Source organism: Eschrichtius robustus, chromosome 2 (genome assembly GCF_028021215.1).
Source record: "Eschrichtius robustus isolate mEscRob2 chromosome 2, mEscRob2.pri, whole genome shotgun sequence".
NCBI lineage: Eukaryota > Metazoa > Chordata > Mammalia > Artiodactyla > Eschrichtiidae > Eschrichtius > Eschrichtius robustus.
In genome coordinates, this window is record NC_090825.1 from 170,914,513 (window position 1) to 170,975,088 (window position 60,576).

The 60,576-nt window shown below is 40.4% G+C and overlaps 1 protein-coding gene and 1 pseudogene across 1 annotated transcript; one reads left to right on the top strand and one right to left on the bottom strand.

The window, feature by feature from the left end:
- Positions 1 to 464: 464 nt before the first annotated feature.
- ADGRE3 (adhesion G protein-coupled receptor E3) lies at positions 465 to 33,234 on the bottom strand. The gene is made up of 15 exons (XM_068534978.1): positions 33,156 to 33,234; positions 31,777 to 31,899; positions 25,820 to 25,975; positions 22,399 to 22,436; positions 17,951 to 18,134; positions 15,092 to 15,208; positions 13,431 to 13,615; positions 11,363 to 11,530; positions 10,065 to 10,262; positions 9,540 to 9,775; positions 8,977 to 9,043; positions 8,665 to 8,756; positions 6,690 to 6,858; positions 2,783 to 2,878; positions 465 to 615 (listed from the first exon to the last, which is right to left on the bottom strand). The coding sequence occupies exons 1-15, from the start codon at positions 33,232 to 33,234 to the stop codon at positions 607 to 609; spliced, it is 1,917 nt and encodes a 638-aa protein (XP_068391079.1). The 3' UTR covers positions 465 to 606.
- Positions 33,235 to 52,154: 18,920 nt separating this feature from the next.
- Positions 52,155 to 52,829, top strand: LOC137759061 (group XIIA secretory phospholipase A2 pseudogene; annotated as a pseudogene).
- The last annotated feature ends 7,747 nt before the right edge of the window (positions 52,830 to 60,576 follow it).

The window sequence follows — 60,576 nt, forward strand, 5'->3', positions numbered from 1 at the left end:
TGGTGGTGATGGCTGTTGAGTAGACAATCCACAGTGCCTGCCATGATTGGATCAGTCCTGGATTTGGGTTTTCCCAGCTAGGTATAGAATCAGAATGAGGAAGCAATGGTGTTGAAAGCATGGGAGAGAATCGTTTGACATGCTTGATCATGAGATTTAGCCTGGATAAGAGAGGAGGTAAAGATGATGGTTTGGAAGAAGCTGATGGCTTGAGGGACTAAATGAGTTTAAACTCATTTAGTTGAAACTCATAGTTTAGAGCAAGTTTAGGAGGACAGAGAGTAAGAACCTGAAAAAAAGGCCTTGAAAAGGGCTTCTTCATTTACAAAAAGTCCGGGGAATATTTGCAATGGTCATGATTTGCGTATCCAGGAACAAGCATTGATTGAACACATCAGTGAAGAGAAATCCAATTGAATACACATTTATTGAGAGCCCATTATGCAGAACAAACACTTCAGGAAGTAAAGGTTAAGCATTTCCTCTCCAGGAATGACATGTATAATGATTCTCCTTGTCTCCACCTTCATTCTTTATGATGCCAACCAGATCCACATGTATGACTTTCCATGAGGAGCTGAATGTTCTAGTTTTAGTATTTTCTCTTCACTTGTCCTGGAAAACATGCCCCCCCCCCATCCAAGACGTTTAGATTAAAGGTAGATGTAAAGATAAAACAAACAAACAAACGAATGAACGAATGAATGACAACAAAGCAGAAAGAAACAGCAGGAGTGGGTTAAAGCCAGAAAGATCCATCCAGCAGGCAATGATGGCATGATATCCTAGCATTTTGGAATCCTAGGAAAGGTGTGGCCTTCTTTAGCTTACAGTGGGAAGACTTCTCAAAAATCCAGGTTGAAGAATTCTTTTTTTGAAAAAAAGTTTGGATATAGTATCCTACTCTAGAATTTCAGCCCCCTGGATGTTGGGTTTTGTCCATAAAGAAAGGCTAGACTCTAAGCTCCTTGAAGGCAGGTGCTGTGTTGGTCTTATTGCTTTTTGTACATCCACTGCCTACCATAGTGTCTTACACATTGTAGAACTCAACAAATACTCTCTTTGCCCCCTACAAGCTCCAGCTTGGTTTAGATGCCTCAGGCCCCACAGAGGAACAAATATCTCATACAGCAGCCCATGAGGATAGGAAATTCTGACTCAGTTATAAGAGTCACTGTATGCAGGAAGTCCAAAGCTATGCCTTCTTTCCTGGTATTTATGGTTCATTCACAGAAGTTCCCGCCCAGTCAAGCATATGACTTTTCCCATAAACAGTATTCCCTGCTTATACAGCTGACCTTCCAATGTTATCAAATGTCTGGGGAACAGAGCTAGAAAGTTAACCCAAGATCAAAGTTGTCCATAAAGGACAGAGGGTTTTGTTAGCTTTTTACTCATACTCTGTGCATAAAAAAATAAAAGCTTCAGAAATTCTTTTAATTAAAGCAAATGTATTTCTTAAATGCAGCTACATATAAAATATATTATAAATATATAATATATCATATGTAAATATATGATATATAATTCCCTTTTAAAAGATATACTCATTCAATTTCCACAATGTTAAGCAATAATAATAATAATAATAATAATAATAATAATAATAATAAAGCTTTCTTATTCATTGTGGGAAACCAGTAGCTGGAGTGCTGGCAGCTTTATTATTTTGGATTATCTGGGAAACGTTTCAAAGGTCACAGCCAACGGTTAGCACCTACCACGATTTTACTCTTATTGAGAATGATTAAGCTTAATATATATAAAAAAAATTTCCAATCAGCTGACCTGACTGTCCTAAAACTTTTTAGCTGGTTCCATTTTCCTCTTGGTTCTTTTGGAAAGATTTAGAATGAATTCCCTTTCCCTCCCTCCAATAAGGAATAGATGTTTCTTCAGTGACCTCAATATTTCCACGGCTGAAGAAAATCCCATATTTTCTCAAGAAATGTAGAAGACAATGTATCAGAAATTTCTCAGTTTTGTTTAGCTTAAAAACAACATATTCTAAGGCTCTTTGGCTAGCAGATGTGGTAGGCACGTACATGGAAGGCTTAAAACCAAATGAGATTGGGAGAATTTTTATGGATTTTGAGCTTTGGAGCCCATCTGGCTCATCTAGTGACACGGTTTCTTACAAGTATATTCTCTCATTTTTCTAAAAGAGCAATTAGGGGACAACTGTGGAGAGAAGTCTCAGATAGTACTGGGAGCTTATTCCTTGGTGCATTGGTCCTGAGTTAGCTCAATGGAAGAACAGACGAAAACCAGCAACCAAGTTCCAGAGAGGTTCCCTTTCTAACAGGACCATTTCCTCTCCCAGGAAGGTCCCACTATCACATGCACTCCTCCTCTATAGGTATGTGGAGCATCTGGGGTGGGGTTCCTCTCCTGGATCCTTTCTGTGGTATCCACTAACTCCATGGGGCTCAAGTCCACCTCTCTTTAGACAGTGAGATTTCAGGGGATGATGGCCGCTCTGCTATGTCTATGATTGTAAGTCTCTCGCTAAAGGATTCTACATTAGATGGTAGTGGTGCTGGTGATGTTTTACCCATACTTTAAATGACAGGAATATATAGAACAGCCAGATTAGGCACTGTTAGTGGGCAAGGAAGAGTCACTGAGAAACAATACGATGGGAATGAGGAATGCAAACCAGGCCATCAGGAAAAGAACTCTTCTCCATACCCTGCAAGAAAGGGAGCTTGTACTAAGACATGGAGAGGAAGTTCAGGGTGTCAAGGGGTAAAACATTAGAATAAGTCACAAGTCTTCTTACCTCACTGGGTTTTGAGTCAGGACCAAACCTGCTGGAAAGTGTATGAGTCTCAGGCTCAGATTTAGATTTGATGATCTCGCCAAACCACTTTCGGACCTGGAACATCAAAGGAAATGCTAGGATTGTTTTTGTTAACAATGGAGAAGAGAAAAGTCAGTGAGTTAGAAAGACGATAGAGACATTATGAAAAACTTTTCCTACAAAATGTGGTATATGCATACAGTGGAATGTTATTTATTCCTTAAAAAGGAATAAAATTCTGACACATGTTATAACATGGGTGAACCTTGAAGACATTACACTGAGTGAAATATATGAACCAGACACAAAAGGACAAATATTGTATGATTCCACATGAATGAGATCCTTATAATAGTCAAATTAATTGAGACAAAGTAGAATAGTGGTTACCAGGGGCTTGGCAGGGGAGAATGGGGCATTATTGTTTAAGGGGTACAGTTTGGGATGATCAAAAAGTTCTAGAATGGATGGTGGTGATCGTTGCATGACAATGTGAATGTATTTAATGCCACTGATCTGTACACTTAAGCATGGTTAAAATGATAAATTTTATTATATATACTTTATCACAATAATTTTTTCATTTGTTGTAGAAAATTAACAAAATATGCATATGCAAAGGAAGAAAATAGAAGTCACACATAGTTCCTCAATCTAGCAAAAAATCACTGATCATGTTTTGGTGGTATCCTTCCATGTGTCTTGGTTTGGGGTCCCCCAGAGGCAGACCCTGAGACAAGGGTTCAAGTGCAAAGAGTTCATTTGAGGGGTGATCCCAGCAAACACCAGTAGATCACTGGGGAAGTGAGATTGGGAAGGGAAGGCAGCTAGTAAAGGATGCATAATCCTTCCCACTGTGGACATCTGGGGTTCAGTGCCACTCGGGGGCTCTGAAGACAACAGAGGACACACCTCAGAGTCATCCCACCCCAGGGACAAGGGAGCTGGGGCATCTATCTACCAGCTCCCGTCAGCCATTGGTTGACGGCTGCTCTAAAGGGCCATTACTCTCTGGCACCACCAGCTTGCCCTGTGTGTAAAGCAGGCATGTCCTGTGGGCAGTAAGAAGCCCACAGGCACAGAGTCACAGGTGTTTACAATAAGCAACCCTGGGCATGTAGAATATAATGCCAAAGTGATATGAGAGAGCCATCAACAACATCTGCTACACCAAGGTTTCCAACTTTGGCACTACTGACATTTTGAGTTGGATCATCCTTTGTAGTGGGGACTGTCCTATGCACCATAGGATGTTTAGCAATATCTCTGGCCTCTACCAACTAGTTGTCAGTAGTACCCTTTCCCTTAGTTGTGACAATCAAAAGTGTCCCCAGACATTGATAAATGTCCCCCCTGGGGGTGGCAAAATTGCTTGAGAATAAGTGGTGTTTTTCCATATACACCATTACCCACACATAAATAAATATATAACATAGCATAAGCAATGAATATTTATATACGTTATATAAACAAAATAGAACCCTTCTGGAGCAATGTTTTGAAACCTGTTCTTTCACTAATATATTAAAAATTTTTTTTAAAATTATTTATTTTATTGATGTATATTTGATTTACAATGTTGTGTTAGTTTCTGGTGTATAGCAAATTGATTCATTTATACATACATATGTATATATTCTTTTACATATTTTTTCCATTATGGTTTATTACAAGATATTGAATATAGTTCCCTGTGCTATACAGTAGGTCCTCATTGTTTATATATTTTATATATGATAGTTTGTGTCTGCTAATCCCAAACTCCTAACTTATCCCTCCCTCCCCCTCCTTTCCCTTTTGGTAAAAATGTTTGTTTTCTATGTCTGTGAGTCTGTTTCAGTTTTGTAAATAAGTTCGTTTGTATCATATTTTAGATTCCACATATATTCACTAATATATTTTGAATATCCTTCCAGTCATAAAATATTCTTGTGCCCAGACAAAAATTAACATTTGAATGGTCTATGCCTAGCTCATCCTTTGTTCTCTAGGGAGTGTCTGCTCTGTCAGCTCAGTTTCTTCCTCTCTCCTATCCTCAGAGGAGCTGTTCTTCCTTTCCTAGTTTGGTTCTTTGGGCGTGTAGATGCAGAGTGATGAAAAGAGGGAGAGAGGAAGGAGCGAGAGAGAGAGAGAGAGAGAGAGAAGAGGAAGAGGAGGAGAAGGAGGGAGGAAGAGGAGGAGGAGGAGGAGGAGGAAGAGGAAGAAGAGTATCAGGAAAGAAAGAGTATCAGTCAGGACATGTTTTGCTGCAGTAACAAACGACCTCAAAATCTTAGTGGCCGAGCTCAACAAAGCTCAGCTGGACTATGTGTCTTCTTCATGGTATTTGAGAAGTACAAATAAAGAACTTGGGTGATTTTGTATTTCTTCTGGCTGCTGGAATATCTTTATTTGGCCATTGCACCTCCTGGCCTGGACCATGTGGATCCAAGTTTCATTGGGGTTTCAGTCTTTTACATTATATTTAATAGTTGCATAGTGTCCTGTTCTATAGATGAGTATAACTTAACTAAATCTAAGTAGAAGTATGTCAACATGGTTCGGTAGTATACAGCACGGTAGCATCTTGCCTGGGGTTCAATTCTAGAGCCAGCATGCAGTTCACATTACCCCTGAGCACCCCTTAGTAAGGAACCATCTTAGAGATTTATCTCAACAAGCCCAAAGCAGCCAGTATTTCCCAAGTGTCAGACGCACACTGTTTCTTTTGTTCAGCTGCAGACACATGAATTGGCTTGTGTTTAGTAGTCATATTGAATACAAAATATATATCTTGAAAAACTGGAAGCTCACACTGTGAGCTGCCTCAGGCACTGAGATGAACTGGTGGAAGAGTACAAATAAGTCTTTTGCACTGTGCTCACTCAGGTGCATACATCCACCGAGAAGAGTTGCTTACAGTTTTCTTTGGCTGTACATGTAGATGGATGGGTAGATGAATAGAAGCGTAGGTATATGGACAGATATGTGATTAAGCAAACATAGCACAACGTTACTTACAGAATCTAGGTGATTGGTATGTGCGTGTTCACTACATAATTCTTTCAACTTTTTCGTATATTTGAAAATGTTTATGATCAAATGTTAGAAAAACTATATTATTATGTAATTTCATTATAGAGCTATTAAAACATTAGTAGAGAGGCTATACATCACATGGAAATGTGTTTAAGAGTTCATGTTAAGGGGTGTGGTAGATTGCTTTATTGATCTCAGTTATTCACTCCTCTGTAGTAGTATTACACCCTGTCTTAGCTTCGTGGTGAATGGAGTGTTTTTCTCCCATTGACTTTGGGCTTGGACATGGGATCTTATTTGGCCAATGAAATATTGGTGGAGGTGATGCAAGCAGAATCACCTTGAAACGGCCTTGCTCAGTAGAGCTTGCCTTCTTGTGATTTTGCCATTGTTATAAGAAGAAATTATGTTAGGTAGATGCTCCCCTTTCTCCCAAGCCTCAGGGTCACAAAGAGCAGACCTGAACATGATCTGCATCCTGGAGCCAGGCCAAGCTGAGCCCAGCCAAGATCAGCTGAACCCCAATCAACCTGCAGACTCCAGAATGAGAAAAGTAAATATTTGTGTTTAAGCCACTGAGATTTTTGAGGTTGTTTGTTACACGGCAATAGATGACTATTACGCATGGGGAAGTTGAAGAAAAACATGGTATTTCCTTGATGTAGCAATTATTTACTTTCTGAAAGCCATTAATCAATTGATGTTACAATCAATAGCATCTCACAGTAGAGAAAATATAGGGAGTGTTTACACACTACTCACAAGTGCCTATGAAAATTTAGAGAACGTGGATTTGAATGTTCATTAAACTACATATCTCCAAATTTTTCTTAACTTTAAAACAATAAAGAAAGAGATCACAGTTTACCTGCTGGCTGAGGAGGCAGTAGACCAGGAAAATGAAGAAGCCCTGAAGGCTGTTGATGATGGTGAAGAGGTAGGCCATGACATGGGCAGCTGGGCCCATCTGCAAGAAGCCCAGACACCATGAGCATCCCAGGATGAAGAGCTGAGCTGTTGCTTTGAGTGTCAGCATCCTGAGGGGAGTAGTAATCAATAATGTAAGAAAGCTAATGATGGACATGAATACTCCTACGGCATTGTTGTTAATGGTGAAGACTCTGGAGCTAGAATGCCTGGGTTTAAATCCAAGGCAGCACTAATTAACTGTGTGACCTTGGGCAAGTTACTGTCTGGCGTTTTTTTTTTTTTTTTTTTTTAATCACTCCACGTGGCTTGGGAGATCTTATTTCCCTGACTAGGGATCGAACCTGGGCCATGGGAGTGAAAGCGTTGAGTCCTAACCACAGCACCACCAGGGAATCCCTACTTTTCTGTAACTCAGTTCCCTAATCTTTGTAATAGTCCTATTTCATAGGGTTGCTGCAAAGATTAAATGAGACCTTAACATATGTAAAGTATTTAGGACAGTATATAGAACAAAATTAGTACCATACATATGTAAAGCATTCTAAAACTGCAAAGATAAAGCTCTTTATCTCTCTCTCTATATATCATTTATAGATGGAGGGGGTCATAATTTGTTATTCAAACAGGGAGGCTTTTGAGATCAAAAGTGGTGCTATTCAGGGGAACTATATTCAATATGTTGTAATAACCTATAATGGAAAAGAATCTGAAAAAGAATATACATATATATGTGTGTAACTGAATCACTTTTTTGTACACCTGAAACTAACAGAATGTTGTAAATCAACTATGCTTCAATGAAAAAGGAGTGTTGTTAATAATTACAATGCATCAACAAACATAAACTGGGACCATCCCAGGCAAACTGAGATGTAAGGTCACCCTACTTTTGTATCTATATATTCCTAATTTTAAAATATCGTATTACATAAGTGATAAAAGCTAGTTGAGGAACAATTTGTGTAGTGGCACTATTGTATGTGAGCCTGTCTGTTCTACAGAAAATGCACAGAAAAAGGTCTGGGAAAATATCAGACATATCATATCATGCAGTTTGTTACCCCTGGATTCCCTGGGAGGTAAAAGTAGCAGGAAAAGAGGGAGTAAGCAACTTTCACTTTTAACTTTATCTATTTTGAAAACTTTTGACAAATAATAAACAAATAACAAATGTGTTATTTTTGTGATTACAATGAAAACCTCAACAAATTACATGTTCAAATTAAGACGGATGCTGAAAAATAAAAGAAATACTCATAGTTTCCAATTTTTTGAAATAGTATTATACAAAATATATTTTAACCTAAATCCTTCCTGAACCTATTGCCTCTTGTGCTGTGTGGCCAAAGCTGTATTCTTCCATTCTCCTTTTCTTCCATTTAGTGTTAGATCTGTTCGCTTTTTGAGATTTATCAAGGACACATGGCTACCCAGTTAGAGACTTCATTTCCCAGCCTCCCTTGCAGCTAGGTGTCACCATGTGACCAAGGTCTAGCCAATGGGATATGAGCAAATGTGGAACTTGCAACTTCCATGTCAACTCCTTCCCACATATGGGATACTGATAAAGACAACATCCTAGGGGATGGTGGGGCAACACAATAGAAAGAAAGTGAGTCCTTGGATCACTCTGTGGAGCAGAGCTTCCCATTAGCCCTGGACTATTTACCTCTGGTCTGTGGCGTGAGAATAAAATAAACTTCTATTTCACTCCCTTTTTTGGGTCACAGAAATTTAGCCTGTACTCTAGTGAATACAGCTTCTCATTAATTGTGATAGTGGAAGATGGTAGTGGTCTTGCTAGTCCTTAGAGCCTGGTTGTGGGGTGTATGTCTGTGTCAATATGTAGGAGGGACCAGTAGGAAGTGAGTAGAGGAAAAGGGGGTTAGAAAATACCACTTGCTTCATCTTACTTTATATTCTTGATGGTTGACACTTCACTGTTGAGGGAGGAAAGTTTTCTTTTCAAAATCCAAAGAACCAAGAGAAAAAATACAAAATTCACCTGCAAGAATGACACAGACCATGTAGAATACAAGTTAAAATGTACTATGTCCACTGTAAATTGTACACAGCTCCTACCTCCCTGCACATGGGTTTGAATTGGTAGCAGGTTGAAAAATCAAATCATACAACCGGGAAAATATATGTCCCTTGTGCTATCTTGCACCCATGTCTGGTGCTTCTTCTTAGGTCAGGAACATCAGAGCCACATATTCACTCACACAGATAATGGCACAGACGGGGCCGAGGAAAGCCCAGATGAATTTCTGGTCCAGGTGGAGCCAGCAGCTGGGAAAAATGGGAAAAGGGACACAAAGAGAGATCAGAGAAAGCACATGAAATGGATATGAAATGACACCTTTTCCTAACAGAGAATTTTCCAATGTCTCCTGAAAATGTCAGCTGACAATGAAGGCTTTAATTGTTCACTACCATGTGTTACTGCTACATTAAACATTTTACAGGCACAGTCCTGTTGAATTTTCACACTAGTATTCTGAAGGTGGGACCATGGAGATGACCATTATCCCCATTTCACTAATGAGGGGACTGAGAATTAAGGACTTGAGGTCACAAATTATGGGAGAGATAAAGCTGGGAACCTAACTGCAAAATTCTCCCCTTCCAGAGCATTTTACATCATTCTTCCCTGCCTCACTGGGAAAGAGATTAGAGCCCTTATACTCAAGGGGAAAGTAGAGTGCATTTGATGTGAATATCCCAATCATCACTATTAACACTGCCCTCAAATATGTCCATGGCACAAGGTTAGAGTCAAGCTCACTAATCAGGTGTTCCATAAAGATGAGGCCTGGATGCTGCAGAAATGGCCACGATCACAGCCGGGACTCCATAGCCCACTGGGAACATGAGCTTCTTCATGAACCTGTTGATACTGGAGTGGTTGACCACCGTCAGGTTGCGTGCAGTGAGGAAGAGATGCAGCCCCTCCAGCAGCATCCAGACGAAGGAGGCCAGGTAGAGATAGTGTAAGGCACCTGCAATGATGGCACACAGCACCTGGGGAAGGAGGAAGGTGTCACCAGGAGGGATTGTCAGGGTGGAGCATGGCCCCAGGACCTCTCTTTTATACTGACACTGAGTTCAGAACACCTGGTATTAGACCAAGGTCATTGAAGGTAAAGGTGGTTGATAATCAACGGCAGCACACCTCACCTTGGCACCTCTCCCCCAACCTCCCTCTGGGGCCCAAGCCTATTTTATTAAGGTGTCCAATGCAGCATGGCTCCATGAACTCATCAGCATACACTGGGGGCAGGGCAGGGGTATTTTGGGACAGCATAAGTACCTTGATCTCAGTTCTATCAACGGCTGTTAGGAAGAGCAGGTGGGCCAGGAAGAGGCAGAGTGAGAGCTGCAGATGGAGCGAGGTGCTGGTGTTCTGGATGGCTTTGCACAGCAGGAAGGTGAGGGCTGCCAGGAGGAGGCACAGCAGAGAGAAGCTCAGCCCCACGTAGGTGAGCACAGTTAGTGCGGGATCCTCCTCCTGGGAGTGAGCAGAGAGGAGCTCACAGTCAGGCTTTCCTGCTCTGGGATTATACTCCCCCACCCCTTGGAATGTGGCATCCCAACATAGACAGATCACCTTCATCTCTGCAAGGAGGGGAGGGATGCAGGACTTCCTGTGTGCTGTCACCCAGCCTCTGTCATCAGTACTCTGACCCCTCGTCTAGGATATTTGTCCCCTCTGACCTTCTCCCACCACCTTTGCTGCTGCCACCCAAATCCTGACCACCATCACATCTCTACGAGTCCACTCCTGCTGCACCACCATCCATTCTTGACCCAGGAGCCAGAGATTTCTTCTAATAACATAAGTATGCAGTATCCCTGATGCAAATTCTCTATTGCCTTTCCATTGTAATTGGAGTGAAATCTAAACTCCTGACCGCATTTGAAGTCTGATGCATTTTCCCTGTGCCCTTTTCTCCAACCTGAACTTTTCCACTTCCCTCTCATTCACTCTGCTCCAACCACATTTATTTCTGGAACACACCAAGTTTGTTCTCTCTCAGGACCTTTACACATACATGTATCTCTTTTTGGGATGCTCTTCCCTGAAACCTTTTTTCATTGAGGTAAAATCCAAATAATATAAAACTAACCATTTTACACTGTACAATTTAGTGACTTTTAGTACATTCACAGTGTTGTGCAACCACCACCTCTCTCTAGTTCCAAAACATTTTAATCACCCCAAAATAAAACCCCATGCCCATTAAGAAGTTACCCCCTATTCTCCCCTTCTCCCAGCCCCTAGAAACCATCAATTTGTTCTGTCTCTATGGATTTGCCTTTTCTAGACATTTCATATAACTGGAATCCTACAATATGTGGTCCTTTGTGTCTAACTTCTTTCACTCAGCATGGTATTTTTGAGATTCATCCACATTGTAACCCCACTGACTTAATATTCAGATTTCAGCTTGAATAGTTAATTCTCCTCTAACCATGTTATCTAAAGTAACACACTTCTGCAATCACTCCAGACACGCGCTCTTTAAAAATTTTCCTTATAGCATTTATGGCCACCTAAGCAGGGCCTCAAAAAGGATTAGCTTGAGGAATTCAATGTTTACATCATACCTCTCTGTGGAAGGCCATGAGGACGGCGAAACTGGACAGGTGAGTACAACTGCATATACTGTGAGTCTTGTTTGCTTGTATCAGGAAACAGCCCTCCATGGACCAGTGGCCGCCCTCCTTTGTACCTTTCCAGTAGACGCAGAAGACCTTTTTGATACTGGGCTTTACCTGAAAATAGAACAGGTTCATCATGTCCTTCCTTGGGAGGGACGGCTCTCAGAGTGTCAGTCTATGCTGGTGGGGTGCAAAGAGGTGACACCATGGGTTAGGAGAGATCAGGTGATTTCTATTTTAAGTGAAGACGATGACCACCAGGAACCTGTCCGCGTAGTCCCAGCTCTATTGGGATTCCGCATAACAGAAAATGAGCCCACCTCTCTCTGGGAGCCAGAATTTTACAAGATGTCATTGGTTTCAGGACTTTATCCTCCAACATGGGAGTCAAATAAAAATAGAGTATAAGGCTCACTTAAATTTTTCTCCCAAATACTCTCTAAGCCAAATTTCCCTCATCTCTTCACATCAATTCTGCCCTGACCGCTTACCACACAATAATTGCTCGTACAATGACAGGGGTAGTGTAGGGAAGAAACATCACCAGGAGAGAGTAAAGTTAGTTTTCAATCTCTTTTTTTTTTGTCCCAAAGATGTCCGTAGCATCACTTGATCTGGCCAAGGATGTGAGTTGGATGCTCTCCTATTTGGGGGCTGTATCTCCTTTGATAATCCACCAGACCATCCCCAGATACCTTGCTTCACTTCCGTTGCTCCATGCCATACATGAAAAATTCCATTCCTAGATTTTATGCATCAGATGGAGAAAACCTACCTTTCCTCACCTTCCCCCACTTAATTCTTATTTTCTTAAAAATTAAAAAAAATTTGATTTATTTTTTTCCAGGCTTATTTAGATTTAATTGACATATAACATTGTGTAAGTTTAAGGTGTATGATGTAATGATTCGATATATGTATATATTGCCAAGTGATTATTACAACAAGGTTAGTTAACATCCATCACTTCACGTATTTACAATTTTTATTTTGTGGTGAAAACTTTTAGAAGCTACTCTCTTAGCAACTTTCAAATATACCATACAGTATTGTTAACTAGAGTTAACTAGAGTCACTATTCTCTCCATTAGATCCCCAGAACTTATTCGTCTTATAACTGGAAGTTTGTAACATTTGATCACGATTACCTCTTTCCCCCACCTTCTGTCGCTGGCAACCACCAATCTGTCCTTTGTTTCTATGAGTTTGTTTTTTCAGATTCCACATATATATGAGATCAGTCAGTATTTGTCTTTCTCTGTCTGACTTATTTCACTTAGTCATAATGCCTTCAAGGTTCATCCATGTTGTCAAAAAAACGGCAAGATTTCTTTCAACTCTTACTTTCTAAACAGTTGACTATGTCTGGCTATTAGCCCTCCTGCCTTTAAGAGTTTGGGCAGAGAATGGGAAAAGGCAATGAATTATATAAAAGTTTTTCTTCTGATTGAATTATGTAGTCTTAATAATTAATTCCAGGCTTTTGTGCAAGAACAGATAGTATGTCTCAGTTCAAATTTCACAGATGTAGGAGGTACCTGCAATTAAAAAAATTCCACGAACTAGAATGATGCTTGCTGCCCAAGAGAAATATCATGTGAGTCACTTATGTAATTTGAAAATTTCTACTACCACATTAAAAAAGGAAAAGAAACAGGTCAAATTAATTTTAATAAAATATGTTATTTAAAGCACTATATTCAAAATAATATCTTTTAATATGTCAATATAAATCAATACATGTAATCAGTGTAAAATTATTGAGATGCTTAACACATTGTTTTTCTTACCAAGTCTTCAAAGTCTGGAAATACTGAATCTAAACCTGGAAATACTAAGTCTTCAAAATCTCAGTTCAGACTCACCATATTTCAAATGCTCAATAACTATAGTTGTCTCCTGGCTATGATATTGCACAGTGCAGGTCCAGAATCATTGACTTGGGAGTATTTGAAAATTGTTTGGTCTAACATCCATGAAACCTAAGCAAGCACAAATTGCGGCTTTGACCCACCTTCACGTGCTGAAAACTTAGACTCACAGCCTGGGAGAGAGGTGTGTTCCTTTTGGGTCCAATAGCAGCACTCACTACCTGGGAGTTCAGGTTAACTTGATCTGTCTCATTCGCCTCTTCAAAAAATTTTGCATTTATGATGTTTCCAAGAGAAGAGTATGAAACAAAGGCAACTACACTGGGACCTGAGGAAACAGAATAATGGAGTCTTAAAAAGTGCCACCATTCCTTCTGTTGCCCTTTCCCACTCCATACCTGCCAGACTCCCATGATTGCCACACCTGTGCTCAGCTGTGCCTAGGAAGTTTACTTTTCCTCTCCTGCTCTTCCTACCCAAATATTCACAACTCCTCCTCAAAGACCCAGCTCCAACCCAGCCTCTGGCTCGGGAAGTCTTCCCTAGCTCCTCAGGCAGCTTGATGTGTCTTTCTCCAAATTCGTATTTCAAGTGCAGTCCCTGCCGTGCCAAAGAGAATTCATCTGTTCATTAATTATTTCCTGTGGATTAATCCCATTTTTCCAACAGGCACTAAACTTACTGAGTAACTAATACCGGATACTTCATTTGGAAACCACAGGGCTCCTAGCACAGTGCCAAGAATGTGGTAAATGATGAATTCTTTTAAAACATCTTTATTTTCTAAAAAAGTGCAGCTTATATTTCAAACACTTAGAAAACTATAAAAAAGACATAACAGACATTTACACTCAGATTTAAAATATATTATAGTTTTGTCGTATTGGCTTCAGAATTATGTATTTTTTAAGAAATAAAATGTTTTAGGTATGGCTAAAGATCCCACTATTATTTCATTCTCTTTCTTCCTTCTCGAGAAATAACCACGGACTTGAAGTGGAAGTGTGGCCCTTCCGTGAATACATTTGTAATTTTACGACATAAGCATGTTTCCATTATAATATACAGTATTGTTTTCTGTGTTTAAAAATTCACATTAATGGTATCCCACATTGGGTATTCTTTTTTTAAAAAATTATTTTATTTATTTTATTTTTGTCTGCATTGGGTCTTCGTTGCTGCGTGCGGGCTTTCTGTAGTTTTGGTGAGTGGGGGCTACTCTTCGTTGCGGTGCGCGGTGCGCGGGCTTCTCATTGCGGTGGCTTCTCTTGTTGTGGAGCAACTCAAGCTGCAACAACTCTTCCCTGGGTCTTCAGCCTGCTGGCTAGGTTTTAGACTTGCTACCCTCCACAATCACAGGAGCTAATTCCTTAAAATCTCTCTTTGTCCCTGTTTCTCTCTGTCTCTCTCTTCACACACACCCCCCCCCCCCCCCACAACTGGTTCTGTTTCTCTGGAGAACCCTGACTGATACACCTACTAATGCTTCCTGGGATCATCTCCCAAATAAAATCATTACAATTGAACTCCTTATACTTGTCCATGGACTGCTTCTGAGTGAACCTAAACTGAGACCCAGGTAGAGCAGCCCCTCAACTGCAAAGAAGTCCCTTTCATGCTGAAGAATAGAAAGCCTCTACTTTAAGAAGTTTTTTTTTTTTTTTTTAAGGAAAAGACTCAAATGACACAGCTTTAGGGTAACAGACCCATTAGGGAGGAGCCTATTGTTGACCTTTCCTTACTACTCACACAGTGACACGGCTCTGCGTGTCTTAGGGATTCTGCATGCAGCTACCACCTGTACCTTGTGTGTTTCCCTGGATGACGTCACTGCAATGGATATCCATGGAGTTCATTTGGGCGTTCAAGTTGAAGATGACTGCCTTGGAGCAATTGTCTGTAACAACTCGAGTTTCAACAGCTGGTAAGAAAAACAACGGGCAAGCTTACCATTATTATAAGTTTTAAAAATGTGCATAGCTACACAAACAGCTCAAATTTACTGAATGTCTAGGATGTGCCAGGCACTGGACTAAGATCCTTATACATCATCATCTTATAACAGCATCATATAACGCCATGAGGAACCATTGTTCAGATGAGGAAACTGAAGTTCAGAATTTAAGTAGGACTCTTAACTCCTGAAACCAAGTTCTTAAATAATATTCTCGAGCATATTGTCTTTGAAGCAACAATTCTGTTTCTAGGAATTTATTCTAGGAAATCAGTCATGGATAAGAGGGCAAAATTAGCTACAAGAAAGATGTAGCTAATTTCACAGCAGCAAAGATGATAATGGTGAAAAATGGGAAGTGACCTAAACGTTTAAGAAGGAATTGATTAAATAATTTATGGCTTATCTCTTTAATGGGGAACCATGCTTCAAATAAAAATGAAGTCACAGAAAAGCAGGAAATAAGGGAATTCCCTGGTGGCCCAGTGGTTAGGACTCCACGCTTCCACTGCAGGGGGCACGGGTTTGATCCCTGGTGGGGGGGGAACTAAGATCCTGCAAGTCACATGGCATGGCCAAAAGGAAAAAAAAAAAAAAAGAGCAGGAAATAAGTTCATGAAAATATTTATCTTAAAAATCAGACAGTCTGAGACTGGTCATGAGTTGGAAATTATTCAATCTGGATGTTGAGTGCAGTAGGCTAATTATGTCTCCTTTTGTTTATGTTTAAAAAAGTTAAAAAAAAGCAAGTAACAAAATAGCACTTAAAGAATGATACTATTATAAAGTAGATTGGAATATAAAAAATGATACTATTTAAATGGAACTTTATAATACTAAAGAGTGGAAAGTAGAATAATGAAAATTATAGCAATTACCAGCCCTAGTTGTAAGTGTATTATATGCAGCATTATTATCTTGTTTTATAGATGAGGAGACTAAAAAGCCCCTGAGGTAAGGGTACTGGTCATCGATTAAACAATTAGGAACTGGCCAAATCAGGAAAGATGAGAGTTACTCGTAATCTGGTTTAATTTTGAATGAAATTGTCCAGATTCTGGTTTTCCAGGAAGGTTAGGCACTGAATTTTATTTTATTAAAACAATTTAAAAGATTACTATTTTTATAGAGTATAAAGTACTTTATCATGCAAGTTGGTAAAACAAAATTGTTAGTTAGGCATACACAAATACACTGACATCTCTGAGCTGAATAAAAAGCACCGCAAACAGCATTTCTGGAGGCCAATATAGTGATATATATCAAAAGTCTATAAAATGTTTTTTTCCTTTTGACCTAACAATTCCTCTTCTATGAATTGATCCTAAGAAAACATCAAACAAATACACACAGATAAATTTTCAATGGTCTTTGTCACAGGGTTGTTTGGTAACAACCTGCACTTACCAGAATAGGGAAATAAATAAATTATAGTATAAATAAATATATAGTATAAATAAATTATACATACAATGTAACTCTATAAACCATTGAAGACAGTAACATAGGTAATGATGATGTATATGATTTACACGGAAAGATGTTAGTAATGTAGTGAGTGAGAAAGCAGGTTGTGCAACCGTATGTAAATTGTAACATACACAACAAACATGTGTCTCTTCATCAGACATGTACCTACATGGGTATCAGATTGGAGGATTGGGTTGTGGGTTCAATTTAGTTTTGTGTACATGTTTTTTCCTAATTTTTAAAAAATTTAATACTTGGCTTTGTTATGGTATCTTATTTATTTTTATTTTCAAAAACAAAAATTGTATATATTTACGGTGTACAGTATGAAGACTTGACACACACATATACATAGTGAAACGATTACCAAGGTCAAGCTAATTGACATATCATCTCATCACATAGATATGTAATGAACATGTATGACTAGTATAATAAAAGTATTTTTTTTTTTTTTGGCTGCGCCGCGTGGCTTGCGGGATCTTAGTTCCCCGAACTCGGGTCCCGGCAGTGAAAGTGCCGAGTCCTAACCACTGGACCACCAGAGAATTCCCTAATAAAAGTATTTTTATTTAAAAAATATGTAGTAAGATGTTCCTTCTGGGATGGTTTAAGTAGCATCACTGTGATGTGTGCTGTAACCAGTAAGCACTGGTTGAAAAAAAACCAAAAACCTAACTTCAAGCCAGAATCCCAGACTCAGGATTAGAAACCACTGACAATTTTTATTTATTTAAAAATTTTTTTTAATTTTTAAAAATTATTTTTATTAAAAAAAATTTTTGGCCACGCCGGGCGGCTTGTGGGATATTAGTTTCCAGATCCACCCGGGTCCTGGCAGTGAAAGCACCGAGTACTAACCACTGGACCACCAGGGAATTCCCCCACTGGCAATTTTTAAAAACAGCTCTATGGAGGTGTAATTGATGTACAAAAAATTGCATGTATTAAAGTGTACAACTGGATGAGTTTCACTGAGTGTATACATCTGTAAAACCACCACCACAATCAAAGTAGAGAGCATTTCTATCACTCCCAACAATTTCTCCAAATTTTTCTCATGTCCTTTTTTTCCTCCCTTCACCTGCCCTCTCCTCCCTGTCACTATGGATTAGTTTGCATTTTCTAGAATTTTATATTAATGGACTCATACAGTACTTATTTACTTTTCTAATTGCTCAATCCAGACCCCAGTTAGTAACCATACCCTGTGTATATCATGCCTTATTGTCTTCTTACCCACAGCACGGTTTTGGACTTTCTGGAGTTTTTGGTCTGGGGTTTTCAAGGCAGTTTCTAGAACAACCGATTCAATTTTCTGGAGAATAGATGTGAACGTGGCTGTGATGTTTCTCCCCTCTTCCATTCCCCATACAGTCTTATTGGTGAGAAGTGACTCGATATTCTCAACAACCTGTTGCAGCTTTGAAGAGATAAAGAATTAAAAAAAAAATCCAATCTGATAGGTCCCACGTCCAGAGGGTCAGAAGAAAACACAAAAAAGCAGGTGCTGGAGCCAGACAACTAGTTTAAATCCTGACCCCACCATTCACCTGCTGAGCAACCTTGGGAAAGTCACTCAATCGCTCTGTGCCTCAGGTACCCTGTTTAGAATGAGGACAGAACTAAGACCCCATAGAGTTTTGGGGAAGATTAAATAAGTGAAGAGATGCTACGTTTTTAGAACAGTGTCTGTGCCTAGTAAACACCATATAAGTGTTAGTTATTATGAACATCTTTTACCAACAAGGAAGTGGTAAGGTTTCTAGAAATAGACCAGTGGTTCTTAACTGGGGGCGACTTTGATCCCCAGGGGATCAAGTTAGTGACAATTTAGTACATTCATGATGTTGTGGAATCATCACCTCTATGTAGTTCTAAAACATTTCCATCATCTCCAAATAAAACCCATTAAAGAGTTATTCCCCATTCTCCCTTCCCCAAGCCTCTGGAAAGCACAAATCTGCTTTCTGTTTCCATGGATTTGCCTATTCTGGACATTTCATACAAATGGAATCATACACTATGTGATCTTTTGTGTCTGACTTCTTTCACTAAACATAATGTTTTTAAGGTCATCCATGTCGTAGTGGGAATCAGAACTTCATTTTTTTATGGCTGAATAATATTCCACTGTATGGATATACCACATTTTATTCATCCATTCATCTGTTGATGGACATTTGGGCCATTTCTGCCTTTTGGCTATTGTGAATAGTGCTGCTAAGAACATAGGTGTGCAAGTATCTATTTGGGTCCCTGCTTTCTTCGTTTTAAAATTTATTTTATTGAAGTATAGTTGATTTACAATGTGTTAATTTCTGCTGTACAGCAAAGTGATTTAGTTTTATATACATTCTTTTTCATATTCCTTTCCATTATGGTTTATCACAGGATACTGACTATAGTTCCCTGTGCTATAAAGTAGGACCTTGTTGTTTATCCATTCTACAATATATATAATAGTCTGCATCTGCTAATCCCAAACTCTCCTTCCATACCTCCCTTACTGCCCTCCCCCCTCTTTGGCAATCAAAAGTCTGTTCTCTATGTCTGTGAGTCTGTTTCTGTTTTGTAAGTAAGTTCATTTGTGTCATACTTTAGATTCTACAAGCAAGTGATATCATATGGTATGTGTCTTTCTCTTTCTGACTGACTTCACTTAGTATGATAATCTCTAGGTCCACGCATGTTGCTGCAAATGGCATTATTTCATTCTTTTTATGACTGAGTAGTATTCCATTGTATATATATATACCACATCTTCTTTATCCATTCATCTGTCAATGGACATTTAGGTTGTTTCCATATCTTGGCTATTGTGAATAGTGCTGCTATGAAATAGGGGTGTATGTATCTTTTTGAAGTATACTTTTGTCCGGGTATATGTTTGGGTCCCTGCTTTCAGTTCTCTTGGGTATATTCCTAGGAGTGGAGTTGCCGTGTCACCTGGTAATTCTATGTTTAATTTTTTGAGGAACCTGGCAATGACATTTTATAATGAAATGCTCCTGTTGATAACATGATTATTTGTTCATTACTTCAATGAACAGTTGCTGAACTCCCAATGTGGGCTTGGTCTGATTCCTGCCCTCAAGAAGCTCACTGTCTAGAGGGTGACAGCACACCATGTGAATGTTATCAGTCTGATGGAGATAACGATGGATAACATAGATGGAACATGTATTCTGGATCAGGCACTGTGCTAAATACTACACATATATTATCTCATCTAACCTGCTCATCTATCCAAGGGTGCCATTACCACCCCCGTCTTACAGATGAGTAAATTGATCTTGAAGAGCGTGATGGTTAATTTTATGTTTCAACTTAACTGGGTAATGGGTTACACAGATATTGGTCAAGCGTCATTCTGGGTGTGTCTGTGAGGGTGTTTCTGGATGAAATTAACATCTGAATGGAGAGATGAAGTAAAGCAGATTGTCCTTCCTGATGTGGCTGGGGATCATCCAGTCAGTTGGAGGCCTGACTAGAATAAGAACTCTGAGGAAGGGACTTTCCTCCTGCCTCCCTGACAGTTCCAGCCTTGAGCTGGGACATCGTTTTTTTCCTTCAGACTCAAACTGAAACATCGGCTCTTCCTGGGTCTCAGACCTCTGGATTCAAACTGGAACTACACAATCAACTCTTCTGGGTCTTCAGCTTGTTGACTGCAGATTTCGGGGCCTGTCAGCCAATTCCTTATAACAAATCTCTTTATATCTTTTCTCCTATTGGTTCTGTTTCTCTGGAGAACCCTAATACAGAGAGGTCATCATTTTGCCCATGTCACTTGCCATTGTGGTGCTGGGATTCAAACCTCTGTCTACACTTCTAAACCCCACATCCCCTACTGTGAGAACATAGTGGGGGGATATTAACTAAGATGGAGGAGTTTAGGGAGGTCATCCAGGAGGACACGACACCTGAATTGAGTCTTTTTAAAAAAAAAAAATTAATTAATTAATTTTGGGCTGCGTTGGGTCTTCATTGCTGCGTGCGGGGTTTCCCTAGTTGTGGCGAACGGGGGTTACTCTTCGTTGCAGTGCGCGTGCTTCTCATTGTGGTGGCTTCTCTTGTTGCAGAGCACGGGCTCTAGGTGCGCGGGCTTCAGTAGTTGTGGTGCACGGGCTCTAGAGCACAGGCTCAGTAGATGTGGTGCACGGGCTTAGTTGCCTCGAGGCGTGTGGGATCTTAGTTCCCAGACCAGGGCTCGAACCTGTGTCCCCTGCATTGGCAGGTGGATTCTTAACCACCGCACCACCAGCGAAGTCCCCTGAATTGAGTCTTGAGTAAGGAAGAGTGGGAGGAGCCAGCCAGGTGAGGAACTAGGAAAAGGAGTTTCAGGTTGAGAGAACAGCATGTACTTGGAGGCCTGGAGCTTGGGAGGGCAAGGCATGAACAGTTTCTCTGGAGTAGAGCAGGGTGAGGGTGGGGAGTAGGGCAAATAAGGGACAAGTCCATTCTGCTAGACTATAGATTCTCAGACACATGGGTCGTTCTCTTTGTTAAAATTCAGAGTCAGATATGCGACTTCTGGGTTGTCACCTTAAGACATGTCTCTAGGGACTTCCTTGGTGGCGCAGTGGTTAAGACTCTGCCTGCCAATGCAGGGGACATGGGTCGGAGCCCTGGTCTGGGAAGATCCCACATGCTGCGGAGCAACTAAGCCCACGTGCCACAACTACTGAGCCTGCACTCTAGAGCCTATGAGCCACAACTACTGAACCCACGTGCCTAGAGCCTGTGCTCTGCAGCAAGAGAAGCCCCTGCAATAAGAAGCCTGCGCACCACAACCAAGAGCAGCCCCTGCTCGCCACAACTAGAGAAAGCCTGCGCGCAGCAAGGAAGACCCAACGCATCCAAAGAAAGAAAGAAAGAAAGAAAGAAAAAAGACATGTCTCAGGGAAGTTACCCGGACATTATTAGCATATCATATAGTGAGCAGATGAGGAGCGAGGCCCTCTCTCTACTCTCCTCTCTTCACCTTGTACTCCAGAGAACTTGCCCTGGACCCCCTCTTCCCTCTATCCACCAGTACGAATGCAGCATTGCAGCAACCCAGCTTTGGCTATGCAGTTGAGGACAAGGTGCCAGGGGATGATGGAGTAACAGTATGGAAAGATCATGGGTACACTTAATGGCCTCAAGGAGCAGAATCCCTTCACCAGTCTGGATTCCTTGCCTCTGGACTGATAAGTCAGAAAGTAATAAAGATCCATCGTTTTAAAGCCACTGGATATTTGGGTCTCTTTGTTACAACAGCTCAGCATATCCTAATACCGTCTCGCTTAGTCTGTCTTTCTTGGTTTGAGATAGATCTTCTCTTTAGGGGGCAGACACACACATACCTATATATACATACACACACACCCTTATATACATACACACTGTATCTATCTATCTCTATAGTGAGATATGTAGCAATAAACGTAGTGATATACATGTATATATCATAGTTATATATAATACATATTAGATAACATAATAATATAATTAACACATATTATAATTAACCTATATCAAAATATGTTGTCTTAATATATATCATATATTCTGTATTATCATATGTATGGTATATGACATACAGCACACATATAATATATAGTATTCACCTCCATTTGCTAGCTTTGAGATTTGTAAATATTTGTTACCCGGCTAGGTTCCAGGATTCAGCTTCCACTCACCTCTTTTGTGCTATTGGTTGTCTCTGAGGGGGTGGTTTCTGAAAAAGACAACAGAGGATGTTATTGTAGGAATTGAAAGTAAAAGTGTGGAGAGGTTGGCAGGTAAGGTGGGTAACTTTGCATCTAGAAGGTCTGAACTCATACACTTTATGTTTCCTGACAAGGAAACAAGGTCCAAGACATTGCAGCTCCAAGACCTTGCTCTTTTGGGGGATCAGAGTCCAAATCCCTGTTGTGGCATAGAACAGTGTTTTTCAACTTAGAGTGATTTTGCCTCCAGGGGACACTGGCAATGGCTGGAGATATTCTTGGTGGTCACTCATGACTTGGGGTGGGGAATGCTACTGGCATCTAGTGGGTCGAGGCTTGGGCTGCTGCTCAACGCCCTACAATGCACAGAATGGTTTCTGACCGCAAAGAATTAGGGGGCCCCAAATGTCAATACTGCTGTGGTAGAGATACCTTGGCATAGAGGAAGTGGAAAATTGTAAGCTCCAAATTCTTTCATTCAGACCTGGCTGAACATTATAACTGAAATGGCTGAGGAAACAGAAAATTAGGTGCTTCAGGTTTTAAAATTCATCCTGGCTGGGAATTATAACTGAGACTAGAATGTCAGTTTATGATCTTACATATCTGTTACCATCATACTGAGGTTAAATCTATACTTATTCTGTGTCTTGGTTTTCAGCTGAGTCTATTTGCTAAAAAGAGCAAAGAGTTTTCCTGTACATTGAAGGCTTTGTCTTAAGAGTTCAAGAACTTTTACTTACAGCCTGAGTCTGAAAATGTTTGTTATTGGAAACCACATTCATTGTAGAAAAACATGCTTTTGGCAGAAAGCGGCATACTTTTTTTGTGAGGGCTTTCTTGGACCTACCAACCTTGGCGATAACGAACCCTGGGTGGACTCAATCCATATAAAAGAGCTCTTAAAATTAGAAAATGTCTTAAAATTAGGAAAATAACTAAGGCATTTCTCTTTCTTGTAAGATAAGGTGAGTTTAACAGATTAACATCATAACCCAGGCAAAATCTCAGCCTGTTTATACGTTGTCAACAGAGGTGCCTGCTGCCTAGTAAAACACTAATTCACTTTGGGTTCAATCATATTCTTTCATTCATTTACTCATTAATTCATTTAACAACTATTTATTGATTGTCTAAGTTAGTGGTGGACTTACGGCACAGCAACCCCTTCCTACACACCCCGTGCTCATTTCTGTCACCTTCCCCACCTGGACCTCAGTCTCACATTTGGAGCACATGCAGCTCCAAGACCCTGGTGTGGGCTCCAGCTTGAGACTTGGGGAAATAGGGTAACCTGGGCTTGAATCTTGCAGGAGCACCTCCCATTGGTGGACAACATACTCCTTTTTTTTTTTTTTTTAGAGAGAAAGTCTTTTTATTTATTTATTTATTTATTTATTTATTTATTTATTTATTTATTTATTTATTTATTTATGGCTGTGTTGGGTCTTCGTTTCTGTGCGAGGGCTTTCTCTAGTTGTGGCAAGTGGGGGCCACTCTTCATCGCGGTGCGCGGGCCTCTCACTATCGCGGCCTCTGTTGCTGAGGAGCACAGGCTCCAGACGTGCAGGCTCAGTAATTGTGGCTCACGGGCCTAGTTGCTCCGTGGCATGTGGGATCTTCCCAGACCAGGGCTCAAACCCGTGTCCCCTGCATTGGTAGGCAGATTCTCAACCACTGCGCCACCAGGGAAGCCCCATAGTCTTGATATTAAAGAGCAACCTGAACTTTCCCAGACCTTTCTATCTGGAGCAGGGGTGTTAACCTAGTTTGGTTTTCCTGAGAATCAGATGAAAAGCTAGCAATATTAGCAAATACTTATAGGTACTGCACTAAATGCTTTAAATGGTACTATCTCATTTAATCCTTGCAATAGCCCTCTGAGGGCTGTATATCTTCTAAATTTCCAGCTCTCATCAGATGGACCCAGCTTTTGGGTCCTGGTAATACCACTTCCTCTTCTGTCCCCCTAGGTGTAGGATGGCTACAGATTTCTGCTATTGCTAATCCCTGGGTTGCTTCACTGTCCTTTTGACTTCTCAGCTCTTCCTTCACCAGCACCAATTCTCTATATGAAATTACTTATGTTTAAAAGACCTAGTGTGTTTCTGTTTTCCAGGCTCGATCTTGACTGATAAAGAGGAATAACTGATTATTACTACTATTATTATTATTATTGCACCAAAAAAGCATGCTTTGTCCCTTTTATGGCTTCCCTGAGACCCATGTTGCAGTGTAGCAAGTGGCTGAGTGTGGACTCTCAGTATAGGCTGACCTAAGTTAAAAATCATCCTATTAGTTGGCAGACCTTGAACAAGTTACTTAACTTTTGGGTGCTTCAGTTTCTTTATCTGTAATAACAGTGCTTACCTCATGTAATAAATGAAATAATGAATGTAAAGCACTTAATGTTGTACTTGGCACATAGTACAAATAAAATAAATATTATCTATCAGTATTATTGTTTCTCCACAAATCAGTTTCCTAGAATTTAGCTTTAAAGACTCTCTCTCTTATGATTTCAACTGTAGTCAATACCTCATGGACAGTCTGCCAAGTCCCATGTTTCTTATGTATAGATCTTCTCCATCTATATGATTTCTATGACAGTGATCATGTTTATCCAAGGTCACAGATCTGAGGGTGGGCATATGACTCAAATTGGGCCACTTTGTACATTTCCAAGTAATATGCAATTATGTCCAAGAGAGAATCAATTGATCCTTCTTTGGGTGGTTGGATCAATAACAATGGTAAGATTTGGAGCTGTTGGTGGCCATATTTCCTGTCCTGTGGACTAGGAGTCGGAAAAGGCAGTTTGCAATGAAAGAGAAGAAAGGAGCAGACCCAGAGTATGAGAGACTGGGGTGCCCTGACAGTGTTTGGTCCCCAGCTTCAGTTCATTCCAGAATCCCAGCTGTATTCTTGCCCTTGAGTTCCAAGACGTTTCCACGCATCTTTATCATAAACTCATCTTTTCTGCTTAAATTAGACTGAGTGGGTTTCTTTACTTTGCAATTCAAAGAATCTTGTCTCAGTCACAACCCTGTCACCTCCATTTCCAACTTGCCTTCTTCTTCTCCTTTTTTTGTTTTTGCTGCACTGCACTGCACTGCTTGTGGGATTTAGTTCCCCGACCAGGGATTGAACCCGGGGACATGGTAGTGAAAGTGCCCAGTCCTAACCATTGGACCGCCAGGGAACACCCTCACTTGGCTTCTTAATCCCATTATTTCTCTAAACTTCCTTCTTTCCTTTCCCCTTCCTCTTTCCATTACCTGTTTCCCTCCAGAAAATAGACGTGTCCTGGCCCCACCACAAGTATATATTTTCTGGTGTTAGACTCAATTAAAAATTAGAAAAGGAGACAAGAAGACAAGAATTTTCTTACTCTGACAAGTGTTCTCGCTGGAATTACTGAATTGTGCTTTCCCAGAGAGGAGTTTATATCCAGCGTTACAGCGACAGTAGAAACTTCCTTTCGTATTCTGACATTTAGCATTCACACCACAATATATACTAATGCGTGGTTTACATTCATCAATATTTGGAACACAAAGGAGAAATTTGGTCATTCATTTGACAAAGATTTATTGAACATCTAAATATGTGCCAGAAGCTATATCCTTTCCACCAGGGTCTATCCTGGCTTTCCAAAACAACTCAGTTAAGGTAATAGTTGTCTTTGTTCTTTCCTTTCTTCGTTGATTTTGGTTGGGTTCTCCAAGAAGCAGACATTGAGACAAGGATTCAAGTTCAAGTACCTTATTTGGGAGATGGTCCCAGAAAACACTGCAACGGAAATGGTGAAATGAAACAGGGAAAGGAAGGCAGAAAATGAAGGGGGTATTATCCAGGAAATTTCTACTGTGGGCAACTGAGGCTCAATTCCTCTGGGAACCTCTGAGAGGCAGTGTAGAGCATGCACTTCAGGTAAGCCTACCTGAGGGGTGAGGGAGCTGGGGTATTTAGCCACAAAATCTTATCATTTATTGGTGGAGGAATGTTCCCAGGGGATGTAAACTCTCCAGTACTTCCATTTGTCCTGAGCGTGGACTGAGTGGTCTTCAGTGGCCAGAGAAAGCCTCAGACTTGGTGTACGAAGGAATGAAAAATGCCAAGGGCATATAGATGGGATACTGACCATGTTTGTATCTCCCCCCTACCCCCAGTTCATATGTTGAAGCCCTAACTCCTAGTGTGGCTGTTTTTGGAGATGGGGCCTCTTAGGAGGTAATTGACATTAAATGAGATCATAAGAATGGGGCCCTGATCTGATAGGATTAGCATCCTTATAAGAAGAGACACAGGAGTGCTACTCCAAACCATTGCTTCTGCCCTTATGCCCAGTGAGGAAAGACCATGTGAAGGTACAGTGAGAAGGCAGGTCTCACTAGAAATAGAATCTGCCAGAACTTTGATCATGGACTACTTCCAGCCTCCAAAACTGTTATAAAGTAAATTTCTGTGGTTTAAGCCACCAGCCGGTGGTATTTTGTTATAGGAACCTGAGCAGATTAATACATCTGCTAAACTAACTAATTGAGTTAGAATGTTTTTGTTAAATCAATATGTCTCCAGTCCTCAGGGTCACTGTAGCCCCTTTACAACGATGTCAAGTGGGAAGTAAAAATGTGTGATTTCCCTGTCTGTTACAGGAAACACAGAATTTGGGATTTTCAGAGTGTGACATAGTGTGGCTGATGCTGTTGCTTACTCAATAGCTATTCTTTGTTTGGGAGGCCAAGCATGGCAATCTTGTTCCCGTTTCTCAGGTGCTCTCTTTCTCAACCTCCCTTTCAGATAGGGTTGTCCTGTGACATACCCTTAACCAATGAAAAGTAAAGATGGTCTCCTGAGAAAAACTTTACAAAATGTGAGATAGAAAGTAGTTACAATTCACTACAAAGGAATGAGACTCAGTCTGGTATTGGAATTCCCAACTGCAAACCTGTAAACTTGAAGACAGTTTCTGTGATTACTGGGATATGTATCGATGGATTACTGTGGTAAGAGGATGGAGTTTAAAAATTCTCTACACAGGCAAGATAGAATCTACTTGTTGGAGTAAAAGAAAGGTGAGGTTATACAATAATTGAGAGAGATATTACCCATGTACCCAATTTGAAGAAAACATGTGAAGAAATGCTCCAAGCAAACAAGTTAACAAGTATTAAATTAGCAAGTACAGAAACCTCAACTTGGAGGAAGATGAAGGGAAGAGGAAGCAGGGTTTTACAATGAACGTTGAAATAAAATTAACATTCATGGGGGGGGGGGTGGATTGGAAGGAAGAGGAGGAAAGGAGAGGAGTAAAATAAGAGTATTTTAAGCATGTCGTGTCTTTACTGGGAGAGGGGAAGTAAGGGTAAAATTAAGCATCTTGGTAGGGAAAACAATGCAACCTGGTGGGAAAAATAATTGATGAGTGTTTCAAATATTAGGAGAGGAATATGTGTTTGATTATGAAATTAAGAAAAGAGAAAGTAACCATTAATAGTATGAAAAAGTATAGTAGAAATTCTAAATAAATAAAGGGAAAAATGGAACTAATAGCAACTTGATAAAACAAACACAAATAAGAAAAAGGCTAGTGGGAAGCAGCTGCACAGGGAGATCAACTCGGTGCTTTGTGACCACCTAGAGGGGTGGGATAGGGAGGGTGGGAGGGAGGGAGATGCAAGAGGGAAGAGATATGGGGATGTATGTATATGTATAGCTGATTCACTTTTTTATAAAGCAGAAACTAACACACAATTGTAAAGCAATTATACTCCAATAAAGATGTTTAAAAAATCCTATGCAAAAAAAAAAAAAGAAAAAGGCAAATGAGGAAATCATAATAATATAAAATTAATAATAAATGTAAAGTAAGACCATGGGAGTAACTGTGTCAGCCATTACACTAAATATAAATGGACTAATATACACTAAATATAAATGGAAATCTTCTATTAAAATAGAGACTAGGAAAAAAAGAGAAAAAAATAGAGACTAGAATATTGAGTGTGGCAGTTTCAAAACGTGGCTTCCAAATTATTTGACACTCTTTCCATTGAGATGTGGGCACATTGTCTTATCCCTTTGTGTCCAAGTGTGCTCAGGGCTACTTTAGTCAACAGACTATTGCAGAAGTGTTACAATAGGACTTTGAGACAAGGTCATAAAAAAATGTGCAATTCCGCCTGAGTCTCTTGGAAGCCTCACTCTCTGGAATCTCCATGCTGAGACATTACCTCTCAGAATTCAACCATCAACTGTGAGAAGCTGAAGCTACATGGAGGGATCTAGCATAGAGGCTCCAGTTGACAATCCTAGATGAGTTCAGTCTTTGAGTTATCCCATCCCAGGCACAGACATGTGAGGAGAGGTGCTTTCAGATAATTCTAACCCTCAACTGTTTGAGTCACCACCAGCCAGTTGAGCCTTTTATCTGAGGCCTAAGATATCATGGGGCAGAGAAGAGCCATCACTGTTTTGCTTGTCTGAATTCCTGACTCATATGAGCATAATAAAATGGTTGTTTTATGCCAATGAGTTTGGGTTTTATTATGCAGCAGTAGATAAGTGGAACAATGGGCTAAAAAATGACACCCAACTATATACTGTTTTCAGGAGATTGATAATATTGGAAATAAAGAGGTGTACAAAGAGATACTAGGAGAATTCAAACAGAAATAAAACAATGTATAATATTAGTATCAGACTCAGTGGAATTTAAGGTTCAAAGTTCTAAACAAGGTAAAGAGGGAAACTGTGTATTGATACTTAACATATTTTATGAAGAAAATTATATTCCATTCACAAATATGTATGCACCAAACAACATAGATAAATACAGAAAGCACAAGCAAGTAGAAATGTAAGAAGCAAGAACAAATCAAAATACAATTATACTGGGATATTCAATTCACTTCTCTCGGAACTAGTAGATAAAAAATAAATAAGAGTAGAGAAGAACTGGATATCACAATCAATAAGCACATACAAACAGAGGAAAGATCTAGTGGATACAAAGTAAAGATATGGGGAAATTAATGAGTAAATAAAATCAATAAATACACATATACAGAAAGTCAGAGAGACAGACAAAGGCACTCGCATGTGCACACACACACACACACACACACACACACACAGAGAAATAGAAATTGAAAGAGATAGAAGCCTACGCAGAGAGAGAGAATTTTATATTCCTTGAAAATAAAATATATATTTTCTTTCATAAAATCAATCATATGCTTCCACAAAGATATCTCTAATAAAAACTTAAAAAGTAGAGATTTTCAGCCATTAGTTTAAAAATCCTAATAAATTTTTTAAAAGTAGAAATGATTCTTTAATTATCTAATAAAATTAGGAATATATAATGCAAAAATGTACAAAAAATCTTAACTTTTTGGAAATGAGGAAGCACCCTCCCACATAATTCTTGGAGTAGAAAAACATCAAAAGGAAATTACAAACCATCCACAGATCAATAAGAAGAATACTTCATCCTGTAGAATATATCTAAGCCTGTTCTCAGAGGAAAATGTATAACCTTATATGTCTTTATTTTTAAGAAAGAAAGGTGAAAAAATAAAGCATCTAAGTATTCATTTTAAGAACCCAGAAAAAAGAAATTAAGAAGAGATTAAATCTGAAATCAATAAAATACAAAACAAAAAACATAGTAGAAAGGATAAAAAATTCAAAAGACCAATAAGACAGATAAACCCACACAAGTTTGATGAAAAAACCTGATGGAAAATAGCAAGAAGGGGAACATACCACAGTTTCAAGGAGGTGATTAAAATAACCATAAGAGAATGCTGTATGCAACTTTATGGTCACAGGTTTAAAAATTAGGGAAAATAAGTGATTTCTTATAAATAATAAAAATTATTCCAAGAAGAAATAGAAAATTAGAATAAGCCCATTGAATCAGTAGGACCTGGAAAGATGGTTCATGATCTACCATTAGAAAAAGCACAAGGCGAGCATTTCAAGTGAGGAACAAGCTATGATGCAATATTTGCAAAGAAGGAGATGTCTGGGATCTGGCCATATGATTTTTATAGCCTTCGTTCATATGAGGGTTTAAAAAGAGTTGGTAAGTAAGAGAGGAAGGATTTATCTGGAGAGAACTGATGCTGTCCTGTGAGCCCCTCTACTTCCACCCAAGAGGAGAAGTGTGTGTGAGTGCTTTTCTCTTCATCTTAATGAAAGAGAGGGATTTTAAGGAATTCATTCAGCTAATTACACTGTCTTTGCATTTTATGGGGACCCAGTTGGTTGGTGCCTGTTTCCTCCTGAAAAATCTAAATAGTGAGCCAGCCACTTGGGCAGAAAAGAAAGATCTGCTGCACCTGCTTATCTCAAGTTTCTTGGGCAAAGGGTGAATGAATATTTCCCAAGAGCTAGATGTAAGTCATGTGTGAGAAGTTTTGGGTGTGGGGTTACTTAGTTTCTTTCAGAGAGGGCCACATGGAGTGGCAAACGGACTTTATCAGGAAGAAGCTGAAGAAGACACAGGATTCCTCCAGGATGAGTAAGGTGTAGGGAGGAATTTGCTGTTATCAGGGGAATTTCAGGGGAGTGATTGGGGAATTGTCCTCAAATAACCCACAAAAGCTGTCACGATTGAAAGTGCTATATCTCAGGAACATAGAGACTAAATAGCAACAATAGTATCATCAAGGAAAAACTTCCCTGCTCCCCTTTCCTCATCTCCCTGCCAGGTTACAACTCTTGCAAGATTGGGTGAAGGAAAGTAGAATGTTACGTGGGGAAAGAGGAGAGAAGCCCATTATACACCTTACTCCCAACTGTAGGCTTCCAACCAGGAGGGAGGTTGAAAAGTAGGAAAGGGGAAAAACCTAATATTTACTCAACTCTAGAGTGTTTATTCTTCCATAGAATTGGACATTTAAATTATTGAGTTGAGGCAACATCTTGCGTCTTAGGTGACCACAGGACTTTATATTAAAAAAAGTTTCTGCCCAAGCTTTTATTCTTTCTTTGCCATGACTTCAGTACATAATCTCTCTCCTTAAAAAATTGTACAAAAAATTGCACAATGCTTTATGATTCATGAAGTACGGTTACATTTATTATTACCTTATTCAAACCCCTTACTGCTATCATGAGGTCAGCATTATTACCCCTACATTATGGAGGAGAAAATTGAGACCTAACTAGGTTCTGGAAGAGCCCACTTTTCTGACTTCATGGAAGGATTTCTTTCTTGGTGAAGGTTGAGTTGGCAGAGTTTTCAGTATTGCATATTATTGTTACCTCCTCAAAGCCCTTATCCTGCCTTCTTTCCACATCTAACTCTAGGTGATTTGAAAATTACCCCTTTACCTTCACATATCTCCAAGGGGTATGTGAAGTATTGCTGCCTGGATTCAGAAATGTATCCACGGTTGCAGGTACAGTGAGTGGCATTGACACAGGAAGCACCTTGGGGGCACTGACGACAGGTCCCTGCAAGGAGAAGAGAAGCAGGTCAGATGTCACCAGAGTCAAAATCTCTCCTGTTATCATTTGGTTTGGCTCTGAGCAAGGGCCTCTCAAGGCTGAGGAAGCTGCACCTTTTTCCTTTTGTGAGACGTCAGTACATTAAAAAGTTAAAGATACCAAACCCAAGCTACAGAAAAAAGTATGATTCTTATGCATGATAAAGAACTGAGGATGGCATTAAACAAGTTAATTTTAACACAAATATTTCAATGCAATATAACTGTGCTATTCTGAAGATCACTGCAGAATATATAAAAGGGGAATGAGTTGGTTAAGACCTGGGACACTGTGTTTGATTCTGACTCCACCACTTACTACCCGTGTGTCTTTGCACAAGTGTCCTAACCTCTCTGTGCCTCAACTTCCTCATCTGTAAAATGGGTTAATGTGAGGAGTAAGTGAATTAATACATATAAAGTTCTTCAGGCAGTGCCTGGAACATATTAAATGTCAGCTATGATTACAAAAATTTGAATTCGTAGGGTACCACAGAAGGTATATTGTGATAAGGGTACATGTTGTCTTTGTAACACTATGTAAAATTTCATGTAGATGGAGATCACTAAGGATCTTAATCTGAGGCCCCTTGAAAATGAATAGAAATAATGGGGACTGAGGAAATATCTCAAGCTTAAGTCTAGTGGAGAAATCTGGGAGCTGTCCAGGGTTCACACAGAGTGGAGGCAGGGAACATGATGGGGGGAAAATGTGCAGAGCCTGGCAACTCAGAATGCATCCCTAGCTTTTAGCTAGAAATGTAGAATCTCAGGCTCCACCCTAGGCTTGCTGATTCAGAATCTAGTGAGATCGCCAAGGGATTAAAGTTAACCTGAAATGAACTTGCTCATTTTTTGTTGACTTGCTTGTGACTGGAATGAAATGATTATCATCGTGCTCTGTCTCTCCCCACCAGAATGTTTACTTCATGAGACTTGGTGTGTTTTATTCACTGTTCTACCTCTATCTTGTTCATGCTGTGGTTACTGAAAACAAATAAATAGACAACAGTAAAATGAAAAAAAAAGAAAACTTAAAATATACCCAAATTTGATGAAATGATGACTTAAAAAGAATTACAGGAGTAAACCTGCCCCATTTCTGTTCCCAGAAGTAGCCCCCTTCCTCTGTCTTGTTGGAGGATGTGAGTGGTCCCAGGTGCATTATTGGTCTACACCCTCCCTGATCTCTGGCTATGAAAAAGTCAGGCTTTAAGCACTCACCTTTGGTTTTCTGAGCCATGACTCCTGACAAGCTTAGCAGAAAGCAGAGTCCTGGAACAGGGAAGCAGAAGGGAGACATGAAATGATTGAGGAAAGATTCTAGGATATTCTCCAAGGGCTGGGTATCAGTTATCTATTGCTAAATAACAACTATCACAAAATGTAGACATTCATTTTATTACCTCTTGTGGTTTCTATCATTTGGGAATCTGGGAAAGGCTCAGCTGAATAGTTCTGACTTGGAGCTTCTTATACAGTTGTTGTTAGACAGTGATGGGCCTGGAGCATCTGGGAACTGGCTGGACATGGCTTCATGTAGTCTCAGGGCCTAGGGCAGTTTGGGCTTCCTCCCATCATGTCAGCCTTGGTCAGGCAGCTTCCATGACACTTCAGAGCTCTAAGCATGAGTGTTCTGGCCAACCAGGCTACATCTCCTCTCAAGATCCAGTCCAGGAGGTCATGCAGCTCCATTCCACCGTATTCTCTTGGTTACAAGCAAGTCATATGTCCACCCAGATTCAAGTGGACCAGAACCAGAGTCTTCCTCTTGATGGAGGATAGGCAAAATTCCAGAAACAGTCTTGGAGGGGAAGTATTGTTTCTGCCTTTTTGAAAAATGAAGACTGCCTCTATGTGAAGGCTACTTCTACTGTGGCTGCTAAAGTGCTATTTTTTTTCTTCCCCAAACCTTTCTAACATCTGGTGGTGTCATCAGCCATGTTCCTGCTTCTGCAAAGACCCGAAGGTGCTGGATAGATGGGTGGCTTTTCTCTTCCTTTCTTAATAAATCTTACACCACTCTGATTGTTAGTTCTCTCCTTACCTTCTTTTCATTCTCTTATAACATACTAATGTCTAGAATAATTTGCCACTTGCAAATACAATATACAAAATATTTAACAACTGGTATGTTCAGGAACCAGCCAATCAGAATGGACATTGGAGACCCTCTCTGAGGCAGCAGGTGTTAATCTTTCAGCCGCTGAATTGTGAGGCAGTCGATGGGGTCCCAGGGAAGGGTCTGGGCTGGCAGTAGTGTCCTGGGAGCTGATTCTGGGAAACAATTATTTACACATGGTGTGGAAACATTTCAATATGAACAACCAATGTGGCTCTTCTAGTGTGCACAGGTCCAGTGACTAGTAACCTTATTTGCAACATTTGTTACCCCCTAAGAAAGTGGGTCCTGCAGATGAATGGATAAAAAATGTGGTATATATATATATATACACAATGGAATGTTATTCAACCTTAAAAAATAAGGCAGTCTTGCCACTTACAGCAACATAGATGAATCTAGAGGACATTATGCTAAGTGAAATTAAACCAGACACAGAAGGACAAACACTGTATGATTTCTCTTGCATGAAAAGTCGTCAAACTCACAGAAGAAGAGAATAGAATGGTGGTACCAGGGTATTCTTTTCCAATGGGTATACAGTTTTTGCTATACAAGATTAATACGTCCTAGAGATCTGCTGTAAAACATAGCAAATACGTTTAACAACTTGGTGTTGTATACTTCAAAATATGTTAAAAGGATAGATCTCATGTTAATCATTTTACAAAAAAAGAAAGAAGAAAAAGAGAAACATTTCCACAAATAATGAACACTTTGGAAGTGATAGATATGCTTAATAACTTGATTGTGGGGATGATATCATGGGTGTATGGTGTATGCTTATGTCCAAACTCATCAAGATGTATGCATTAAATGTGTGCAATTTTTTGGTATATCAATTACACCTCAATAAAGCCAAAATAAAAAAAGAAAGTGGGTCCTGGTCATGGAAGGTCTCTGTTTACCAAGTTGGATGACAGGTTGGGTGAGGGTGGACTAGTTTGGTGGAGCTGGTAAACTTTGATTCCTGTGGGTAAAGGACTGGGATTGGAGGGCTCGAGGCTGAGAGTCTGGCGAAGTGGGGGGGGGGGGGGATGTCTTGGCTTCCTTGGGGAGGTTCAGAAAATGTGGTGGCTGGTGTCTGTGAAGCAAGACTTGGAGGAGATGGGAATTTTTGGATTAAAATGCGGCATGCCCTGTGATGCAAACACCCCTCCATCCTGCCTATGAACACACCAGTGAAATTTCTCTTGAAGAGAGAGACTCCTGTCTTGGGGAGGGGATTTCCTGGGTGGGGGAAATTGGGCAAGGTTCTAAGGGCAGCCTCCACAATATCCAAGAGGAATTGAGCTCTTACCACATGTCAGGCATTGTTCTAAACATTTTAGGTACATGAACATACTTCAGCTTTCTAACAACTTTAGAAGGTGAATACTAGAAAAATTAATTTTTAGCAAATATCTACTGGCAGATTTTGGTTTTTGGAAGTAATTTTGAGAGTATCTAGTTGCTAAGGAGGTGGGAGACTTCGTTGGCGTGCACCGTTTTAAACAATGCTTTGCAAAAGATTCTGAAATAAAAAATAGTATATTGAAAAATTATACTCATGATAGTAATTAAATTACTGTCCCCTGAGATAATGTTTAATAATAAACATATGAACATTCAAAATCCTTATGAAAGAATTATGAACCGGAGGGACAATTTGGGAAGACAAACTCTAGGGAACAGCATTAAACATTTCATCTTTCCTGCTCTTCAGGTTATATTTCTGACTTTTCCTTTTAATTGCAATTTTTTAAAACAGAGAATTGCAAAATATAGAAATGACCCAGTTTAGAGACATATACAAATGTTTTCTTCTCTCAACCAGGAATTTAGACATAAGGAATAATAGCTGGTTTATAAAGAATAAAAATACTTTCCAATATAACTAAAATTGCATCACCGAGACTCTTTTAAAAGCTTAAAAGTCATTCAGCCATCATCCTATAATATTCTTTGTACTGTCTCTAGTGTTATTTTTAGCAGGGAAAAATTTATGTTTGGCATTTATTAACTTCAACTTCAAAATTATTTTTTTCTGAGCCACCAAATTATGGCTTCTGCTTGTTTTAATGATATTTTAGTTGAATTTATATTATAAACTAGGAGAGTTTGGGGGAGAATGGATACATGTTTATGAATGGCTGAGTCGCTTTGCTGTGCACTTGAAACTATCACAACATTGTTAATCGGCTATACTCCAATATAAGATAAAAAGTTTAAAGGGTAAACAAAACAAAGAAAAACAAAACCAGAAAGCTGATGGTGACTGCTATTTCCATAGTATCTATAGTTGGAAATATTGAAATTATACAATGATTTACACATTCTAATCTAAATTATTTTATATTATAAACTAGAAAAATCTAATATATAGCTTTTAAAAAAATGAGTGATCTTAGTGTCAAGGGGTTACTAAATCAGATCATTAAAATATTCATGAGAAAGAGAACTCAAATGACATAAATTCTTGTTTTTAATTCCCATAAAATATTTCAAATATATAGAAAGAGTGACTGCTGTGAGCCAAACACTGCCTTGGGCAGAAATGTGAGAACTTTTAAAAATGAATCACACTCAATCAAACAATATGAGCAATAATATCTTCAGAAAACTATTTTGTAAGTATATGTAAAATAATATGATGTACTTTTTGTCCTTTATTTTAAAATAAAAACACATGGCATAAAAAAAAAGAAGGTGCTCTAATTTCATTCTTTTACATGTAGCTGTCCAGTTTTTCCAGCACCACTTATTGAAGAGGCTGTCTTTTCTCCATAATATATTCTTGCCTCCTTTATTAAAGATAAGATGACCATATGTGCGTGGGTTTATCTCTGGGCTTTCTATCCTGTTCCATTGACCTATATTTCTGTTTTTGTGCCAGTACCAAACTGTCTTGATTACTGTAGCTTTGTAGTATAGTCTGGAGTCAGGGAGCCTGATTCCTCCAGCTCCATTTTTCGTTCTCAAGATTGCTTTGGCTATTCGGGGTCTTTTGTGTTTCCATACAGATTGTGAAATTTTTTGTTTTAGTTCTGTGAAAAATGCCAGTGGTAGTTTGATAGGGATTGCATTGAGTCTGTAGATTGCTTTGGGTAGTAGAGTTATTTTCACAATGTTGATTCTTCCAATCCAAGAACATGGTATATCTCTCCATCTTTTTGTACCATCTTTAATTCCTTTCATCAGTGTCTTATAATTTTCTGCATACAGGTCTTTTGTCTCCTTTGGTAGGTTTATTCCTAGGTATTTTATTCTTTTTGTTACAGTGGTAAATGGGAGCGTTTTCTTAATCTCACTTGCAGTTTTTTCATCATTACTCCCTAACACCGTACACAAAAATAAACTCAAATTGGAGGCCAGACACTATCAAACTCTTAGAGGAAAACATAGGCAGAACACTCTATGACATAAATCACAACAAGATCCTTTTTGACCCACCTCCTAGAGAAATGGAAACAAAAACAAAAATAAACAAATGGGACCTACTGAAACTTAAAAGCTTTTGCACAGCAAAGGAAACCATAAACAAGACAAAAAGACAACCATCAGAATGGGAGAAAATATTTGCAAATAAAGCAACTGACAAAGGATTAATCTCCAAAATTTACAAGCAGCTCATGCAGCTCAATAACAAAGAAACAAACAACCCAATCCAAAAATGGGCAGAAGACCTAAAGAGACATTTCTCCAAAGAAGATATATACATTGCCAACAAACACATGAAAGAATACTCAACATCATTAAGCATTAGAGAAATGCAAATCAAAACTGCAATGAGATATCATCTCACACTGGTCTGAATGGCCATCATCAAAAAATCTACAAACAATAAATGCTGGAGAGGGTGTGGAGAAAAGGGAACCCTCTTGCACTGTTGGTGGGAATGTAAATTGATACAGCCACTATGGAGAACAGTATGGAGGTTCCTTAAAAAACTAAAAATAGAACTACCATACAACCCAGCAATCCCACTACTGGCCATATACCCTGAGAAAACCATAATTCAAAAAGAGTCATGTACCACAATGTTCACTGTAGCTCTATTTACAATAGCCAGGACATGGAAGCAACCTAAGTGTCCACTGACAGATGGATGGATAAAGAAGATGTGGCGCATATATACAATGGAATATTACTCAGCCATAAAAAGGAACGAAATTGAGTTATTTGTAGTGAGATGGATGGACCTAGAGTCTGTCATACAGAGTGAAGTAAGTCAGAAAGAGAAAAACAAATACCGTATGCTAGCACATATATATGGAATCTAAAAAAAAAAAAAAAGGTCATGAAGAACCTAGGGGCAAGACAGGAATAAAGATGCAGACCTACTAGAGAATGGACTTGAGGACACAGGGAGGGGGAAGGGTAAGCTGGGACGAAGTCAGAGAGTGGCATGGACATATATACACTACCAAATGTAAAATAGATAGCTAGTGGGAAGCAGCGTATAGCACAGGGCGATCAGCTCGGTGCTATGTGACCACCTAGAGGGGTGGGATAGGGAGGGTGGGAGGGAGGGAGACCCAAGGGGGAAGAGATATGGGGATATATGTATATGTATAACTGATTCACTTTGTTGTAAGCAGAAGCTAACACACTATTGTAAAGCAATTCTACTCCAATAAAGATGTTAAAAAAAAAAAAAAGGTGAATACCATTAGCATTAACCTCATTGTGCAGGTTAAGAAACAGAGGCACAGAGAGGTTGAGTAACTTGCTCCATTTCCCAGAGCTAGTCCAGTGGCAGAGCTGAGATTAAACCAGGCTCTGGGTTCCTGCTGCTAACCTACCACCCCACATGATCTCCCTTTCAGAAATCCCACACAGTGCTGCATGCAGAATGGAGGTGTTCAGATTGTACACCCTAAGTTGACAGTTTATTGTGATAGTGACTTGAGGAAGGGGTGCCCTTTCTCCAGAAGATGCTCCTCCCTAGATTTGATTAGGGTCTCAAAGTTCAGTAGAGGGTGTGATATGCTAACTTGGTCATTTGGGGCAATCCAGACTAATTGCAGGATTTGGGAGAAAATCCTATGGGCTAGCAGTGGCCCTTTCAGAGTGGAAGGGAGGGCAGTACTAACACTTCCTGGGTCTCCCTGTATGAGTTTCTGATTGCTGCTGTAAAAAATTAAGTGAATTTAGTGGCTTAAAATAACAGAAATATATTCCCTTACAGTTCCGTAGAAAATTCAGTTCTGTCAAAAATCACTCTCATTGGCTTCCCTGGTGGCGCAGTGGTTGAGAATCTGCCTGCTAATGCAGGGGACACGGGTTCGAGCCCTGGTCTGGGAAGATCCCACATGCCGCGGAGCAACTGGGCCCGTGAGCCACAGCTACTGAGCCTGCGCGTCTGGAGCCTGTGCTCCGCAACAAGAGAGGCCGCGACAGTGAGAGGCCCGCGCACCGCGATGAAGAGTGGCCCCCGCTTGCCGCAACTGGAGAAGGCCCTCGCACAGAAACGAAGACCCAACACAGCCAAATAAATAAATAAATAAATAAATAAATAAATAAATAAATAAATAAATAAAATAAAATAAAATAAAAATCACTCTAATTGGGCTAAAATCAAGGTGTTAGTAGGGCTGATTTGGAAGCTCTAGGGGAGAATCCATCTCCTTGCTTTTTGCAGCTTTTAGAGGCTGCCCACCTTCCTTGGCTCACGGCCCCTTGGTCCATCTTCAAAGCCAGTGGCATAGCATCTTCTCTCCTTTCTGGTCTCTTGCCTCCCTCTGATGAGGACCCTTGTGATTATATTGGACCCACCAGTATAATCCAGGATAATCTGCTCATCTCAAGATCTTTAGCACATCTGCAAAGTCCCTTTGACCATGTGATGGGGTTCAGGACATGCCACCCCAAAATATTCCACTTTGGCATATTCTTTATTTTGAGCTGGAGGCAATTGAGAGGCAGAAGATGCAGGAAGAGCTTTATGACCTACCCTTTTCTACCTAAAAACTGGCCATAATTTCCCACAAGAAAGATGCCCTCCCTGTACCAGGATGAGAAGAGCATCTTTACTCCCAGAGACTGTGAATGGACCTTGAAACAGATCTGTACAAACAAACTTACTAAAATAACCCTATCTTCCAATACTTTCCCTTCCTCTGTATCTCCTAGTCACTTCCTCACAATTTATTGCATCTAGCCCCAATCCCTTTGTCTGTCTTGTTTCCTCACACATTTATCATTTCTTTGTCTAAAAGGTAAAAAATTTTGTGCTCTAGTCACTTCTTTGGGTCTTCATTTTCTTGTGAAGGCTCCCATGTACATGTTAAAATTTAATTAAATGTGTATGTTTCTCTCCTATTAATCTGTCTTATGTCAATTTAATTCTTATTCCCAGCTAGAGACCGTAAGATGGTAGAGGAGAATTTTTACCTCCCCTGTATATGTGAGGTAACATATCCACACGTTTCAGGGGATGTTGACATCTTTGGTGAGGGCTGTTATTCCTCCTCCCAGGCTATTATTCTTCTCCAAAGAAGTTGCCAGGTCTGTCCCGTGATCAATTACTTATGCAACTGCTTTCATGGAGCATTTTGAATATTTTTGGTGGTCAAATGAATATATTCTCAGCTGGGATGTGAACCGCTTAATGGCAGAATCCTGGAATATTTCTTAATACATTTAAATTTCCATTTTTCCTACTTTTGTATAATGATTAATTTGCAGCAGCTACTCTAACATTACAGCTGCCCCAATGATGACTATAGCTTGCAGAGGCAGCTAGTAAAACATATGGCTGAAAGGTACTTCCTGGTTCCTAAAACTCAGGCAGTCTGGGTACCATCACATTTCCTCAAGGCTAGTCTTCAAGGTGTCCTTCCAGCCCAGCCAGCAATCCTGTGCTCAATAATACGGGCATGACAACAAAAAGAATAAAATATCTAGGAATAAACCTACCTAAGGAGACAAAAGACCTGTATGCAGAAAATTATAAGACACTGATGAAAGAAATTAAAGATGATACAAATAGATGGAGAGATTTACCATGTTCCTGGATTGGAAGAATCAACATTGTGAAAATGACTCTACTACCCAAAGCAATCTACAGATTCAATGCAATCCCTATCAAACTACCACTGGCATTTTTCACAGAACTAGAACAAAAAATTTCACAATTTGTATGGAAACGCAAAAGACCCCGAATAGCCAAAGCAATCTTGAGAACGAAAAATGGAGCTGGGGGAATCAGGCTCCCTGACTTCAGACTATATTACAAAGCTTCAGTAATCAAGACAGTTTGGTACTGGCACAAAAACAGAAATATAGATCAATGGAACAGGATAGAAAGCCCAGAGATAAACCCACACACATATGGTCACCTTATCTTTGATAAAGGAGGCAAGCATATACAGTGGAGAAAAGACAGCCTCTTCAATAAGTGGTGCTGGGAAAATTGGACAGGTACATGTAAAAGTATGAAATTAGAACACTCCCTGACACCATGCACAAAAATAAACTCAAAATGGATTAAAGACCTAAGTGTAAGGGCAGACACTATCAAACTCTTAGAGGAAAACATAGGCAGAACACTCTATGACATACATCACAGCAAGATTCTTTTTGACCCAGCTCCCAGAGAAATGGAAATAAGAACACAAATAAACAAATGGGACCTACTGAAACTTAAAAGCTTTTGCACAGCAAAGGAAACCATAAACAAGACCAAAAGACAACCATCAGAATGGGAGAAAATATTTGCAAATGAAGCAACTGACAAAGGATTAATCTCCAAGATTTACACGCAGCTCATGCAGCTCAATAACAAAAAAACGAACAACCCAATCCAAAAATGGGCAGAAGACCTAAATAGACATTTCTCCAGAGAAGATATACAGATGGCCTACAGACACATGAAAGAATGCTCAACATCATTAATCATTAGAGAAATGCAACTCAAAACTACAATGAGATATCATCTCACACCGGTCAGAATGGCCATCATCAAAAAATCTAGAAACAATAAATGCTGGAGAGGGTGTGGAGGAAAGGGAACACTCTTGCACTGTTGGTGGGAATGTAAATTGATACAGCCACTATGGAGAACAGTATGGAGGTTCCTTAAAAAACTACAAATAGAACTACCATACGACCCAGCAATCCCACTACTGGGCATATACCCTGAGAAAACCATAGGTCAAAAAGAGTCATGTACCAAAATGTTCATTGCAGCTCTATTTACAATAGCCAGGACATGGAAGCAACCTAAATGTCCATCGACAGATGAATGGATAAAGAAGATGTGGCACATATATACAATGGAATATTACTCAGCCATAAAAAGAAATGAAATGGAGGTATTTGTAATGAGGTGGATGGAGTTAGAGTCTGTCATACAGAGTGAATTAAGTCAGAAAGCGAAAAACAAATACAATATGCTAACACATATATATGGAATCTAAGGAAAAAAAAAAAAAGGCCATGAAGAACCTAGTGGCAAGACGGGAATAAAGACACAGACCTACTAGAGAATGGACTTGAGGATATGGGGAGGGGGAGGGGTGAGATGTGACAGGGTGAGAGAGTGGCATGGACATATATACACTACCAAATGTAAAATAGATAGCTAGTGGGAAGCAGCCGGATAGCACAGGGAGAACAGCTCGGTGCTTTGTGACCACCTAGTGGGATGGGGAGGGTGGGAGGGAGGGAGATGCAAGAGGGAAGAGATATGGGAACATACGTATATGTATAACTGATTCACTTTGTCATAAAGCAGAAACTAACACACCATTGTAAAGCAATTATACTTCAATAAAGATGTTTAAAAAAAAAAAAAGAAGTTGCATGAGATGAAAAAAAAAAAGAAGTTGCATAAGAGATGAAAAAAAAAGTGATTATAATCCTAGCAATGTTTAAAATAAAGTAATAAATATCTTCAAATAAATGATTAAGTTTTCTTTGTCAAAAAAAAAACATAATACGGGCATGAGTCTTAAGTTAGAGTTCTCGAAGAGTCATTGGCATTCCAGAATCCCAGAGTTCTAAGAGGCTTTAGAAATCATCAGCTGACTCTTTTTGTTAATGAGAAAAGAGGTCACCAGGGGTCAAGTACCTCAGACACCAGTTGTGCAAATTTGAGCAGGTTGCTTAACTACTCTAAGTTTCCATATATGAAACAGGGTGACAGCGTTGCCTGCCTCCTGGGATTGGAGTGATGACATAAATGAGGGAATTGCGTAAAGCACTATGTCTGGCTGAAATCACTCCATAAATGCTAGCTGCCTCTATTATCATTTTATTTGCACTAGAATTCTATTTTTAAATTCTTCACCTGATACTCATTCTTCTACACTGTCTGTTCCATCTAGTGATGCGGTCAGAGAGGTCATGGATAACCGAAATTCACAAATAATCCAACTCAGAAGTTTCCAGGACTCTGCCTGCAGTTGCCCAAAAGCAGGAAACATCTTTTTTGAGCTTCTCTTGTTACAAGAATTTTTTAGCTTTACTGAGGCATAATTGATATATAAAAAATTGCACGCTCTCTCACTTAAATTTGACTCCACAGATATATACTGGATACCTCTTATATGTAAGATGTTGCAGAAGGGGCTGCAAAAGTGAGGGGAAGTTTACCTTCAAGTAGCTTATATTATTTTGATAGACTTTATGATCTATTACCTGCCTCTGCAACTAAATAACTGTGAGGTTTTGAGCACCATTTCTGTGATGCCATTTTGCATCTGTAATGTGGAGGTACTGTGCGATAATGAATATAGAACATCTTAGCCTGATACCAGGTGCTCAACATATGTTAGCTTTGGTTGATATTGTGGCTATTGATATTGTTATTTGATCTGGAGCCAGAGAATGGAAGGGATTTCAGAGTTGGAGAGCCACCTGCACAGAGGTGGTTGTTGAAGCCACGGGATCTTAAGATTCCTCTAGGGAGAGAGAGCAGAAAAAGAGAAGGAAAAAACCCAAAAGCATATTAACAAAGATCTGAAGCCAGGAGGCTTGGATTCAAATCCTGGTTCTGCCATTTACAATCTGTGTGACCTTGGATGAGTAACATAACCTCTCTGTGCTCCAGTTTTCTCATCTGTAAGGTGGAAATAATATTAGTACCCACCTTATGAGCCCATTATGAGGATTAAATGGATTAATATGCAAGGTGCATAGTGAGCGCTCGAAAATTTTGGTTATTATTATTCACATTCAGGAAAAGGCAAAAGGAGGAGAAAGAAAGAATAGCAAGAGAGGCAGAGGAAAGTCAGGGCAGTGCTAGGTCACAGAAGTTATCAAGGAGGAGAGAATATCAGTTAGAAAACAAGACCTGTGAAGAGGGAGATGAACAACTCATTGGATTCGACCATAAGGACAATTTTAGGGATATTTGAGAGCGTAGTTCGAATAGGGTGGTGAGGAAGGAAACCATAACCCAAGGGTGAAAGGAGAGTGTTCAAAGCAGAGCAGAAGAAAGAGGAGAAGGAAAAGACAGCTAATTGTTGAACCAAGTAGCCCCTGATATGGGGTAGGTTAAGGTTACACGTACCCGGAAGAAGCGATGACCCTTGCATTCCTGTGTGCAGGTAACCCTTGCCAGTCAGCTCTCAAAGCTCCCTACTCTGCTCCCTCTCGACTACTTTTCTTATCTCAAGGAAATCTCATGAGACTTGACATGTATCTTAGGTCAGCTGACATAGGAAACCACTATCAGAAAAGTGAACTTCTTCCATCTTTCACCATCAGACCCATGGTTCTGCTTTTCATTCGTTTATTTTCTTTACCTTTTCTTCACTTGTTTTCAGATGCTTCCTTGGTAGTAGGTTTTCCTAGCTATTGTTGATCGCCTTTGGGATCACAGAATCAATTGACCCTAGGAAAGGAATGCCCTTTAATTACAGAACATTGTCTGAGGAGCAGGAAGTGACTGTGGGATCAAAATAAACTTTAAATAACCCTGTGGTTTGGAGCTGGGTAAGCCAGAATTTATGGTGTCTCTATCGTTATCTAAAGTTTCTGAAAGTGTCATTTTTTACACATCTGTGATCCCCCTTCCCCCTCAAAATATGGCACTCACCAGATCTGACTGGAGTCTCAAAGTCTGGTAGAAGGTGATGTATTATTTGGTCATTTGGAGCTATCTAGACCAATTGCGGGATTTGGGAGTCATTGCCTCTGTCAACAAATATTTATTAAGACAAATCTCATTGAGTGACAAGATCTGTGCTACTTTCTAGGGATATAGCAGTGAACAAAATTAACACAATCTTTTCTATGTAGAACTACAGAGAAAGGGAACATTGGAGGAAAAGCAGGTTTTGGGGGAAAGATAAAACTAAGTTTTGGGTAAGTTGATTTTGAGGTATTGTGATTTCAATATACATTGTACATGTAATCTAGATCACAAAAAAGAGGTCTTTTCCCTCCCACCTCCAGCCAATAGATGGTAGTTATAGCCATGATAATGGATTAAATCATTTAGAGAGAGATTATAGAGTGAGAATAGAGTCCTGAGTAAGTAATTTAAAATCAGGGAGTGGAGGGACTTCCCTGGTGGCACAGTGGTTAAGAATCCACCTGCCAATGCAGGGGACATGGGTTCAAGCCCTGGTCTGGGAAGATCCCACATGCTGTGGAGCAACTAAGCTCATGCACCACAACTACTGAGCCCACGCACCACAACTACTGAAGCTCGCGCACCTACAGCCCGTGCTCCGCAACAAGAGAAGCCACTGCAATGAGAAGCCTGCTCACCGCAACTAGAGAAATCCCATGTGCAGCAATGAAGACCCAAGCCAGCCATAAATCAATAAATAAATTTATATAAAAAAATAAAAATAAAATCAGGGAGTGGAGGAGCAGCTAATAGATGAGACAGGGCAAGTGTGGTCAGACAGATGGGGGGAAATGAGTAGAGTATGGTGTCATGGAAGACCAAGGAAAGAGACCTTGAATTAAGACTGGAAAATATTCACAGGACAGAGCAGTGAGGAGGTTGTTCTATTCTAAGAGTAGTTCCAGTGGTGAGGATGATGGTGGTAATGAAGATGGTGGAGGTGGTGGTGATGGTGCTGGTGAAGCTAGCAGAGGTGGTGGTGGAGGTGATGGTGGCAGTGGGGACAATTGTACTGGTGGTGCTGGTGGTGATAAAGGTGGTGGTTATGGTGATGGTGATGGTGGTGAAAACAGTGGAGGTGGTGGCAGAGATCATGGGAGTGGAGGTGATGATGGTGGTGATAATAGTGGTGAAGGTGGTGATGGTGATGGTGATGATGATGGAAGCCAGAATGAAGTGGATCGAGGATAAAATGGGAGGTGAAGAAGTGGAGGCACCAAGTATAGTCAACTCCAGAGAGAGATGGAGAGTAATGTGTGAATGAGAGAAGATGAACAAGGACCTCCTTGGGCGGTTGGAGCATGGTGGAACTAGCCATTTATTGGGGTGGACAAGGCCATGAGTCCTGCATAGTAAGACTGTTGGGCTCTCAACATCCCACTGGCCCAGCAGCCATGTACTGGGCCTTCCTGTTGTTTCTTCCTAGTGGTCCTCTGGGGAGGGGGTCAGTGGGGAGCGGGTGAGAGTTGGAGGCAAGAGTTGATCAAGAAAGACAGGCAGTGCCACCTAATGGTCAGGCCAATGTTATTGCAGAGTCCTGGCTCTAGAACCAGACTGCCTAGTTTCAGATCTTGGCTTGGGCACTTATTAGCTGTGTGACTTCGGGAAAATTATTCAACTTTTCTGTCCCTAAGGCATCTCTGATATGATATAACTTCAACAGTCTCCTAAATGGTTGTCTTTACATCCCATGCTCTACCTTGCATCCGGGAAAACTTTCTGAAACAAGAATCTGAGCCCAGCACACACCTGCCTCACAGCCCCACAGATACTTTGCAGGCCAAATGTGCTTCATAGGCACATAAATCATACTCACTCTGGCCCCAGTCCACCTCACCAGCCTCATCTCCCACCCCTCTCCCTCAGGCTGCTCATCTGCCCTGAGTACTTGCTCAGGCATGGTCCAGCCTCCGTGTGGTCCCCTCCACCAGGAATTTCCCTTTTTCCTCCACTGCTCTGCCCCTGGCCAAGTCCTCCATGTGTGCATTCTTTTCTATGTCCCTGCTTGACCCCCAAGGTAGATCCCCCAGAGCCCTACTCTGCCCCTTTCCCTACCCCAAGGTAGAGTTAACATCTCCCCTCTCTATGCATTCCGTATGTAACCAAACCTAAGGCATCATTAATTTTAAGGTACGCCCGTATTTTATGTACCACCGAACCTAACAAACTATGACACAATGCCTTCTTATTCTTTAGAATTTTTATGTTATCCTTATTGAACAAGCTGTTGTAGATTTATTTGGGAAAAACTTTTACAACATATCACTCTTTCTCATATATGAAAAGGAAAACAGAAGTGGAAAATATGTTAGTTAAGATATTTTGGAATCTTCTTTACATTCAGAATGTTCAAAATTACTTTCAACACAGAGCTATCAAAGTCTATGTTTCAGTGTCCATGTTTCTCTACATCACTAGTTCTCAAGGTATGGTCTCTGGACCAGCAACATCAGCATCACCTGGGAACTTATAAATTCAGATTCTCAGGCTCTGCCCCAGATTTGATGAACTAGAAGGTCTGGGGTGGGGCCCAGCAAGTTGTGTTTAACAGGTTCTCCAGGTGATTCTGATGTATGCTCAAGTCTGAGAACCCAGATCTGCACGGTATTGTTCTCTGGTCTACCAACAGTAAGATGATGAGGCATTTATTAAAAGAACCCAAAAGAGAACCAGAAGCCATTGCTGGCTCTCTACCACCCTTACACTCCTCAGTAGAGCACACAAGTATAAACCAAATATCCCTAGCTTTTTACCTGTGATAAGATGAGATTATAATAGCTTTTTTAAAAAAATTAATTTATTTTGGGCTGCATTGGGTCTTCGTTGCCACACGTGGGCTTTCTCTAGTTGCGGCGAGTGGGGGCTAAACTTCGTTGTGGTGCCCGGGCTTCCTAATGTGGTGGCTTCTCTTGTTGTGGAGCACGGGCTCTAGATGCGTGGGCTTCAGTAGTTGTGGTGCATGGGCTCAGTAGTTGTGGCTCGTGGGCTCTAGAGCGCAGGCTCAGTAGTTGTGGCACAAGGGCTTAGTTGCTCCATGGCATGTGGGATCTTCCTGGACCAGGGCTCAAACCCATGTCTCCTGCATTGGAAGGTGGATTGTTAGCCACTGCGCCACCAAGGAAGCCCCTATAATAGCTTTTTATAACCAAGTTATTACAGCATAAAACTCCAGGGACTTTCTTGCTGAAAACCAGACCCTCTAAAAGTGCCTCAATATTTTTTTTAGAGTTTCCTGCAGGTCCACCTTACAGATGCCCTTTCTATCCAGCCATCCATCCATTCATCCATCCATCCATCCATCCATCCACCCACCCACTCACCTATCTTTCTGTCCATCCCCAATCCATCCATCCATACATACATGCCAGACCTTCCACCTTACTGCCAGGTAGCTGTCTTTGCTACTTCTGACCTCTATGAGGTCACTGTCTTGTGCTGGTTCCTAGCCCTGACATTCATGCCCTAGACTCAGAAACTCCTTCTGCTTCCTCCTGGCTCATCTCAACCAGGTTGTGATGTTTAACAAGGCTTTACTGAGGTCAGAGGTAATGTCATCCTGTTAAATCCATGTCGGATCCTGATCCTCCTCTGCTGAGAGCCCATGTGCCTCCCACATCACTCAGAGTAAAAGCCAAATTCCTCACCGTGGCCTGTAGGGCCCTGCATGATCTGCCCCTGTCACATCCTTGCCCTCATTTCCTCCCAGACTCCCCCTCACTTTTTCTGCTTTGACCACACTGGCTCTTTGTCTTTCCTTGGAGATGCCAGGCACTGTCCTGCCTCTGGGCCTTTGCCCTTGCTGTTCCCTGTATCTAAATGCTTTTCCTCAGATACCTTCAGGTAACCATATGGCTCGCTTCCTCATTTCAAGTAATTCGTTAAGTGTCCCCATGTCAGTGAGGCCTTCCCTGACTGCCCTGTCTAAAATCACACACACACACACACACACACACACACACACACACACACACACACACAGACACATGCCCCATCCCCATTGCCCAATTATTTTTATTCATTGTACTCACCACCTTCTAATATACAAAACAGTTTGCTTATTTACTTCATTTTGTTTATTGTCTCTCTCCACTACTGGGATGCCAGATCCATAGGGCAAGGATTTTTTGTTTATTCATTGTTGTAACCCTTAGAGTAGTTATCGACTGCTTCAAGTCACAGACTAGCTTCTGAGAGGTCTCCTGGTGGTGGGGGCCAGCAGCTCTCCGCAATGGGAATCTCTGGGCATCTACATATCTGAGTCCAGGCTCAATCTCCAGCCTCACCCCAGAGGGCACTGCTCCATTCTTGGTCCAAGGGATAAAATAGTGAACAGACAAAAACCCCCATCCTCATGGAGTCTTGTTTTTGCACACGCTGTTCCCTCTACCTGAAATTTCCTTTCTCTCTCTAACTCTAGCTCCCCTTCCAACTCCCAGACCCAGAAGAGATATTTCCTCCCAGGAAACCTTCACAATAGCTCCAAAAGTAACTTCTACTAATGGATAGAAATTCCTTTATGGTGTGGTTATCTTAGGCCAGTCTCCTTTTAGCAGATCTTGAGGTAGGAATTAAGATGCACGTGCTTTGTTGGGGAATGCACATGCTTTTGTAAGGGTTTGGATGTACTTGATTTGTCTGAGAGGCAGGGTTGTGATCACATGATTTGTAGGGTTAGTAAGGGTTGGGATGACATAATTTGTTGGAGGAGTAAGTGTTGGCATGCAAATGATTTTTTTTAGAGGGTAACAGTTAGACTGCACATGATATGTTGGGGGGAACAGTTAGCATGCAAATAATTTGTCGGGGGGTAATTGTTGGGATGTGCATGGTTTATTGGGGGCAGGGGGAGAAGGGTTTGGAATGCACATGATTATTTTAGGGAGGATACGGGTTGTCTCAGCTAATTCCGTGGGGGAGTGGGTACCATGGAGATGATCGATCTTGAGGCAAAGCCTTTCATCCCCCTGTTTTAGTCAGTCATTGGTTATGGGCTGCCTCTGGGGGTGGGGTGTGTACATAACTTGACAGGCAAAGTGATGAATGGGATCTGGGCAGAGCACCAGCAGTGTTCACTACAGTGCTCAAAACTTTGTCTGGTTATGTTTACCCACTGCCTCAAAAGTTGCTATACAGAATATGAATGTCACTTCCTCTTCATTTTAAAGTGTTCAAAATAATGATTTCCCATAAACCATGTTACATCATCACATGATAAAGCCAGGGGTGAGTAGCTTACACGTAATTCTTAATTCTTTACAGTCTCAAGGATTATGATGTCACTCAGGCTTAATTCATGTTAAGCGTTGGTGTAGAGGATGATGTTAGTACCTCCCCCAGCCCCATTTCCTAGCCTACTCCTTAGAACTAGTTCCATGAAAATATATTTAAAAAAAAAACAAATAAAGGAAAAAAAAATCAAAGTTTGTTAATGTCATGAGTGTATTCCCCCCCCACACCAAAGAATGAAGGGATTTTTCTTTTTTTCTTTTAAGATTTTTTTGATGTGGACCATTTTTAAAGTCTTTATAGAATTTGTTACAACATTGCTTCTGTTTTATGCTTTGGTTTTCTGGCTACGAGGCATGTGGGATCTTAGGCCCCTGACCAGGGATTGAACCCTCACCCCCTGCATTGGAAGGCAAAGTCTCAACCACTGGACCACCAGGGAAGTCCCAAGGATTTTTCTTTATGTACCCATCTCCCAGCTGTTGTGCGAAGTCTGTTACTGTTACTGAACCAAACTTGGGTCTGCTCGCCCACTCGTAGTAAAGCCAATCTACTGACACCAGGTTGTGGTGAAGGAAAGTGCAGGCAGGGTTTATTGCAGGGTGCCAAGCAAGGAGTCCAGGCAGCTAGAGCTCCAAGGCCTAAACTCCACGATGGCTTTCAGGGAAAGGTTTTTAAAGACAGGGTGAGGGAGAAGGTTGCAGGGTGTGATCAGCTTGTGGACATTCTTTTGATTGGTTGGTGGTGAAAGGTAATTGGGAGTCAACATCATCAACCTTCTGGTTCCAACCGGTCTGGGGTCTACGTGCTTGCGGGCAGCATACAGTTAACTTCTTTCCATCTGGTGGGGGTTTCAGTATCTGCAAAACAGCTCAAAGGACATGGACAGAATATTATCTATAGCCCTTGAGGAGGAACTAAAGGTCCTTGACTTTGTTTAATGGCTAAACTATTATTTTGTCTCACTTGACTTTTTTCCTTTTTTTCTGCATTTTCTCACTTCTCTGATTAAATTTATACTTTGGAACTCAGGGAAGACCTAGGAGGATAAAGTTTTTCTACAAACAAGAGGTGGGTGGAGGACATGAAGTGAGGGTGCCTGTCCTGGGAAGGCCCCATGGGGTCCTGCTTTGTCACATTATCACTCACATCTGCCCTTTCCTTCAAAAACTTGTCCTCATCTAAACGGGAGCTGCTCTGGCAGGTTATGATCCTCATCCTTAGGGAGCATCTTGCAGCTAACGACTGTTAGAGATGGGGGTACAAAAGGCCAGCCCCTTATCTCAGAGTGGGAGCAACTCTGTGTTACCACCCATGCTCCAGGGCTCCTCCTGGAATCAGGGTGATGTTTGACTTTGGCTGAACCTACCTCTATTTTTTAATTTATTTTTTTTATTTTTTGGCCATGCTGCAGGGCATGCGGGATCTCAGTTCCCTGACCAGAGATCCAACCCCTGCCCCCTGCAGTGGAAGCGCGGAGTCTTAACCACTGGACCACCAGGGAAGTCCTAAGAACATGCATTTTTGTTCAACTCCTTCATCTACCTTATCCTGTTTTCCTCAGTCTCTCTCTCTCCTGGCAGCATCCCCAACAAATCACGAGCACCCAGCCCCCACCTACAGAACTTGACCTAACACAATCCCTCCCTTATTTGGCTGTATCATCAAAACAGGAAAAAAGAATTCAAGGTTTCCAGCTCTTTCTGGTTTTATTCTGAGACAAGATTTAGAAATACTGTACATGGGCCCGCCTCCCAGGTGGAAGCCCAGTGAAGGGGGGTAGGACCAGCCTCGCAGCCAGGAAGGACACATGGGTATGGAGCTGGTTGCAGCCACTCAGCCCGGGTTCAGCAAGGCTGCCGAGGGCATCCTGGGGGCTCCGTGGAGGTGCACCCATCACGTGGCTCCAGGGACCCGTGGGGTCCCACGCGGCGCCGATGACTTTTCTCCCTCCCTCCTCTTCCTCCTGACCACTACTTCCAGGTGCCAGGAGCAGGCCCAGACCACCGACTGGAGGTCTACCCTGCAGGCCAACCGGAAGGGTGTTCACAAGATAGACAAATGCCTGAATGCAGTCTTGGACCTCCTGGGAGGAGAGGACTGGCTCTGCCAGTGTAAATGCAGTGCTGGATCTAAGCCTTTCCCACGTTGTGATGAAAAACCATCCCCACCGAAGGGATGTGGCTCTTCACCGTTTGGTGTTCATCTGAACATTGGCATCCCTTCCCTGACAAAGTGCTGCAAACAACGTGACAGGGGCTACGGGACGTGTGGCAAAAGCAAAAAGGAGTGTGTTGAGGAGTACCAGTGTTGTCCCTCCAAGATCTGCTGAGATTTGCGTAAAACGCTAGGACCAGCTCAGCATGTAAGTGAAACCACAGTGGAGCTCTTTCTTGACAGTGTTATACATTTAGGCAGTAAATCATAACTGGGTAGCCAAGGAGCCTCATGTAGCTGTCGCTACAATGAAAAAACTGATCTTTAAAGAAGATGCAGGTGGTGACAGCAGATGAGGACAGATGAACGTAACCTTTGACAAAGAACAAATGTTTTAACTGCATAAAGCTGCCTTATTTTTGTGAAAGGGCTATTTTTTTTAAACATCTTTATTGGAGTATAATTGCTTTACAATGGTGTGTTAGTTTCTGCTGTATAACAAAGTGAATCAGCTATATGTATACATATATCCCCATATCTCCTCCCTCTTGCGTCTCCCTCCCTCCCACCCTCCCTATCCCATCCCTCTAGGTGGTCACAAAGCACCGAGCTGATCTCCCTGTGCTATGCGGCTGCTTCCCACTAGCTATCTATTTTACATTTGGTAGTGTATGTATGACCGTGTCACTCTCTCACTTCGTCCCAGCTTACCCTTCCCCCTCCCCATATCCTCAAGTCCATTCTCTACGTCTGCGTGAAAGGGTTATTTTGACATTAAAACTTCAAACTAAAGAAAAAAAATGGGGGAGGTTATCTTTCTGGATGTGCTGCCTTAGTGTGCCTGATTGTCTTGACCAATTTCAGAAAAGGTGCATATTAAGGGGAGAATTTTTTTTAAAAGAAAGAGTCTGTAACTCAATTTTCACAACTGTATTTACCAAAAAAATAAGGTCAAGTGTAAAATTCATTGTAAAGTATGTTCAACATTATCTTATTTGGAAATAGGGGAAAACTTCTCTTATGTTTGTTTACTGTAAACATTTAAATATACATTTATGCTTGGAAAACAATGAACACTGTACTTGGATCATGGCAGGGTGCAAATAAGTTCCCTTGTTATTAATATTATTTTATTGCTAATGATGAGGATGATGGTTGAATCCTATTTGAACTTAGAGTACTTAGTCCTTACACCATACTGCCACCTTCCGGGGAACCTAAGGAATAAGAAATTCAAAGTAGCTTCAAGTACTGGGTTTATGAAACAGGCCGAAATCTTTGGGATGTAAGGAACTGAAGCAAATCCTACAGAAATATTAACTAGCACCTTTTTATTTCACCTTAAATCTATTAATATGTTCTTATTGCATTTGAAAATTCAGGTCCAAAGATACTCATTAAGTTAATAAGCTAACTTTGTAACACGTGCATAAAAATGGGAGTTAGGAACTTTATTCATCCCTCCACCTACCCACGCGTCATCCACCCATCCACCCACCCATCATCTACTCATTCATCCAACAAATGTTTAAGATATACCTTCTCTGTGCTCAGTGATTTTATGTCAGGATTATTAATTTTACTCAATCTCAATTTTCTCATATTTCAAGTGGGGTTAATCATGCCAATCCATTTACTCTTTAGGGGAAAGAAATACATTCATGGCACTAACAAAATTTTATTTTCTTTCTTTTATTTGTCAAAAAATGCATTTTTCATGCAAATAGTTCTAGGCAATAAAATCAGATAGTTGGTGCAGAGCAAGTTTGGGAATAGAGAAATGCTAGGGGATTAAAATAAAGATGTTGCTATGTAGTTAACTCATAACACTGACATATTTTGAGTAGCTATTGTAAATTATATACCACTTCAATTTTAATGACTTCACCACATTGCATGGTGTGGAATTATTTATTCAATTCCCTACTGATAGACAAGACACTTAGGCTGCTTCCATTTTCATCCTATAACAAATAATGCTGCAATGAACATCCTTATGTGTTTTATCACTGAGATCTTGCGCACATATTTCTACAGAGTAATTTGTTGGAACTGAGTCAAAGGGTAAAGACATTTGAGATCCTGACTTATTCTGTCTAAATGGTGTTCTAAAAAGATTTATGATTTATATTCCCTCCTGCTTTGATTGTCTCCTCTTCACCTCTTGGATGAGAGAGGGATTCCTGCCCAACTGTTATGGGGATAGTAGAACACATGACATCTGATACTGGACAGATAGCACTTTATTAGTCACATATACTCATAGCCCTGGGGGGTGGGAGGATGCCATGTGTCACACAGGGTTCCATGGGGCTATACTCAACAACAGAGTGAATAGCCAGGCGTTGTCAGAGGCAGGCTTTGTCGTGATAAGAGGATGAAGTGCCCTCTGGTTCCCATGGGTGGATGTGAGTGGCTTGTTTGAATAATTCTGCAGGTTGGCAGGGCACTGAAGCCCGCTACTCGGGGATCAGCAGGAACTGCGCCTGGTCCCCATGATAAGGAGGATTGTTTGCTAGGGGATCATTTCTGTGGGAGCAGAGTGAGGAGGTGAACTTACAGTAGGCCATTCAAGACCATCCCAGTTTTCCCCAGATGTCAAGGCAGCACATAATAGTGGACCTTAATTTTAGGCCTTACACCACACCTCCCAAACAATAAGGTCAAGTCTAAAGAATCAAACAATGAATAATGTAAAATCTCACCTCCCAGGCACAACCAGGATTAATAGTTGCAACCAGCCTTCCATCTATCCCTGTCTGCATACCTGCAGAGAGAAGGATGGCAGACCAGGTCAACTGTAGGGAATATTTGTTATTCTTTTTTGACTGCCCAGATCAATTCAACGCCTCCTATGCTTCTCACTCTAGAAGTCAGATCCCGCACTTCCTTGCCTCCCTTCTAGCACAGGGCTAGGCTCCACAAAGCAGATCCAGCATCACTTGAATCCTAAGCTAGCAATGCAGAAGGCAAGAATTTCAGGGGACCCATGCTGGGAAGGTAGTGAAATGGAGAGGACCCTATGGTCCTTCCCTGCCGTGTCCTCTGCCTGCCTTTTGTCTGTGGAAAAACTTTAGCCAAAGAATACGTTTAATCAGAGAAGTGAGAAAATGCAGAAACAAAGGAAAACTGTCAAAGGAGACCAAATAATATTAGTCATTAAGCATAGTCAAGGACCTTTAGTTCCTTCTCAAGGACTATAGATAATATTCTGAGCCAGATCCTCTGAGCCGTCTTAGAGATACTGAAACCCCCACCAGGTGGAAGACATTAACTACATGATGACCAGACTGTAGCAATGACATAAGCTGCCCCAATTCCAAGAATTGGCCTCAAGGAAATGGGAAGAAACCAACCCTGGAAGTGAAGATTAACTGTACTTAAAACAATCAAAATGACGCTGCTCAGACCACTGCATGACCAATTTCAAGATGACTGTGAGAGCTGAATGTGCTGTTTCTGCATGTAGCCCCCTCCCTCCGTCTATAAAAGCTCTTGCCCACTGGTTGTCAGTGGGAGAGGAAGTCAGCCTTTGGACAGGAGTCTGCCCTCCCACTGGTTGCTGTCGTCCAGGATAAAGCAAACTTTCCTTTCCACCAACCTTGCCTCTTTATTGGCTTTTGAACAGCAAGCAGCTGGACCTCCTCTTTTGGTAACAGTAGCAGCAGCTATACAAGGTTTTCTGGGGTTACCAGTGCCAGAGGATCAAGAGTTAGCATCCAGCACCCAGGGTTGGTCACATCAGTGTCTGGGTTTTGGTGTCTGTGGGACACCAAATTTCCCACGTGGGAAATTACCTTAATGCAATGACAGGCTCCAACTATATCACCAGGCAAGCCATGTTGGAGGTCACAGCATAGAAAGGTTCACAGGCCAAACTGAAATACTTAAATCACATGGTTTACTAAATCAACTTAAAACACAGTGAGGAACAAGAGGAGAGATGGAGTAACACACTTAGGTGTGTGAGTGGACAGACCATGCTGAGTTCTAGGGTACACAATGTTTGTATGTCTTGTCTCCTTCCCTTTGCCCAGTCAGGCTTCCCTGCTGCTGCTGAGGACAGAGCTGAGGTTTGAGCAAGTGGTCCCCAGCCAGAAGGTGCCCTGCACAATGGCATATGCTTTTGGCCACTGGCATGGAAGTCCAAGGAGCAAGTGAGGAATTCGAGGACTGCAAGGCCAGTTGGTTGCTTCTATATGTGACGGGGAGCTTAAAAAGAAAAGAATGACAAGCTCAAAGTCCTATAATATTTGCTCAAGTCACTTGTCAGGGAATCAGGGACTTTATCTTACTTTACTAAAAGAATGTCTTATTTCCTACATCCTCAGGCTGAAATAATCTAAAACTAACCTTAAAGTTTTATCTTGCAGGTAGCAGAATTACAGCCACAGATAAACTCACAGCCTCAGTGGATTCCCAATTGTGATAGTGTTTGTGTTAAGGAGACTCCATAACTGTCCTAAAATAATCTCTGGGAACAAGTAAACTCTTAAGAACACTTTTAATTTGTATCTTCAAACAGATAAAACAAGAATAGTTGCAAGTAAAGAAAGAATAAGACAGAGCTTTAAGAAATTAAAATTATGGAAGCCAACATGAAAATTCAATAAAAGGATTAGATATAAAGTGGTGACACTCTGCAAGAAAGGAGACCAAAAAGATAGAGTCTGAGGAGTTTTAGAAAGAAAGAAACAAAAAGGAAAAAAAATCCAAAAGGAGCATGTTATCTAAGAAAATAATATAAAATACTTTCCCAGAGCTGAAAGACATGAATTTCCAGATCAAAGAAACCTACTGAGTAAACCACAGTGAAATTTTGGAACATGTAGTATATAAAGAAATTACTTTTTCTATTTCTTTATATTTCCCATAATATATAACATTTTAAAATAAGTAACATGGATGACTTTAAGTTGTCATAACCCTTTCTGTTCTAAGGGACATTTTTTTTGGGTCAATTCCTGTTGGGTGTTTGTATCGTTGGTGTGGCAAGAACTCTACTGGGGATATAATCTTCTCTTTATATTAGGAATATATCTCCAAGTTTATCACTTATCATTTACTCTTTACTCTTGTTTAATATAGAGAATGTTATAATTTAAGTCTATTAAATCCATCAGTGTTTTTCTTTGTGATATATTAAAAAAATAAGTATTGAATAACACGGATGATTTTAATAATATAAATACAAAACAAGGCAGAAAAGGACAAAATAATTGATAATCAGGAAACAACACCAAATAATACTCTTAATTTTGACCATAACTTGTACTTTTACAAATTAACATACTGAAGAAAAGGTGGAGCAAACTGAGAAGAGTAAAGAGAACTGGCTCACCCACCACCAGTCCCTCCTATCAGGAAACTTGCACAAGCCTCTTAGATAGCCTCATCCACCACAGGGCAGACAGCAGAAGCAAGAAGAACTACAGTCCTACAGCCTGTGGAACAAAAACCACATTCATAGAAAGATAGACAAGATGAAAAGGCAGAGGGCTACGTACCAGATGAAGGAACAAGGTAAAACCCCAGAAAAACAACTAAATGAAGTGGAGATAGGCAACCTTCCAGAAAAAGAATTCAGAATAATGATAGTGAAGATGATCCAGGATCTTGGAAAAAGAATGGAGGCAAAGATCGAGAAAATGCAAGAAATGTTTAACAAAGACCTAGAAGAATTAAAGAACAAACAAACAGAGATGAACAATACTGAAATGAAAATTACACTAGAAGGAATCAATAGCAGAATAACTGAGGCAGAAGAACGCATAAGTGACCTGGAAGACAGAATGGTGGAATTCACTGCTGCAGAACAGAATAAAGAAAAAAGAATGAAAAGAAATGAAGACAGCCTAAGAGACCTCTGGGACAACACTGAACGCAACAACATTCGCATTATAGGGGTCCCAGAGGAGAAGACAGAGAGAAAGGACCCGAGAAAATATCTGAAGAGATGAAAGGGAAGAACCTACAACCAAGATTACTCTACCTGGCAAGGGTCTCATACAGATTCGATGGAGAAATCAAAAGCTTTACAGACAAGCAAAAGCTAAGAGAATTCAGCACCACCAAACCAGCTCTACAACAAATGCTAAAGGAACTTCTCTAAGAGGGAAACACAAGAGAAGAAAAGGACCTACAAAAAGAAATCCAGAACAATTAAGAAAATGGTCATAGGAACATACATATCGATAATTACCTTAAATGTGACTGGATTAAATGCTCCAACCAAAAGACACAGGCTTGCTTAATGGATACAAAAACAAGACCCATCTATATGCTGTCTACAAGAGACCCACTTTAGACCTAGGGACACAGACACACTGAAACTGAGGGGATGGAAAAAGATATTCTACGCAAATGAAAATCAAAAGAAAGCTGGAGTAGCAATACTCATATCAGATAAAATAGACTTTAAAATAAAGAATGTTACAAGAGACAAGGAAGGACACTACATAATGATCAAGGCATCAATCCAAGAAGAAGATATAACAATTATAAATATATATGCACCCAACATAGGAGCACCTCAATACATAAGGCAACTGCTAACAGCTATAAAAGAGGAAATCGACAGTTACACAATAATAGTGGGGGATTTTAACACCTCACTTACACCAATGGACAGATCATCCAAAATGAAAATAAATAAGGAAACAGAAGCTTTAAATGACACAATAGATCAGATAGATTTAATTGATATTTATAGGACATTCCATACAAAAACAGCAGATTACAATTTCTTCTCAAGTGCACATGGAACATTCTCCAGGATAGATCACATCTTGGGTCACAAATCAAGCCTCAGTAAATTTAAGAAAATTGAAATCATATCTAGCATCTTTTCTGACCACAACCCTATGAGATTAGAAATGAATTACAGGGAAAAAATGTAAAAAACACAAACACATGGAGGCTAAACAATACGTTACTAAATAACCAAGAGATCACTGAAGAAATCAAAGAGGAAATCAAAAAATACCTAGAGAGAAATGACAATGAAAACACGACGGACCAAAAGCTATGGGATGCAGCAAAAGCAGTACTAAGAGGGAAGTTTATAGCTATACAAGCCTACCTCAAGAAACAAGAAAAATCTCAAATAAACAATCTAACCTTACACTTAAAGGAACTAGAGAAAGAACAAACAAAACCCAAAGTTAGCAGAATAAAAGAAATCATAAAGATCAGAGCAGAAATAAATGAAATAGAAACAAAGAAAACAATAGCAAAGATCAATAAAACTAAAAGCTGGTTCTTTGAGAAGATAAACAAAATTGATAAACCATTAGCCAGACTCATCAAGAAAAAGAGGGAGAGGACTCAAATCAATAAAATTAGAAATGAAAAAGGAGAAGTTACAACAGACACCGCAGAAATACAAAGCATCCTAAGAGACTACTACAAGCAACTTTATGCCAACAAAATGGACAACCTGGAAGAAATGGACAAATTCTTAGAAAGGTATAACCTCCCAAGACTGAACCAGGAAGAAATAGAAAATATGAACAGACCAATCACAAGTAATGAAATTGAAACTGTGATTTAAAATCTTCCAGCAAACAAAAGTCCAGGACCAGATGGCTTCACAGGTGAATTCTATCAAACATTTAGAGAAGAGCTAACACCCATCCTTCTCAAACTCTTCCAAAAATTTGAGGAGGAAGGAACACTCCCAAACTCATTCCATGAGGTCACCATCACCCTGATACCAAAACCAGACAACGATACTACAAAAAAAAAGAAAACTGCAGACCAATAACACTGCTGAATATAGATGCAAATATTCTCAACAAAACACTTGCAAACAGAATCCAACAACACATTAAAAGGATCATACACCATGATCAAGTGGGATTTATCCCAGGGATGCAAGGATTCTTCAATATACGCAAATCAATCCGTGTGATACAGCATATTAACAAATTGAAGGATAAAAACCATATGATCATCTCAATAGGTGCAGAAAAAGTTTTTGACAAAATTCAACACCCATTTATGATAAAAACTCTCCAGAAAGTGGGCATAGAGGGAACCTACCTCAACATAACAAAGGCCATATATGACAAAGC

Bases quoted from the DNA above. Each gene is read 5' to 3' on its own strand.
- ADGRE3 (XM_068534978.1), bottom strand. From the start codon at position 33,234: ATGTCTCCCTTCTGCTTCCCTGTTCCAGGACTCTGCTTTCTGCTAAGC. The intron at 25,976-31,776 runs GTAAAGGGGTAA...TTTGTGTTCCAA, and splicing joins CCCCTTGGAGATATGTGAAG to ATATTGATGAATGTAAACCA. The intron at 22,437-25,819 runs GTAAGAAAATTC...TGTCTTTTTCAG, and splicing joins CAGCGAGAACACTTGTCAGA to AAACCACCCCCTCAGAGACA.